This window comes from Juglans regia, unplaced genomic scaffold (genome assembly GCF_001411555.2).
Source record: "Juglans regia cultivar Chandler unplaced genomic scaffold, Walnut 2.0 Scaffold_23, whole genome shotgun sequence".
NCBI lineage: Eukaryota > Viridiplantae > Streptophyta > Magnoliopsida > Fagales > Juglandaceae > Juglans > Juglans regia.
In genome coordinates this window covers 1-71,875 of record NW_023354173.1, presented here as the reverse complement: position 1 = coordinate 71,875, position 71,875 = coordinate 1, and the positions used below count along the sequence as shown (strand labels likewise).

General features: G+C 35.1%; 7 protein-coding genes across 7 annotated transcripts in view; 1 reads left to right on the top strand and 6 right to left on the bottom strand.

Moving 5' to 3' along the window:
- Positions 1-362, bottom strand: part of LOC108980218 (methylesterase 10-like) — a 7,085-nt gene extending 6,723 nt beyond the window's left edge. The window contains exon 1 of the mRNA XM_035686970.1: positions 1-362. This exon is cut by the window's left edge and continues 7 nt beyond it. Within this exon, the coding sequence (XP_035542863.1) occupies positions 1-362 (362 nt within the window).
- Positions 363-8,878: 8,516 nt separating this feature from the next.
- Positions 8,879-11,626, bottom strand: LOC108999841 (polyneuridine-aldehyde esterase-like). Its single transcript, XM_035686967.1, has 3 exons — positions 11,586-11,626; positions 10,949-11,201; positions 8,879-9,336 (listed from the first exon to the last, which is right to left on the bottom strand). The coding sequence occupies exons 1-3, from the start codon at positions 11,624-11,626 to the stop codon at positions 9,049-9,051; spliced, it is 582 nt and encodes a 193-aa protein (XP_035542860.1). The 3' UTR covers positions 8,879-9,048.
- A 1,692-nt stretch (positions 11,627-13,318) lies between these two features.
- LOC108995367 (nuclear pore complex protein NUP58) lies at positions 13,319-18,271 on the bottom strand. The gene is made up of 6 exons (XM_018970934.2): positions 17,807-18,271; positions 17,097-17,211; positions 15,406-15,867; positions 14,306-14,843; positions 13,989-14,029; positions 13,319-13,635 (listed from the first exon to the last, which is right to left on the bottom strand). Exons 1-6 carry the CDS (start codon positions 18,142-18,144, stop codon positions 13,597-13,599), a joined length of 1,533 nt encoding a protein of 510 aa, XP_018826479.1. The 5' UTR covers positions 18,145-18,271; the 3' UTR covers positions 13,319-13,596.
- Positions 18,272-27,027: 8,756 nt separating this feature from the next.
- LOC109015702 (dof zinc finger protein DOF3.4-like) lies at positions 27,028-28,340 on the bottom strand. Its single transcript, XM_018998176.2, has one exon. The coding sequence runs from the start codon at positions 28,022-28,024 to the stop codon at positions 27,296-27,298; it is 729 nt and encodes a 242-aa protein (XP_018853721.2). The 5' UTR covers positions 28,025-28,340; the 3' UTR covers positions 27,028-27,295.
- Positions 28,341-42,020: 13,680 nt separating this feature from the next.
- LOC109016726 (GDSL esterase/lipase At2g23540-like) lies at positions 42,021-44,611 on the bottom strand. The gene is made up of 5 exons (XM_035686972.1): positions 44,184-44,611; positions 43,854-43,984; positions 43,517-43,765; positions 43,125-43,380; positions 42,021-42,506 (listed from the first exon to the last, which is right to left on the bottom strand). The coding sequence occupies exons 1-5, from the start codon at positions 44,461-44,463 to the stop codon at positions 42,283-42,285; spliced, it is 1,140 nt and encodes a 379-aa protein (XP_035542865.1). The 5' UTR covers positions 44,464-44,611; the 3' UTR covers positions 42,021-42,282.
- A 1,565-nt stretch (positions 44,612-46,176) lies between these two features.
- Positions 46,177-50,201, top strand: LOC118345327. The gene is made up of 5 exons (XM_035686971.1): positions 46,177-46,554; positions 46,866-47,102; positions 48,262-48,345; positions 48,968-49,097; positions 49,174-50,201. Exons 1-5 carry the CDS (start codon positions 46,265-46,267, stop codon positions 49,993-49,995), a joined length of 1,563 nt encoding a protein of 520 aa, XP_035542864.1. The 5' UTR covers positions 46,177-46,264; the 3' UTR covers positions 49,996-50,201.
- Positions 50,202-53,684: 3,483 nt separating this feature from the next.
- On the bottom strand, positions 53,685-59,375 carry LOC109020677 (dipeptidyl aminopeptidase BI-like). The gene is made up of 11 exons (XM_035686969.1): positions 58,970-59,375; positions 58,711-58,889; positions 58,322-58,544; positions 58,066-58,207; positions 57,771-57,971; positions 57,268-57,399; positions 57,008-57,136; positions 55,420-55,838; positions 54,973-55,189; positions 54,444-54,634; positions 53,685-54,282 (listed from the first exon to the last, which is right to left on the bottom strand). The coding sequence occupies exons 1-11, from the start codon at positions 59,311-59,313 to the stop codon at positions 54,105-54,107; spliced, it is 2,355 nt and encodes a 784-aa protein (XP_035542862.1). The 5' UTR covers positions 59,314-59,375; the 3' UTR covers positions 53,685-54,104.
- Between the last annotated feature and the right edge of the window lie 12,500 nt (positions 59,376-71,875).

Here is a 71,875-nt window from a genome sequence, read left to right as displayed (position 1 = left end):
AACAGAGACTCTCTCAAGTCGGGACTAGGCATAAAGGCAGCGGCGTACACTGCAACAGAGACTCTCTCGGGGAACTTTTCCATGGCAACAGATATGCAGAGACCTCCATAGCTGTGGCCGACAAGTACCACCCTTTCCTCCATTAATGGCGGAGACGCCATGAATTCCATCAAAGGCTCGACGTATTCCGAAAATGACTTTACTTCATGCACCTGCTTTGGGTGGATCCCAGAAGCAGCTAGGTCCAGGACTGTGACCTTATGACCTGAGAATTTCAACAAACTTGCCACCTTATACCAACACCATGCTCCATGGCAGGCTCCATGTACAAGTACAAAGTGCTTGATCTCGCTGTTCTCCATCTCCACTTATCCATCTACCTACTCTTTTGGAAGACCTTGCCGTTTTAGCTTTAAAAGACTTGGAGCATTAGCATTGGTTTTATCAAATTCATCTTCAAAATTTAATGAAAAGTACATGTTTAATATAAATTTAAAACCTCCTTATCCATAACCCCATGTTGGATTAGCCATTAGATTCACCAAACTAATAATATAATATTATTTTTTAATAATAATTTTTTAATTTTTTTTTTCATATTTTACAATTACACTAACTATATATATATATATATATATTAATAATTTAATTTGATACTTAAATTATTGATACTAACCAGAGGGTCATTGCATGAATTATAGGAAATGTAAGAAATATATTTTATAATAAAATAATAGAAATAGAGAATGAATAGTGAGTCTTCAAATATAGAGATGAAAGTAAAAATATTGTAGCTCAAAACTTGAGCTTTGATAGTATACCAAATCCAATACTAGCATTTTAACCCCCAAATCATCAAATTTTGATGAAACCTCCCTTTTGATAAGACCGATACTGGTGCTCTTAATGTGGAATAAAATTGTAATCAGAAGAATTTTAAATTTTAAAAAGATAAAAAGATATTTTCATAATTTAAAAAAGGGAAATGCTTTTCCTACATAAAGGTGGTCATCGATTGCATTTTTTATTTTATTTTTTTTACTTAATTGTTAAGTAATTATTTTAAATTGAATTTTTAGTTTTTATTTTTTTAAAATATTTAATGAATTTTAAAAAATATTAAAAAAAAAAAAGACAAATTTGTTTTTACCTATTCGGTGGTGGTTTCAGTGGACTCTCTCTATGGGAGTAGCACCGTCCTTTAAAAGAAGCGTCCAGCAACAACAAAGAAGGAAAGAAAAAATAAACAAAACATGTCCGACGAGTAGTAAACCAATGATATAGGATTGTATACATATCATTATCCTTCAAATATACATACACACGTAAAATAAAAGCGCGAAGAAATTAACGAAAATGGTAGACATGGGTTGGTGTAAATTTATCCAGTTAAAATATTGACACTGTATTTTGTTCTGGTGCATGGCACATGCCATGGTGCTTCGTGCTGGTACAAGCTCAAACCACGGCTCGAGTTCGCCGGCCAGCGCAGCGAGTCATAGCCCTTGATCTTGCGGCTTCATGTATCAGTACGAAGACAATCAAAGATGTTGGCAGCTTTCACGAGTATATTGAACCATTGTTAGAGCTTTTGGCCGCACTTCCTCCTGACCAAAAGGTTGTAATCGTGGGGCACAGCTTTGGGGGCTTGAATTTAGCCCTTACAATGGAAAAGTACCTTGAGAAAGTAGTTGTAGCCTTGTAGGGGTTTTCATGGCGGCTTTTATGCCAGATATCACACACAAGCCGTCATATGTTTTGGAACAGGTGTGACGTCTCAAACCGTTATCTTTTAGTTGTTAAAGAAGATTACACATAAGGTGTTTGTAAAAAAGTCTCACACACTATGAGAGTACATTGAGAGTCTTTCAATATATACACAATATGTAGGTTATTTACAGAGTGTATTGAATGTTACAAAGAGGGATTTTTGGAATGCAATCATAGGAGGGGAATATGGGGCTTAATGTGAAATTGCCATATTTGGCCTTTGTAGCCATTGGGCATATATGGATGGTTGCTGGTTGTAGAGTTTCCATATATAAAATTTCTAGTTGCTGGACAAGGTTCCTTATATATCTTCAATACTCCCTCGCTAGGGGTGTAATTGGTCCGGTCCAATTTTAAAAAAAATTTAGGACTGAACCAGTATGCACCGGTTTTGCATTTTCGAAAAACGATTACGTACCGGTTATCCTCCTAAACCGATACCTCCAGTTTTACCGATTCTGATCCGGTTTTTAATTTATAGTATTAATATTATGGCATAAAATGTAATTAATATACTAATATATATTAGTATACTAATGTATACTAATTAATTAAAGTGAAATATAATTAATATACTAATGTATATTAGTATTACTAATATATTATGTATTTATCAAAAGAAATAAGTTGGGAATTTATTAGGTTATAAAATGTTATTAATATATATATTATGTTATAAATTATAACAACATTATCTTATATATCATTATAATTTATATTATTATGAATGTTATATATAAAAATTATATATAATATAAAAAGTATTATACATAATATTAAAAAAATTAATTTAAAATATATAATATAGTGAACCGGTTTGGTCTGGTCCTAAAAAGCATAGAACTGGAACCAGACCAGTACTGGCCAGTTTTGGAACTACGGAAACTGGTTTAGGACCAGTTCAAGCCGGTTTCCCCGTTAAGTTTTACACCCCTATCCCCTGCAAACTATGCCGAGGTAGAAGGCCAAGTTTGATCCCATAACATGTGAAGAGTGTGGCATCCAAGAGGCTTGGTAAAAATATTAGCTAGTTGTAAAGAGGCGGGAACATGCTAACCATGAAGTAGTCCAAGAGCAACATGTTCACACACATAGTGATAGTCAATCTCAATGTGTTTACTACGAGTATGAAAAACAGGATTAACAATCATGTAGAGAGCACTAAGATTGTCACAAAAGAGGAGTGGCAGAGACAAAAGGTGAACACCAAGATCTAGAAAGGAAATCCATGTGAGTTCAGCAGTTGTATGCGCCATGGTGCGATATTCAGCTTCAAAGCTTGAGCGAGACATAGTATTTTGTTTCTTAGCAGACCAAGAGATTCAGTTGCTTTCTAGGAAAATACAATATCTAGTTGTGGAACACCGTGTTTAAGGACAACCTGCCCAATCTGCATCTGAAAATGCATAAAGATCAAGTGTAGATTGGGAACTGAAGTAAATACCAAGCTCAACAGTTCCATGTAAATAGCAAAGAATATGTTTTACCATTTTGTAGTGAGAGATGGATGGCGAATGCATAAATTGTGAAACAAAATTAACACTATAAGCTAGGTCTAGCCATGTAAGTGGTATTGAAGGGCACTAATATTGCTACAATAGTGAGAGGCGTCAGGAAAGGGAACATCACTAATGAGGCCCTTTGTTTGGGCCATCACAGGTGTACCCATGGGTTTGCAGTCTTGCATTTGTGCACGTTCTAGTATGTCAAGAGCATACATGGTTTGGGACAAAATAAGGCCATCTTTAGTACGGTGAACTTGTATGCTAAAAAAAATAATGTAATGGGCCAAGGTCTTTTATGGCAAATTGGGTACCAAGAGTACAAGTTAATTTGTGCAAAAGAGCATAATTAGAACCTGTTGAGAGAATATCGTCAACATATAATAATAAAACATGCATATCACAAAAGGAGTGATATATAAAAGGTGAGGGATCAACCATCATACTACATAGAAACCCATAAGAGATGGGAAAAGTACTAAACTTATCAAACCATACATGGGGGTTTGTTTTAAACCGTACAAGGCTTTATTCAATTTGAAAATATATGAAGAGAAGTTAGGATCGGTAAAACTTGGGGGTTGTTCCATGAAGACGGACTCTTTAAGATCCCCATGAAGAAAGTCATTCTTGACGTCAAGTTGGCGAATGTCCCTGTGATTGACAAGGGCTAAGTTGATGATGATCTAAATGGTGTCATGTTTGATAACATCAGAGAAAGTCTCATTGTAAAAGACACCATCAACTTGATGGAAGCCTTTTGCGACAAGTTGTGTTTTCATGCGATCAAGTGTGCCATCAGCATTGAGTTTGTTCTTAAAGACTCATTTGCATCCAACAACCTACATGTCTGGAGTCCGAGGAACAAAAGTCCAGGTGTTGTTTGATTGAGCTGAATTATTGCATATTTTATACATTTAGAACCAATATATTTTAATTATTTCATTACATTATTATTGGTTTTAGATGAATAAATGATTAAGATGAATAAATTCGAGTTATGATTTAAATTGGTTAATAGCATGATTTATGCTTAATTTCATAATTTGTGATTTAATTGGACAATGTTCATTCACATGCACAACATATTTTTGATATCCTATTATTCTTATTTTATTTTATTTCTATTTTCTATTATTTTATTCCTAATTTCAAATTCAAAGAACTTTTAAGTGGGCAAGACATTGGAACAATATAAAAACTTTCAACGAGTGTAAGACTCTTCAAATAAGGATAATGATGGGGTTTGAGAGTAATTCAGATCAGAATCCAAAAATGCATTAGGAGATAGAATGGACACATTTTAGTATTTTAATCATAACTTTCTGCTCAAATATCGGATTGATACGATTCTTGATGTATTGGAAAGTTATCTTAAAGGGCTACAAAGTTGTCTTTTAATAAGAATTTCCAAATTCGAACTACTGAAGCGCTTATGTGGCTGCCAAGTTGAGTCCTAAAATTTAAACGATTTTGTGTGCGAGAATAAGAAGAAATTAGGGTTTCTTTCCTATCCTATTTAAGCATATCATTAGCACGAAATTGGAGACTTTTTTAGAGCAGCGCTGCACATTTAAAGAACTCTTACAGGGTCCAATTGCCGCTCCAGCCGCCTCTTCCATTGCCTACCACCTCCATCTCCATTCATTTGGCTTGCTCTTTTCACTATCTACTATTTATTTAATTTTAGTTTAAAGTTTGTGATTTATTTTTGAGATATTTGGCTTAGACTTTTGGGCATTTATTTTCTGTTTATTTATTTCGTGTTATTTATTTTTCTCGTTTTTTTAAACTTTCATTTAACAGTGATTACAAGTACTATGAATTAATTTTGAAAATTTGTGATTTAAATACAAGGATGAACCCTAGAATCTTGATTTTGAGGCTTTTCAATTTTCAGTTCGTATTTTGTCAATTACTTTCTAATCTAGTTTAATTCTTAGATTAGTTTTATTAATCTCTCAATTCCATTGCATATTAGATCGATTAAAGCTTAATTAGGACTTAAATAATTTATGTTTTATTGTTTAATTTTTCAGATTAATTAAGATTGTTTAGTTTAGTTGATTTATTTTTATTGTTAATTTCAATTTGTTAGTTTTTTTTACATTTCATTTCGACGCTCAAAAATCCAAAAATATGAATCTACTCCATGACTAGTACCATTTTCATTATTGTTGCACTCTTTCATCTATTACACATACCATCATTTTTATTTTCTCTTTATGAATATTTTCACCATTTTAAACGAGTTTGATTTTAAGTAACTTTCCCTGATGAGACAATTTAAGAATTTATTCCTAATTATTATGCGACATCCTCCTGCACTTGGGATAGCCTTTGTGCTACTCATTTTTGGGTGAGTCATTGTTGTAATGAAGAGCTTGTAATTCATCACACATAGCCTTAGACCACCTGACATAGTTCAGCGCAGAACAAACGGTCTTGGGCTCTTAGGGAAAGTCAATAAGGGTATGGATATTTGTGTATTTGGGATTAGGTTTGTGAGTCCCAACTTTGGCACAAGTGACCATGGGGTGAGGAGGAGGGGTCCATGGGGAAGAGGAAGCTATGGGTGGAGCAAGCAAAGGGTTGTAGGGGGGTCACCATGAGATGAAGTTGATGTGGGGTTGGGGTGCAAAAAGGGCTCAATGTCAGGAGCCAACGAGGGAATGAGAATGGGATCAATTGTCGAGGATGTTTAAGGAGCCGGTGGAGCTTATACCTACAAGTGAGCTGCACTAGGGATATCCACAGGGTTAGTGATAGATGAGTGTCATTCGATAAAAGTTGATAAAACATGAGTATCGAAAGTGGGTAGATGGAGATTACCGGGTTGTTTGAATGGAAAACTAGTTTCATAAAAACAACATGTCGAGAAATAAAGGTTTTTCATGATGGTGGGTGATAGCATTTGTACCCTTGGTGTTTGTCACTGTAGCCCAGAAAAATGCAAGGTAGGGTTTTTGGGTCGAATTTATTTTGTTTGGTGTCCCAAGTGTAAGAGTAACATTTGGAGCCAAAAACCTTGAGAGAGGTATAATCTGGATAGTGGCCATAAAATATAGAGAATGGGGACTGACAACCAATGGATGTAGAGGGAAGGCGGTTAATTAAGAAGATGGTAGTGGAAAAGGCTTTGACCAAAAAACGTTTAGGTATGCCAAATAACATAGTCATACCTAGTTCACGGATGGTGCGATGACATCGTTCTACTGAACCATTTTGTTCGGGTGTATGCGGACAAGAGTATTGGTGAAGAATGCCTTGCTTTTGAAGATGCAAATTAAATAGATTGTTGGTGAACTCACTGCCAACAATAAAGTTTATCAAAGATACTAAAAGTATAACTATGTGAAGGTGAAAAAGGTAATTGCTCATTTTTCCTAGTTGGCAATTCTCACACAGAGAAGAGCCCTTATTCTTGCCAAGAGTCTGGATAAGACCTTAAGCAAAGCATAGAAGCTTGAGGGTGTCCCAACCATTGATGCCACACTTTTTCAGAAATCGATCGAAACCAGATGGAGAAGTGTGCTTCTGTGGGTGGGGACAAAATATACATATTACCCTTGCGATGTTCGTTCATTAGTGTGTAGTTGGTTGCCCTTTCCTTAACAGAGAAACCAATACCATAAAATTCACAGGCATAAGGATAGTCAGACGTCAGTTGACTAATAGACAAGATATTTTTCACTAAATCAGGGACAAGCAAACATCTTTAAGCTGAATACGAGAATCACCAAAACCAATATAAGTGTCCCCAGTATGTGTAATTTCGTGAAGACTACCATCATCAATAAGTACTACATCATTGCCAAGATAGCAACGAAAGTTGTTGAGCATCCCTGAGTTACTTGTCATGTGAGCAAAGGCTCCCATGTCTGCTATCCATTCGGAATTAGGAGGCATATCAATGTATCATGAAGAGCCATAGAGGCCAAGGCTTGAGGTATATCATCTGGTTGGAGACTGTGATTAAACCGATGCCAACATTTCAGAGGAATATGTCATTTCTTGCCACAAATTTGACAAGTCTCTTAACGAACTGAGTCACAGGCAATATTATAATTTTGATTATGGGTACCACTAGACTGAGCATTATAACGTGGGGAATGGCTGGCTTGTGAGAAGCCACATCCCTTAGAAGAAAAAGTCTTGTGCTGGGTATGGGTGGAACCTCGTTGACACTTAGAGAAGCTGTGATTGGACTTTTGGCCATAAAATGCCATGGGCTGAGGAGTAAGGGGCTCGTGCAACTAAGAACGCATCTCGAATCCTTGCAACAGGGGCACCAGCTCTCCATACATCAGCATGGTGGTTTGAGCATTGATGTAGTGAACAGCTCATTACTTGGGGCTGAGACTATTGAGGAGGGAGAAAGCCTTCATTTTGTCACTCACCGGCCAACCGATTGCAGCTAGATTATCGCATACCCCTTTGAAGTGTTGAAGATGATCTGCCATTGGTGTGGTGGCCTCCTTCCGCATGTAAAAGCTGCTGTGTAAATTGGAATTCCCTCTCTTGGGATCTTTGGGCGTTGGCCTCTTGAAGGGCTTGCCAAACTTGTTGTGCAGTGTCTAGTCCAACAACTAGACCAAGAGATTCTTCTGAGAGTGTCAATTATCCAGCCACAAAGTAGACGATCAGATTTGCACCATTGGAGGTAAGTTTGACTGAACTCTTGGAAGTATCGTCTGTGGGGACATCGAACTGAGGTGGGGGGGAAAGATTTGTAAGATGGTCCATAAGGTCTTGGCTCTTAGCCAAGGCCACGATTTGTTCCCTCCACAAGCGATATTTTCCGTGTTAAACAAAATGTGACAAAATTACTCACAGATAGTGAGATGGAAGCCATGTGAGTAGGACTCTCTTGCTCTCACTTGGCACTTGTTACCATAAAGAAGATTGCACAGAAGGTGTTTGTGAAAAAGTCTTGCACACCATGAGAGTACATTGAGATTTTTTCAATATATATACAATACGTAGGTTATTTATAGAGTGTATTGAATGTTACAAAGAGGGATTTTGGGATATAATCATAGGAGGGGTACAGCATTACTCTAAACAAATTCACACACTCAGGCCCTCACCTGTGTGACGACGGATTCACTCACCCCATACACATGCACGACACAGATCGGTCTAATTACATCACAAATTGTTGTAAGAATTTTGGGATTCTTTATTTTCCTAAGTAGTGTAATTGGGTTGTGATTGTGGAAGGATCTTGAACTCACCAAGACTTTAACAAGGCCAAGTTCACTGTTTATTGAGGACTTGTCCAAGGCATAGTATTTCTCAAACCAGGGATATGAGTCGGTTCCACGAGTTTACGTTGTTTGTGACGAGGATCTAGCAATACTTGTTGAATTTCAGCGATGGATGATTCAAAACAGTGGGGTAAAAGACGTGATGGAGATTGAGGGTGCTGATCACATGGCAATGCTTTCAAAGCCGAAGGAACTCTGCGATTGTCTCCTGATCTACATCTAAATACACTTGAAATTATGCTCTGCTTTTAACAAGAATAATTCTATTTGAAGACATTTATACCAAATCATCCACGTGACGTTATTTGATTCGGAAGATAAATTCTAAAATTTAAATATTACAAATCAAATTGTTAATTGCCTACTAGATCTTAATTAATTCAAATAATGTGCATGCCATCATATTGTAGTACTCAAGACACACGTACGGGATATTACCATCGGGTCATAATTTATTTGTGCCACGAAACATATATCCCAAGCTAGGTAGCTGCAAGTGGCAAGTTTTAAGGATATTTCTCTGCAATTTCAAGGAGGCAGGAGCACAGCTCCTTCGGTTGCGAGAACATCACCATGTGATCGGAACCGGCAATTACCTTCACCTCCGGTGCTGGATTGTTCTCAATCATCCACCTTTGGAAATCCACCTTCATCACATTGTCTTCTTCACAAATGATGTAAACTCTAGGAACTTGCCCGTATTTCTCCCTGCTCAGATTTGCTTCTTTTTGCAATGTTGCAGTATCCCCGTAGAGACGAATAGGTCTCACCAACGACATTGCAAGCGTCAAATCCTAGTAATTAATTAATTTCATTGTGTACAATATATTAGGAAATGCATGACAACTTAATTAATTAGCTAACTAACTTATAATAATTATAACATTAATTACTATTAACAAGAATTTTGTTCACAACTTATAATGAAAGTAGTCAAGCATATCCGCAAAGAGAAATGATAGCTTTGGCCATAAAAAGATTTCACATAAGTAAATTTTCAAACTGACGTGATTTGATGTGGTATATTAAATTATAAAGTTACTTTTATTGTAAAGTGGATCTAACGTATATATCATATAAAATCATGTCAATTTATAGATTTACTTTTATATATGAAATCTCTTTGTAGTTGTAACACTTTTTATTCGACAAAACATCATTAATATTATGCGGATTGAATACAAAATTTATGCTTAAAAGATTCCTTCTTTCTCAGGAAGAAAAAAAAGTAAATGGTTGTATCATGTACATATGACCATTACACACCTGTCTTGAAGTTTTCTGGATTATGAGGATAAAACGTGCGTGAAAATGCTGACAATGAATGAGATAATTGATGTGAATATTGGGAGAGTTGGTAAAACTGGGTTGCCATGAAGTTGCGACCCCATAAAAGGGAGGTTTGAGGGTTGTTTTCCCCTTGATCGAACGTAAATTGCGTGTCCATATAAGAATCCAGTCTTCTGTTGAACTACATGATATATATTTTTTATTTTCCAAACCATATATGCAAAAAGACATTATAATTAAGTACGTAGCTGTAAAATAGGCAAACCTATATACGTACGAATTGATCTAAAGATCGATCTGGCTGTATCAGATATATATATATAGGTGAATTTTATCTATATATAAATTAGTTAATATATATTTAAAGCATGAATTTTTAAATATCATGTATATATCTAGTGATGTTGAGTCATAGAATTAATTAATTGCATGCACAAATTAATTAGTATCTCACATGCACATCATCTTCAAATCTTACGGTTTGATTTTGACCCAAAATATGAAGATAAATACTCTAACAATAAAGTGATTATACAAAAATAATCTTACAAATTGATATAACTTGATGTGATTTATCAGACTGAAAAATTATTTTTATTATAAAATAAATCCGATAGATCACATTAAACTGTATTATTTTGTAAGATTACTCTTATATAATTTAAAACCTTAGCACTTATCAAATATGTATGGAAATATATGACCGACCGACAAAACGAATATATATAAAAATCATTCAAATGAAAATCAAATTTTTCAAACAGAGAGGATTTTTTTATTTTGTCTTTGCCCAATGTCTTTGGAAGTGTCGATACTAACTCCAATTAGCACGTAACACAAGAAAGAAATTAAGAGCCATCAAATTAATCATTTGACCATCAATATCTAAACGAAAAGCCAAAAGCCAGGACAAATAAATGAAAAGAAAAGAAAATCCAAATCAATCACGCAGGAAGAAAATTCCACTGGATGATCATGATCATTTTCGCTTCTACTATACTATAGAGGGGATCCCCATGCACAAGAATAATCTACGGTCTGCAGACAATCCCAAGTCACAGTCACTGCATAAGGTTGGGAGAGAGAGAGAGAGAGAGAGAGAGATGGGAGTACTACCTCTTCGCCTAGCGTCAAGATACTCAAGTCGGGACCTGGCATAACGGCGGTGGCATACACTGCAACGGAGACTCTCTCAGGAAACTTTTCCATGGCAACAGATATGCAGAGACCTCCATTGCTATGGCCGACAAGGACCACCTTTTCCTCCATTAATGCCGGAGACGCCATGAATTCCATCAAAGGCTCGAGGTATTCCGAAAGTGACTTTACTTCATGCAACTGTTTTGGGTGGATTCCAGAAGAAGTAATGCTACATACAGTTGTAGAATGCGCAAACGTTGTGCAGTCGCTTTGAAAAAGAGTAGGGTTCACTATTAAAAAATTAATTTCTTTTCATGTGGGTTCCTTATTTATTCACTTTTTTCAAAGCGACTGCACAGCGACTGCACGCTCACGACTGCAAGTATCATTTCTCATATTTAAGAATACCTTTGCTTGTAAAACTCAATTTTAGAACACTTCACGTTGAATCAAAGTGTAATTTGTAGAATCATACATTTTAAAAAGATATTTTCGTAATTTAAAAATACCCAAGTACAAGTCACACACGTAAAAGACAAAATAAATAAAAGCGAGCAAAGATGTGGCCAAAGAAATTAAGGAAAGTCGCAGACACGGGTTGGTGTAAGTTGACCCAGATTCATGAATCTTATTCGCATAAACAGATGTGGCCATTGCTTGAAGTTGAACGTCATGTACAATTTTTCTTTAAATTCCTCTAATTTATAATTTATTTCTTGATTTTGAATATCAACATTAAGACATTTTATGTTACTATATATGCAGGTTAACATTTTTATATAAAAGTGAAGCTAATTTACTAAATTGCATGGGTTCTTTTATATATTCTATGTTAATATTATTTTAATCTAGAATTAATACTCATAGGCATATATATATAGTAAGATTTTATATAATACATACCGTTCTTTTCTACTGGAAAATTTAATTAACAATTTTGCATTCCAAAACAAAGAGGAATAATGTTTAAATGAAAATATATTTTAGATATAAATTAATTAATTTAACACAAGAAAAATATCACATTTTAACTTATCGCCATAAGCTTCAAAATCTATTGTGCTGGCCGGCCCTGGTGATATGACTTTGTGACAACACCATGCTCCATGGACGAGTACAAATTAAGAATAATCTACGCTTTACAAATTAAGTACTTCACTTATTCGACAAAGTGAGGGCTCGCTAATAAAATTATAGAAAATTGTGTTTGGCTGTGTTTGTTATATTATATATTGTGGTGGTAACAGTGAAGAATTAATCACCTACAATCAAATATCATCTTAATAAATAAGCATTATTAATTAATTCCCATTTTTTAGGTTTTTAGTGTGCCAAAACCACTCTTGGTTTTCAGAAGCAACCCCAAGGTCAGGCAACATATTTACCTTGTGTATTTTCTCAAGAGAATTGCTAAATTCACAAAACATCTAACTTCAGTAGATAGATGGAAGTTTAAGCTGCGTTTAGATGTTGAGTTGAGTTAAATTTTTTATAAATAGTAATAAGTTAAGATGGTAGAGTGAGTTTTGTGAGATCCACCTAAAATGAATTTAAATATATTTAGATGTTAAGATGAGTTTAAATATATTTATGGAAAATTGAAAAAAATTATGGATCTCGCATATAAAAAAAATGATAAATTGAAAAAAGTTGTTGGTCTTACGTGTAAAGAGATTTTAAGTTGAGGTGAGTTTAATAATTTGAGAGTTGGGTATTTGAATATTAGACTCAACTTAAAATTAGATTAAATTGAGTTGATCTCAATCGAGTCTATTAACCAAACGGGACCTAAGACTGCGTTTGTTTTCGCATATGAGATGAATTGAGATAAAAATTGAAAGTTGAATAAAATATTATTAGAATATTATTTTTTAATATTATTTTTATTTTAAAATTTTAAAAAGTTGAATTGTTTATTTTATTTTATATAAAAATTTGATAAAATTATAATGATTAGATAAAATGAAATCAAAAGTTTTATAAAAATAAACGAAACCTAATTAGTTTCTATTCTGGAACCTGTACAAATATCTGGCCAATTACCCAAGATAACCATCCTACGAAGTTTCATTCTGAAGAAGAAAAATTATACTCATCATTTTCATACCATACCATACATGATTTTTTAATTTTTAATTTTTTTCTTTTACCAAATGTATGATATATAGATGATAAGTAGAACTCAATTAGTTTAGGAAAAATAAAATAAAAAATATATAAAAATAAATATAATTTGTAGTATGTAAAGATGATGAGTAGCAAAGCTCAATTGCACTCATGCTCTATTACTCCCAAATTTTGAGAAAAGAAAAAAGGAAAAAACATATTAATAAAAAATTAAAAGAGTGGATAAACAGATTATTGAACATATTCTAATATCCCGACAAATGCAGGTGAAACTTTTGGGCTAAGAATTCACATTCACATCCAGTCATCCACAACCACTTTACCCGAAGATTTTACCCTACAATGTTACAGTAACACCGATCCCCCAGCATCTCCCTGCCATCTTTGGAAACACACAGGATTAACGCGGAACCGGTAGGACATGACACAGCACATTTGATCTGCTAATTTGATTTTGCTCAATTGAGAGAGATCTTTGCAGAAACACTGAACTGAAGCTACCTTCTACCAGTTCTAGACTTTGGTTTTGATGATTTCTGCAAAAACATAGGATATGTGGAAAAGATCATTAATAGAGGAATACCGTTCTCTTAGGAAATCAATCATATCATATAAAGCTGAGCTGACGAGCAGATGGTATTAGCTCTGCAGCAAACAGTAGTAGAAATTGATTGCACTGCATGACTTAAAACTAAATTCAAGTACACTGTTCTTTCAAGTTGATGTTTGTTGCTCTTCTTGCCACTTAACTGATCTTCAGTTCGACCAAAAACAAAATTGATCAATTTATTTATAACGACCTACATTTCTAAGGTTCTTTTAAGTAAAAAGTACAATATTGATTAAACTCCTCCAGAAACATTAAAAAAAAAAGGAAAAATTTACTCACTGATGCAGCCCCAAAGCTGGCCCCAGAACCTGTTGCAGCACCTGGGAAGAAGTGAGAATAAATTAGGCAATTATGAGAAATTAGAAACAAAAATAAAATACAAACATGTAAAATCAATCTTGATGATGTCGACATTAAGATCCTTATGATTTGATTTGAAAACTGTCAAAGGATGTGAATCAGATAAGTCCAGTGCAACTTCTCAAACTAAACTCTGATAATCAACCCAAACAAGATTGTAAACTGGAACTAACCCATAATAATCTTATCAATGGACCATGAATTATTCTTATGTAGAACAAAAAATGATAAGGTACCTGAAGCAAATGGTGTTGAAAATAGTGAACTTCCAGAGGGAGTGGTAGAACCAAAAGCTGGAGCGCCACTAGCAAACAAAGAGGGAGTAGAGGCAGACCCGAACAAAGATCCTGACGAAGAACCAAAAAGGGATGTCTGTGGAGTAGCACCAGATGATCCGAATAGAGAGGATACTGGAGCAGAAGTGGTTGGTGTCGCAAACAGAGAAGATGACACAGGGGAAGGGGCAGAAGTAGGTGTGCCAAAAAGTGACAAGCCACTCCCTGACGACACCAATGTGGTCGCTGCAGATGTCTGTTGGGAAGCCGATGTCCCATGAGTCCCGGAGCTGGCAAGCAACCCTGCAACTTGTGTTGATGGTTGTGAATTTGTTGGCAAATGCAAAGTTGGATGTACTCTCTTAGCAGCAGCTTCCTGTCTTGCTGTTTCACGCCTATCAGCTTCAAGAAAGGGATCATTCCCATAGCCTCCTCGATGGCGCTGATCAGCAAGATAAGCTGCTTTCATGGATTCAATATACTGATGAATACTCTCCACCTAAGGAATACATTGCAATACATTTGTTATTAATCATACGAATTAATTTTTTTATATAAGTAACAATCATAACAAAATATTAGGAAATAGCATAATGATCCATTTTGTATGTGCCAGAGCATGGTTTTCTGCTGCTTCCTTTTCTTTGGGAGGGGGATGGGTAAGAGGGGAGGATTGGAATTGGGACCAAGTATATGATATGTTGAAATGACACATAAGAACCAACTCCAATGATAGGGCATCAAATATAAAATGGCATAGTATTTGTTTTACTTGAGATGTATCTTTGCTTGTTAGTTCTTTCATTTGCTTTTTAGTTCTTTTAAAAAGTAAATAAGGTCAATGTATTACCTAAATTTAACATTTAAGTGATATAGGTTACATAGGTAGAGTCTTAATGTTCTTTTCCCAGAGGAAAAATGGGGTAACCGCTTGTAGGAAGCTCCAGTTGCTTTCAAGTCAGTATCATCATTAATACCTAACAATAGATAACATGAAAGGTATGTAGCCACCCTCTATTTTCAAAAGTAAACCTATACGAAAAATATATTTGCTGATGTACCTTGGCAGCCACGTGAAGAAAAAAGTCATGCACATTTGACATGACTTTCGGAAGAGATTGTAACAATGAGTATCCAAGATTGAAAGAGTTCCTGTCAGAACCTAAGAGGAGAAGCTGCTCTAATTCTTCAATCCATTGGCGGCACTCACCGAGATACTTCTCAAATCTGGCAACTGTTTGCTGTAAAAAGGGGGATGGTTTTCTCGGAACCCCACTGTAGAAATCAAAAACTGGCACCATAGAGGTTGCACTCATACCAGATGCTGCTGTCGCTCCGGGAGCTTGTGATGGAGCAATGGCATTTGAAGCACCTCCAGTATTTGGATGAAGGAACCTTGGGCGTAGCATCATGAAAGAACGAATACCAACCTCTGTGTTCCGTAACATATCTTTCACAACAGCCATCAGCTCCTGCAGCACAGCTTTCTGTCGTTCCATGGCAGAGCTAACTCCCCCAAGTTCCTGGCAAATAACATGAGTAATATATCTCATACCATATATTCACAGTTAAAAAATGCATGAAGCACTGTAAAAAGCAATAAGTACTGCAGTAGAAAGGTCTTATATATAAGGTCTTGGTAATACTAGAGTTTAAAAGGAATTTTTTTTTTTTTTCTTTTCTTCTTTTTTTTCCTACAACACTAGGTTTCATGATCAAATTTGCTTGGATTAATTAACACTTAAAAGGTCTTTGGTTAAAACTAAAGAAGACCCAGGAATGTTGTATTTTCCAAAGCAATTTCCTTCACTTGTAACGAACTCATAAGACTTGGTTATTAATTTCCATTTGTTGAACCTTTTTTTTTTTATGACGGGGAACAACCCCATGGCAGAGCCCTTAGGACTCACCCATGGAACCTAAACCCCCAGGAAGACTAGCACAACAACCCACCACCATGGCCTCCAACTTAAATTGTAGTTTGATCCCAGGGGAAATCGAACCTGTGACAAAGGGCTCATGCACACAAATTCGCCCTTACCACTTGGGCTACCCACGGGTGGGTTCCATTTGTTGAACCTTCTTGTTTTATACGAAAGTATGCAACATCTTCCCAGCAAAGGCCACATTTCATTTCCTGGAATGTGCAGAATGGGATGAGTTTCCCATTGCGGGCCATCTACTTTCCAGTCTTCCTATAACCATTACCGTGTATGGATGCAATAAGACTCATCAGGGGAGACCCCCAACAGCTACCACCATATAGATGCCACCACGACTTCCACCGATCACAATCATATAATTTTCATACCCTATCAATTACCAAATGGCCTCAATCAGCTTATCGTATGTGTATTTGTTATTCAATCATGCTCACCATGCTTGAATAAGGCTGACGCGTGGTGGTTGAGTTCTGCTGTTTAGGCGAGGGTAATATAGCTGGCTCTTTGAGAGCCAAAGTGACGTCGGGCAGCTTCAATATTGGCACTACTGTGTATGGTAGGCGGTCGCATATCGAGCAATGACACTGGCAGGAAAGCAGTGTCAATAGTTCACAGGCTCACAATAGAGAGCGAGTGAGAGAGTGGAGGAACAAGAGAGAGAGAGAGAGAGTAGGTAGGAGAGTTTGACACAGATATTTATATAAAATGGCAAAGAAAAAAAAAACTACAAGTCAGAAGTCGGGGTTCAGTGAAAACAATGAGATATCATAGACAGCTAAAAATAAAAGGGATCGAATCAAAGAGTAGACCTGAACAATTCGGCTTGCATCAGGCTCGAATGCATCATTGCAAACTGAAGAATCATAAAGACGAGTACACTGATCCAGCCTCTGGCTCTCATCTCTGTACTTCAATATCCGCTCCCTATACAATCAATACTTAAGCAACTCAAAGCGCGTACAATACTATTATACCCAAAATCGACCAACTATAGTAGCTACAAAGACAATTAAAAGTGAACCATATTTACATTATGCCTCATCAGGATCAATACTGACACTTGAAATAAATTTAAACATTTGGGAAAAAAAACTCGGATTAAGGAACTCAAATCAAACAAAATGCCACATTTTTAAGTGAAAATCTGCAGTGAAGTGAAACAAAATTTAAAACAATTTCATTTTTTGCAGAAATTTCTCAGAGTCACAAGTTCATTTTAATGCTTACAAAATGAATGTACCAGGAAAAGGAATCAAGAATTTGAACAAAGATTTCTCCATTTCGAAGCACAAGAAATTGGAATTTTCTACTACATCCAGCTAATGCGGCAATTCAGCTTAATTGAACCGAAACTCGACAACACAACAAGTGAAAAAGACACCAAAGTTTCTTTCCTTTGGGTCCTTTTCCCCACCACCTCTCAGCAACCAATCCATAATATTTAGTTAAAACATGCAAGGACTTCGAAAAAAATCAAAGAGCTAGAAAAAGAAGGTAATTGAGACAAAGGAAAACATACTCGATCTGAAGGAGAATTTTCTGGGACTCAGGATGAAGATCCGACCACTTGGTACTATAATTCGCCGGAGTTTTATCGTTAGTGAACAGAAACAAATGCTGTTGTTGCTGTTGCTGTTGCTGTTGCTGTTGCTGCTGCTGCTGCTGCTGTTGCTGCTGAAACTGTTGCTGCTGTTGTTGTTGCTGCTGCTGTGGTTGGAAGAGTTGCAATTGTTGTTGTTGTTGCTGTTGCTGTTGTTGCGGGAAAAAAGGACTGCTCTGCTGAAAAGTTTGAGCTTGAGGCTGAAACAGCTGCTGCTGTTGTTGTGGCTGCGGAGTAGAAAACATCGAAAACGCCATTGCGTTTTCTCTGTTTTTGTTTCTTCAACGAGGACAGTGTTTTCTGGGTTTCGATTTCCTCGTTAAAGCTAACACCAAAAACCCTAGAGAGAGATGGAGGGGAAAGACCCGCGCTTGGTATCGTTTTTGCGAATTTTATTGAAAAAGGCACTGAGTTGGAAGCAATTTGCGTTTTGGTCCTCTGTGCAAGTCTTTTTTGTCAATCAGTCCCCGGTTTTTGAAGTTTCGGGCCCAATGGGTTTAGCCCCCAAACCTTTATATTTGGGTCAAGCCGATGCGAGTGGCAAGCAGAGATATTTGGGCTGGCCTATTAAAATCATAGCCCATTTACCTTTCTCTATCCATTCTTTTAGGGGTGTGGAGGAAGGACACGTTGTATCCTTCCGTTGAATCCACATACCACGTATAATTTTTTATTTTTTATTTTAGTAAATATGTGGTATATGAACGATAAATAGAAGAACTCAATTAGTTTAACAATAATAAAATCAAAATAAATAAAAATAAATATGGTGTGTGGTGTCAGGTGTGGGGGATGATGAGAAGTAAAACTATATTAATATACATAATTCTTCTTTCTTATTGCATTTAAAATCAATGGGCCTCCGAGTAGTCTATTTTATTTATGGCAATTTGTATAAGAGAAATGACGGTAAGAAGTGTTATAAAATAAAATTTACAAATTGATATGACTTGATATGGTATGTTAATGGGTATGTGTATAGATCTAGCAGTACTTCTCATGTATTAATTCAAAACAAATAAAATGCATTCCGCTTCCGACAATAACGCCAACACAATCATGATAGGAAATAATTAAACATGAAAATTTGTTTTGGGGGCTTAATTTAAGTAGAAATTATAGCTTTAATGGTTGTTAACGTCATTGATTACAAACAAATTTAGGGATGGAATGGAATACCACGAATAATTCCGATTCCACTAGATGTTCTCCACTCCAAAGAAAACGTGAGTTAAAACCATTTGTGTGCGGTACCTATTATTCATCACTCATATAAGATTGAGGCCGACAAGTAGAATATTTCCAGGATAATACTTTGAAGATCACACAATCTCTCCCAACCTTCTTGTAGACCCCTTTCTATATATATATATATAATAAGAGAGAAGTATTATATTTAATAAAAGTTCTTACAAAAATAAATTTACAAACTGATATGATTTAATACAACTATCAAATTTATTTTACAATAAAATGAGGCTTTCAATACGATTTATTATATCAAGTCATATCAGTTTATAAATTTATTTTTGTGAAATTTCTTTGTAAACCAAACATTTCTCTTATGTAAATCCATCAAGTACTCATGCTCTCAACCAAGCAAGAAAGAAAATGTTACATGTATAAAGATACTTATAAATGAAAATCTATAAATTGACTTATAGCTAGAAAGTATGATTATTTAATCTTATCTTATAATAAAAATTTGTTTTGCATCTAACGTATCACATCATATATTAGATAATCGACGTTGTAAAAGGCTTTTTTTTTTTTATATCCAAATGTGACTTAAGATAAATGATTGAGATAAGGTCATGGAGAACTGTATCGACACAAAATAAGTGGATTTGAATTTAATATAAATGGATTTTAATCAAAATAAATTGACCCGATAAAACAATACTAGTAAAGGAATCAATTGTGGGTCAACTTGCAAAACCCACAATCACCCGTATATATAACACAAATTAATTATATATTTTATATTTAATAAATGTTTAGTTTTATTTGTATTTTTTTGTTGTTAGGATGCAATATAAATATTAGTATTTAACTACTTATATCTCAAACTACTAAAAATCTTTTGTTAACATGTAATTTTATTTTATGAAAATATTAATTTTCTTATTTATTATTGGATTAGATGTTGATAATAAAATATTTTATTATGAATCTAATAGTAATTACGAATGATTTATATACATAGTTATCATTGTATTATATGAAAAATTATATTAATTAGATTAAAAATAAATATACGGATCAATTCAACCCATTTATATAAAATAGGTTAATGGGTTGCATACAAGTTAATTCAATAAAAATTAATTATTAAACAGGTTAAACAAATTATGTCGTGTCACTCTTATTTATACGAGGAGTCATGTTTAAGTTGATTCATATAATCTAATAATCATTTAAAAGACATTAAGACGACATGCGAATACGAATTGTCACCGGAGAGATGGGCCGGGTGACAAACATAAAATGGTCACGATGAACACCGTACGTATGTCAGATCCACCAAATGCATCATGCAGATGACAGTCATGGAGATGATCAGGTGTTCATTGTCGGTGATGTCCACGTCAGGGAGCATTACACTTACAATATCCTCTACTTGGAATCTCAATTGGTGCGATTCCAAGACGAATAAATCATGACCATATGCTTTGGATATAGAAATGAAAATTAAGAATTCCATCAGAATTCAAACCCATGCAATTATTAATCCCTCTCCCTCTATAAATTAGCAATATGTCTTGGCATCTTCATGCCCACAACTCCAAGCTGGGTTTGACAATGGAGATCCAACCGCATGCACAGATCATGCAGCAGACTTCTTTAAGGTTTAGAAAATCTGAAAATGGTGGCCGGCCGGGGGGTTTTATATACCAATTGTCGGCCTGACTCATCAACATGAGTTTATGGTATATTCCATCTCTTGCACACTGGACGGCCTGCAGGTGGCTCAGCCCCTCTGCATGTTGGTGTGCATGGGATGGAATACATCATGGAAGCATGCTATATATGTTAGGGTTCGGTGAGAAAAAGCACTCAGTATATATATCATGATTCTAGGCTGTATACATATTTTTTTCTCTCCTTTCGAACAGGTGCGTATGAAAATCCTCTCTTTTCAAGATAGTTGAGATTTGTACACTACATATATATATATATATATATATATATATATATATACACACACACACACACTAGTGCAAAGCACGTTTGCCTAGTTCTATTTTTAGTTAATAATATGTTTTTTATAAATATAAAAAAAAAAAAAAAAAAGATTTCAATCAATAATTTAATACATAGAGAAAAAAAAATGTAATTTTTAATAAATATTTTTAGGTAATAATAGTTAAGTATTGGATAATAATTACATGTTTGCATAGATTATAACATAAAGACATTATTTAATACAACTATATTTAACAAAAACATTAGTTTAACATATGAATTCTTTGATCATTCTACCATGATCTATTATTTGTGTCATCTTGCACGACATCAATAGAGAGGACATTGAAATTCTTATGTTTCTATTGCTTGAATCGGTCATGTTCTGTAGAAAGTTGAATCATCCGGCCACTCTCTCTTTGAAATGTTTTCTACAAGATTTTTTATATATGACAAATGTTCCTACAAAATAAATTTTGAATAGCTTTGCATGATTAATAAAAACCTAAACAACTTATATACAGAAAATTGAAGTGTTGTAAATTAATAGAAATCTTAAACTAGAATGTTTTTAATTAAATTATTATGGATGCTATAAATAAAACTAAATCTGGCATAACACACAAATATATAAAAATGAATTAGAATGATTTTTATTATAATTAGTAAATAAATAGTAAATGGACATGAATAAACAGTAACACTTTTTTTCTTCCATAAAGAGCCTTGAATGAATAGTGACACTTATTGAACAGCCCCAACTGAACAATGCAGTGCCCTCAAACAAACAATGCAAAAAATAAAAGAAAAGTAAATAAATAAACAAACAAACAAACAATACAAGAAATAAACAAAGAAAGTAATAACAGAAACAACACTTAAATAAACAACAGACGCAATAACAGAAACAACATTAAAAAAAATCTCATCAACCTTTATTGTGTTTTATAGTACTTTTTTTAATGATACTCTGCCAACTGATATACAATTCATTTACCACTTAGTTGATATATAATAAAAAAAAAATTATAAAAATACAGAACAGTACTATAAAAATTATTTTATAATTTTAAAATGTTTTTTTTATTTGTAAGTACATTGATGGTAAACTGGTTGTACAGCTATCATTACTCAAAATATTTTAACATTACTTCGTAAAATGGGAAATCATCTCATAGTATCATTGTTGCCTCAAAAACCAAAACTTGCACTAAAATGGTACATATTTTTGGAGAAAATTATAAAACTGAAACCGGAGAAATACCCATTTGCATTTGCACACCATATGTTTAACTAGAAGTGGAAGGAACGCAAATTCACTATTTGTGACCAAAAAAAAAATAACGGCAACACAACTTTCAATCAAAAAAAGGTACTTTGATCTTCATTTTCTCAAGTGCTAAACGGAGAACCAAAACTTTGGAAATAAAGAAACAAAAGAAATTTCAAAAGAAAGAGAAAGTAAAGTGAAAAGGAAATGGGGTTGGGTGGTGCACCTAATCTGGTGCTTCTGGACCTCAAGTTATCTTTTTTCCTTCGTAGTCATCTTTTTCTTCTACCTCTATATATGTGTCATTCATCAGCTCATTTCCTTACCCATTTACCTCCCCACAAGTCCCTAACTCTCCCCGTAATCTCTCACTAGGAGTTAAAAGAAGTCATTTTTTACCATTTCCAAAGACAGAAAACCCCAAACCCACACACCCTCCCATGCATCTCTTTCACGCTCCTTGACAACCTTGATTCTTCTACTCAGAACTAGCTCGATTTTTCTCTTTCCAACCACACCAACTCCTACTTGCCCTCTGACTCGTCCCCACTCTCCCTCTTCCAAGCCTTCATGTCCTCTACCCTAGGTTCAACATCTCTCACCATCTCTCCCAACATCCTCATACATCTCTCACACATGACATTGATTCTATCGCAAGTATTGTTGTCGACGCAAGGCCTAAAGAAAATGCAACCGCTAGTGCAACAGACCTCTCCATGTTCACCGCTCCTCCCAATTTTCGCCCCGCCTCCGTATGGGCGGGCCGGCTGGCTACCTCGCTCCGCCCATGCGGGGGCAGGGTCCCTCGCCCCACATAGAGAGGGCCTAGCGGGGGCAGGGGGCGGGATAACCCTATATAAAGGTTGGTTTAGGAAGTCAAATCAATCTAAAATCTAACTCTAATTAGTTTAAGTTTTTTTATATTTATAAATTTTAATTTATTATTTAAATTATATTATAATTTTGGTCTAAAAAAATATTTTTAGACCAAAAAATTTTTTTTTAAACACAATGTGGTGCCTAGGCGGGGGGCGGGGCGGATTGAATTTTTTCCCTCGCCCCCGGGAGGCGAGGGCGGGGGGAAAACCACTAACCCCCGCATGGTGCGAGGGAGGGTACCCCCCGCCCCGCACCATGCGGGTATCACCCCTACTTGAGGACTTTCTCGACTGCTCCACCACCACGGCAGGAATTGCATCGCTGGCTCAGTTTTCTAGCGAGACTCCCATGACGATGACTATGTGTGAGCCCGAGATGTACGACTCCAAGCTCAAGACCAAAGCCGCTAGCTTCCGCCGAGGGTTCTCCACCCAACAGCAAACCCAAGCCCAACAGCTGGTGCACCTAATCTGCAAATCGTTGTATCAGAGAGCCGTTGGCCATCAGAAGAGGGTGATGTAGCAAGCGTAGAAAATGCAAGCACTTTCTACAAGAATTTGATTAATCATGTGAAGGGTGGGACTCCAAATAGGCCTGGACAAGCAATATAAACTTACTTGTTTGCCATGTTTGACGAAAACCTGAAGAATGTTCCTCCAGCATCTGCGAGTGGGAAACGTAGGAGAGATCAAGAGAGAGCTGATGCTGCTTGAAGGAGGGCTGTTGTCCGGCCTGGTCTGCAGCTGCTAACGACGACTAGTGGCGCAAGGCGAAGAGAGAAAAAAGAGAGAGGGTCTGAATTGAGAGAGAACGCATAGATGAAGATGAAAAGAAGATGCAGACAAGGGAGAGACAGAGAGAAGAAGAAGAAAAAGAAGAGAGAAAAAGATTACTTCGGAGAGAATAAGAGACAGAAAAGGAAGAGGAAAGAGAACAACAAAAAAGTAAAAAAAGGTAAAGCTACAGACACCTGACACAGCTGAACCAAAAGACCAAAGACACCTCGTATTCGTATGCACTGATACAACCTGCAAAAGAGAAAAAGCATACAAATAAAAAAAAATATGTACTAACACAAAAGTATACCAACTGCAAGCATCAGAAACCCAATAACCCCCAATAACATCACATTCAACGAAATTAAAACTTTGGAATCATACGATCTGCAGAAGAGAAAAAGCATATACAGAAAAAAACATAAAAATAGTATACTAACACAATCGGTAAAATATAAAGGATAAAAATAATAAACCTACAAAAGAGAAAAACATACAAAGAAAAAGCAGGTGGACTGACACAACCGGCAAAACATAAAGGACAAACATAATAAACTCAAAATATTTTAATACTCAACTGATAAAGATGTGAAAAAGTGAAAACTGAGGATAAGAAAACAACTGTTCCCAAAGCTACAGTAGTGACTTAACGTTGATTTAACAGAAAGTTAACGGAAAACAAGAATTTCTGTTAATTAGTGGCCGTTTGATAGCCACTTATATAATAGTAAAGATATATATATATATTGATTCTAGCAAAAGAATTTATCATTTCGTTGTTAACCAAAAGTTGATCAAAACTAATTTTAATAGTACCGTTCAAACATTGCTGAATATAATCAAGATTAAGTTCATCAGAAATAATTTTGGCAAGAGGAACTACATGTTCCAAAGTCCATTCCTCAGGGAAAGTAATATATTTCCACTGAATCATTTTTGGAACCTGAATATTAACATCAAGAGTATAACTTTAAATTAACAAAGTTTTATTTCCTGAAGTTTTTAAAATAGCTTTAGAATATATATATATATATATATATATATATAGTAGGAAAATAATGGTAGCTATGTTTGGAATGTTTAATTTCCAACATGAATTATGTTTATATATACAAAACTCAATTTTTACTTTTGTTAATTAAATTACGTTTATGCGATATTATTTATTAAATATTGGGTCAATACTTATTTTTAAAAGAACAAATTCACGTATTGATGGATAATGCTGCCTCAAAATAGATAACAAGAAGATGAAAATATAGTATATAACATTGTCTTAGTGATACTTACATATATATATATATATATATATATATATGTATCCTCGTTAAATGCGAATTAGCGTAATCTTTTTATTTTCTATGTCTTATGCACATTCAGCATAAATAACCACAAACAAACTAAAAATATGTATCTACAAATTATCAAATGACCAGTTAAGAAAATGTGACATGCATTTTATCCACTCGTGGCTTACAAAATTAGAACTTATGTGATTGACAAAACCAATTTACAAAATAAAAATATCTTGATTGATGCAACATATATCATTTTTAGCGGTTAACTAGTTTGGACATGATTTAAGAAAGACAAAGACTCGAATAGGCCCCACAAAACACATGAGAGAATAACGTATACTTTCAAAATTTTTGAAAAAACTCTATAAAATTCAAAAAAAGTGGGAAGATCTCTTGTGAATTATTAATGAGCATTTCTCAATACCAGAGGTAATTTTTAAATACATGGATATATGTAATATATAGTTAGTTTTACATACTTATGTTGTCAGAAGTAAAAAAAACTAAAATTAAAATATAAAAAAAATATTTATTATATATATATATATATCAATAACGTGATACCATCAATTTGGTTTAAACATTTTTCATAGCAAATTTCTAATCTAAGATTCTAATGTCTTTAATATTTTTCTTACTATTCTTGTACTGTCATTTGACTGATAACCATAATATTATATCTTTAAAATCATATGAAGATCGAGTTAGTCTACATATAGTTCTCGTCCCCGCTGCTCATACGGTTATGTTTAAAAAAAAATTAAAATCACAATATATCTTTTTTAAAATAGTAATGCTATACACTACTCTCATCTTATTTTGATCATATAATTAAGCAGTATGTGACACATTCATTACCATTAGATGATAAAGAAACATGCAATAAATGATCATTTAATTGTGATAAATGTATCACATCATACTTAATGGGATGAAAATGAGATGATAGTATGATAGTATGGTGTATAAAAAAAATTTTTTAAAATGATATTTTTTCTCTTTTTACATACTCCCAGTCATCAATAAGACTGCACATATAATCTCTCACTCAAAACTGCAAATAGAATTTCTCTAAACCTAAAACAAGGCTTTGAAAGCAAATTAATGCATGGACAACATTTAATGCATATTTTCGAAGGTTTTGCATGGCAGTTGGGGGGGAGGGTTTGGCTCCTTGGCTGCAGAACGAGTACTTCAGAAGGGATTACGTGGGTTGAATAATTAATATATGTAGGGTTGGACCCCAAGTGGAAAGCAAATGAAGGCCGTTTAATCAATTGAGATTCTTTTTTTTTTTTTTTTTTTTTGGTGTGTCACAGTAATTAATTAGAAGACTCAACTCGAAGAGACACAGAAAATTTGGAATCGAGATCAGCTGTAAAGCACAAAGCCGGAGTACTTGGGTCAAAAAGTCAAATTTTTTGAATGTTTTTGGATGTGCATGTAGACTACTACTTGAAACTGCATCTTGTCTGTCATTCACAACGAGAACAAAACGGGGGGACTATACACCATATCGTATATACCTTTGACAATCGAAAAAGCTCTCAGCTTTAAATTTCACACCCCAAGAAAACATTCCCAGTTGATTGGTAACTCAAATGATCAATTGGATCAAAACAGATCTATATATCCACATATAGGAAGTAATCTTTGCCATAATTTTTGCAGTGCTGGTTCTTAAAGATTTTCGTGAAGAATGTGAGAGTTTTTAAGGTGGAAAGCTCGAATATCAAGAGTAGTGTGCTAAATTGAAGAAACTAATAGCTATATGGCACATCAGCAACTATCAGAATTACATGCAGGCATAGTCACTAGCTTGAAAAAAAGTAAAAAGAATACACATGAGCATGGTAAAAATAAAAAAAAAAAGAGTAGTCTAATTCATTTTTTGTCTAAGTTTCATGCCACAGTTTACTCTCTCAACACTAACGAGCAAAACCCTAAACAACAGTTTCCATGCATAGAAAACAAGAACAAAAAATTGACAAAGAGGAGTTCATTTGAGACCATTTCCTGGGGTTGAGATTGCCAAATCCGGCCAAGAAAAGCAATGATGATCTCCTCCGACAAACCCGGATTCGCCACTCTCGAACTGCCACGTGTTCCCCATTCCCGTTGCACCACCATTACCACCGACTACAAAGCCCGAACTACCACCATCTCCGACGCCGGGCAAAGGCCACATACCTCTGTTGAGCCCAAATCCCATTTCCTCAAACCCGGGACCTACACCGAGCCCAAACCCACCAAGCGCCAAAAACCCCGGCCCCTGAGTGTTCAGCAGAGAAGTGAAACTCCCACAAACGCTCACATTTCCCTTCCCCTCTGCCCCACCGCCGTTAATACCAGCCCCAAAATGTACGGAAGATCCATGATTGTGCGTGAAAGGTACCAGAACAGGGGTGACCGGCAAAGGGTCGACGTGAGAAGTAGCGGTAGAAGATACGGCGCCACTGGTGGCGATGGCGGTGCGAGAACGCTTGGCGTTCTTGCGAGAACCGCCACCAACGGGGATGTCACGGAGCGTCCCGCCGTGAGTCCAGTAGCGGCGGCAGGACTTGCAGAAGTGACGGGGCTGCGAGAAGTTGTAGTTGTTGTAGTAGCAAAACTTGGTGTTGGTGGAGTCGCAGCGCGGGCACGGAAGCTGCTCTTGTTCGGGTGGTGGGGCTCCAGTGTTGTGGGTAGGCTTGGTTGGCCTGCGGTGCTCGCTGGAGTCCGAAGGCATCGGTTTTCTGAGTGTTAAGAGTTACTCTTGTCTTCAATTGATTTTGAGATTATGAGATCGTTGAAGAAAAGGAAGAAGATGAGGAAGAGTTTGATGGTTTTAATTGATCCTTGAGGCTTCGGTGGTGGGGGGGAGAGGGGGGTTGGTTTTATGGAGAGAGAGAGAGAGAGAGAGAATATACGTTGGTGCTGCTGCAAACAGGGACAGAATCTGAGGCATATATGATCCAGAGAGCGAATAGCTTTTACAGTCATGTTTTGTTAAGCACGACAATTCAGTCGGCTCCAGAAGGCGTTCTGTTTTGGGTCGGCTATACAGAGCTAGCTAGCAGATCAGCGGCGGCTCCATTATTAATAAGTAAAATTCCTTCTTTCTTCGTTTGGTTGGTAAGAAAGTATGCATGCACCATAAAGTCGAGCTTTTTAATTTTTTTTTTTTTTCATATCTACGTGTAAAGTCATATATAATATGACTCTAAAATTTTATATATTAATTTATACGTATTTAAATATTTAATTAGTTATAAATAATACTTATCTAAATTTATATAACTATTATTCACTCTATAAAACATATTTTAATTATTATTTTTCTTTCTTCTAATTCTCTCACAATCTTTTCAATTTTACTCTCTTTCAACAAGACAACAAACTTTCACATATATATTAATTTTATTATTATAATATATTATATTTTTTTTCATTTTATTATATTTTTAATATAACATATATAAAAAATTATATTTTTTATTATTATATTTGTATTATTATTAATATCAAATGTACGTAGTGAATGTTAATTATAAAATATATAAAAAAAAATTAATTTTAACAAAAAATTAATAATATTATTATTTTATCTCAAATATATATAATTCAACTGTTGAACTAGATACGGTACTGATCTTTCTTTCTTTTTTCTTTTTTTGTTGTGTAAGAAGAGAGAGAGTGGGAAAAAAAACAGAGACACAGAAACAGAGAAACAGAGAAACGAAGAAGAATCCATAATCAGCTGTCGGTTGAAGTTCCTATAGCTTTGTTTCATTTGTATTTTGTTTGGTACCTGCAAATCACTTTGTGGCTTGACCATATGTCCTTCGTGTTTTTTTTCTCTCTAAATTTATTTGTTTACTTTTTTTGGGTAGATGGAACTTGCTGCGTTTTTCTATTTCTGCGGGCTATGTGCAGCACACACTGTACTTGGGGATTTGATGTTTATAGCTAGGCCATAGACTTACATAGTCTTGTACGCAATTTTCCTCCATGCAAAGAAATTTCCAACTTCCTCGAAGAAAATGTCATCCTACAATACAAGAACAATTATAATTTGTGTACCATCGATCATTTGGCTTGAATTTTTTAATCTTTTGGTCATATTTAAATAATAAAAATATTTATTTTATCTCATTTTATTATTATTATTTTTTTAAATTTTAAAATAATAATTATATTTTATTTAATTTTTAATTTTTATTTAAAATTATCTCATCTCATTATCTAAATCTTACCTATTAGTAAATTGTATTGCATCCTCGCGATAACATTAAATAAAATAACGTAGTATATAGCACTTTGTTAAAGATTGTATTAATGTGCATGACTAATATAGTTTGAGTTAAGAGTTCGACATGAGATTCCAATAAAGGAATTGATATCTTATAAAGTTTTTGTTTGAATTTTATAATCTAAAGTAAATAGAGATAAGTATATAAACTAAATCATTTAAGATTTATAGTGTATTCAATAATCAAAATTCACTCAAATGATTATAAATATTATAAAACTCGCCTTATATATTTATCTTTACTTATTCAAAACAAAAAAAATATATGTAAACACTAACAATTAATTAAAACAAAAGGTTCAAAATTCTTACACAGCGAAATCAGGGTAATCATGCAAAATAGCACAAGATTTGGATCTAATTCTAAATTAAATTAAACTCATTAGTCATCAAACCGGCCAAGAACCATTAATTTATGTCCTGTGATTGAGATATAATATATATATATATATATATATATATCACACTTCTAACCAGTCATGTAATTGTAACAAAAACGATCAAATTAAAGAACAAATTAATATTTTTTTAGAAAAAAAAAATTGGGAAATCATGCACACTACACTAATATATGACTCATATATTTATCATCTTCATAGACAACACACTTTATTTATTTTAATTTTATTTTTTTTCTTAAAATAATATATGATGTATGGATGATCAGTAGAACAGTCTAATTAATTTAATATGAATAGAATAAAATAAAATAAATATTTTCATTAAAAATCAATAAGATGAGATGATGAATAGTATCTTATTTTTATAATATTTTATATAATTAAATTTTAAAACGAGAATATTTATGTAAAATAAATTTTAAAAAATTAGAAAAATGGTAGAACGTCTGTTATTTTATAATTGATGGATGGGGATGTTAAAGAGAAAAGAATAAAATAAAATAAATGAAGGGAGGGAGGGAGGGTTAAACCTCGTGAAAGAGGTTGAAGGGAAGTGAAAGGGATTGATGGAGTGGTAAGGTGGGAGAGGTGGGGCCAGAACCGACAGAATGATGAATGTCGGGCAGCGTGGGGTGCAATTATTGGGTTTCACCTCTGATTTCGGACGCGTCATGTCCGCATCAGATTCTTCATCCGTACTCCTATCTCTCACCGCATTTCACGCTTCACTGTACCCATTACCAAACCCAAACCCAAACCCAAATTGCACTTTTCCTTGTATGGCCACGCACCCACTCTCTTTCCTATGCCTGCCCTTCCCCATTTTTCTCTTTTAAATTCCCCATCATCATGTTCCACACTTATCCTTCTACCAGTATATGTACCACACACACTAGACATTAAGGGCCCGTTCGTATTCAGAATTCATTTCGTTTTTTTTTATTATTATAATTTCTTTAAAATTATTATATAAAATATAATAAATAATTTACGTGTACGACTTATGCACATTCATTCACTTAATTAATATGTAATTTATTAATTTTATCATTTTATTTAAATATACACATATTTAAACATTAAAATAAATTATTAAAATAATAAATCATATATTGATAAAATAAATGTCTATAATGTAAGAATTTTATATAGAATTTCTCTAAATATTATCCCTCCACGTCGAATTATAATAAAAAATTAAAATTATATTTTATTATAAATTAAATATTATCATGTTGGCCGAGGTGTTTTTCACCCCCCACATTTATATAAATATATATATATATATATATATATATATATTTACCTGTGAGTGAAGACTAATTGGATTGATATGATAACATAAAATATCTTCTAGTAGTTATGGATATGACCTACTCTAATATAGGGTTATCATCTTTGACTCTTTTTCCTCCTTTTACTTTCTTTTGTCTTAAATAATAAAAACAAAAACATATCGTGACGATGTCTTTACACAAATTAATTCATCCTACTAAAAAAATTAAAGCTTATGAAGATACATAACTATAGAGTCTATAATACAATAATCTTAGTTGCTCACTTGATTCATCCTCTACATTTATTTACTCTTCTACTATAGCATCGAAACTTTGTTGTGTCTCAAGTGTATAACCTACCTATGCCAAATCAATACCTTTTATGAAAAGATCATATAGAAATTGAAGATATTGAATACGAAATAAATAGATACATATAAATTTTATTTACAATCTTAAGTACTTAATAAATAATATAAAACTTTTTTTTTCTTCACAAAAAGAATTGGAGGGACGACTAGAGATGGCTTCTCTATAGGACGTGACCATAGTAGCACCTAAACTCGCTGGGGTGCCAAACAGGAGGGGCTTAGACAGTGAGAATTGCATGCGCTTCCTACAAGTCGGACTTGAGACATAACCTGATCCCAACCCAATGAGAGCATCAATGGTTCATGAGCCAATGAATCACCAATAATTCTAATGCTTCCCATTGCGGGATTCGTTTAGATTAAAAGTAATATCAACTCATCTCATTTCATCTTATCATTACAACTGTATCAAATTTTCATATAAAATATAATAAACAATTCAACTTTTTAAAAATTTAAAATAATAATAATATTAAAAAATAATATTTTAATAATATTTTATTTAACTTATTAGAATTATCTCATCTTATTTTATCTCAATTCACTATCCAAACGATAACCTTTTATCCATTGTCAAACTCTTGAATCACTAAGCCACCGCCAGAGTGGTTAAATAATATAGAACAGATGCAGCTGTAGTGAAAATCGATAGAGATGTAAATATATAGATAGAGGCTGAATGCTACGTTTTATTTTATATATATTTTTACTTTCAGTTGCACGGTAACGTACATATTGATGTGATTTATTTTAAGTAGTGGGTAAACACAATTACTTAGACAGTCACTTAAATTATATTATACATAAATTATGAAATATTATTGGGAGAAGTTACTATTTATAGTAGTCATTTTTGTACATATTATGTGTCAAAATCTACACCACATATTTCTTAATTTTCAAATTAGAGATGGATGAGAGAGAGCAGAAATGAGAGAGAGAGAGTAGAGATGAGAGAGAGAGATGAGCAAAAGAGCAGAGATGATGAGAGAGATCGAGATGAACAGATAGGAGAGAGGGAGAGAGAGAGAGAGCGGAGATAAGAGAGAGAGATCGAGATGAACATAGAGAGGAGAGAGAGCAGAGATGAGAGAGAGCGAGATGAGAGAGAGAGAGCGGAGATGAGAGAGAGATCGGGATGTGAGAGAGAGTGGAGATGATGAGAACATAACAATATAAATTTATATAAACAGTCTCAAAATAAAGATTATATATAGACTAACTCATAAACACCATATCCAATACCATTATCATCCACATTCCACACAAAGTCATAAATCTTCTTTATGTATTACACATCATCGCACATGTGGAGACACGCCGCTGTATGAACATACCTATCATCTTTCACATAAAAAAAATTATTTTTATCAGTTATTATTTATTATCTTATATCTCATATCTTATAAAAAAAATACTTGTATATCTTATAAAAAATATTCTATATTTTATGTTTAAAAAGTTATAAATATAAAATATGAAAATAAATAATAATTTATAGGTAGAATTCCTCTCCGCACAAAGTCATATATCTTCACGGCTCTCCACTCTCTGCCTATTCGGTCGCCCATCATCACTACTGACACTCCCTCCTTTCTTCGCTTCCACTCTTCAAGCTTTGAATTAATCTCTCTCTCTCTCTTCTTTTTGTCTTCTTGTATATGTTGGGGACATCATTCCTCCAACTTTGTTTGGTGTGCTTTGATTTGTGATCATTTGCTATAATCTACTTATCCGAAGACTCGATCTCTTGGAATTGCACGGGGAAAACAGCTAGCAGTTTGAGAGAGAGAGAAGAATGGATTTGGTAACATGTTTTAATTTATGTGAGATATATATGCTGAATAATATATTTTTGGGTTTATTAATTTATATATGTCATATATCTGGTTACGTTTGATAAGTAAATTCATATCAACTCATCTCAATTTATCATTATAATTTTTTTAAATCTCAACACAAAATATAATAAATAATTTAACTTTTTAATATTTTAAAATAATAATAATGTTAAAAAATAATATTTTATCATTTCAACTCAACTTAACTCAACATTCAAACGCAGCAAGTCTTTTTCATTAAAATGCTCAACTCTTAGGACCGGTTTAGATATAATGAGATGAGATAATTTTAAATAAGTTGAATAAAATATTATTATAATATTATTTTTTAATATTATTATTATTTTAAGATTTAAAAAAATTGAATTGTTTATTATATTAAAATTTTGAAAAAATTATAATAATAAGATGAGATGAGATAAATTCATCTCTAAATCCAAATAAAGTTTAAGAGCTTGCTAAAATAAATAAGAATATCCTTAATTCGATTCTTTAGGCTGTGTTTGGAGTATTCATTATTATTCGTAAACAATTTACTATTAATTACAAACTATTTACTACTTTTTAATCATTATTATATATTAATTTCTCATTATTATTTACAGATTATTTAAAATCACTTTAATATCCAAACGTAATCTAAGAGATTTAAGGTGACGTTTAGATTCGAATATGACTTGAAATAATTTGAAATGACTTGAGATGAATTGAGATGGATTGTAGATAGTAATGAAATGAGTTGTAAATAATAGTGAGATTTGTGAGTTAAAGTTACTGAATAATGATAAATAATAATAAGATGAGTTGAGATGATCTGCGAATCCCAACGTGTCCTAATCTCCCTCTCTCTAAATTGCAGATAATTTGTTTTCAAAAAGCTTGGCCAAATTAGATATGAATGGGATTCTAGCTAGCTGGCTCCTCTTCCCCTTCCCCTCAGCTCCCATTTCATACGTTTTTTTGGTTTTTATTTATTTATTTATTTATTTTTTATGAAAATGCTAGCTAGTTCAGTACTAGCAACAGCAACTTAATTTGATTTTATGCACGTGCTAATTAGCTGAACACAATTTTTTTCGGTTCCTCAGACGGTTTTGATTGAGAAGTGATTTTATAACTTATTTTATTTTATTATTATAATTTTTTTAAATTTTTATATAAAATAATTTAAATTTTTTTAAAATTTTAAAATAATAATAATATTATAAACACACACGGAAGTACGTACGTACGACTCTTTCTTAAATGCTCTCCTTACGAAGTATTAAATATTCGACAGCAGCTTAATTAATTTATTACATTAATTGTTTTGTCGTCATCGTGTAGCACTGCTATCATGCATCCACCCACAGTATCCTACAAAAAAAAACGTTGAAAATTATTAGTGTGCTGCTGCATGCATGTACCGAAAGAGAGAGCTAGCACCGAAAAGTGTACGCACTCTTTGTCTGTTTAAAGGAAAAATATATGCATCTGCCTCACACCGGCACACACTTAACTTATTGAGTGTAAAAAAAAAAAATGTAATGTGAAGTGTGTGCCGGTGTGGAGCAGATGCATAGCATTTCCCCTGTTTAAAACATATTCTAAAATAAAATAATTTAATCACAAAGAGATTATATAAAAATAATTATATAAATTAATATAATTTGATATAATTCGTCAAATTATAAAATTATTTTTATTAAAAAATAAATCTAACAAATCAGATAAAATCACATCAATTTATGAGATTATTTTATGTAATTTATTTATGGATATAACAATCCTCTATTCTAAATTATCGTTACCATTCATTGAATTATCTATGTGTGTATTTATATATAATAATTCTATATATAATCGTAAAGTGTATAAATATTATATAATCGATTTAAAAAAAAATAAAATTTAGAACCATATGTAATTTGTGGGAATTCCTTACTGTCCTGTAAATCTGAAGCAGTATGAGGGAAGTCTCTAATTACATGTTCAATAATCTGCTGGGTATAGGCGAACCTATCCCACCATTTTGTGCAACAGTAGCGAACCAAAATATCAGCATGTCTTTCATAAGTCCATTTCATTATCCAAGGTACTTTGTATCTCTGAACAATTATCCTCTTCCCTCTTGATTTTAAAAATTGATGATTTTAGCAGACGTCTCATAAGGGATGTTTGTTCTGATTTACCCAATACTTTTTGGTATAGGTATTTTATTTATTTTTTTAAAATAATTACATGATAGTTATATAATTTATTATTGTAAATATATATATATATTTATATATATGAGTGTGGTTTGGTGGTAATATTTAAGACCATAGATTGATGGTAGTAAAGATCAGGTACGATATTGTAATCCCAGCCATCGGATTCACTTAGCTGTTGCAAGTACTTCATGACGCAGCTCAATTAGAATGATAATAAGTTTTAATGAGTCCTGCATAACTATAAACTAAAGGTACTGATGCATGCATGCATTTATTAGTCTTTTAAAATATAACCATTGCTAGCTAGTGCTTTCAGGATTCTGCCAATACGGTATTATTAAGGTACTGTTTGGATAATAAGATGGTCGTACGTCTTATCTTATCTTATCTTATCTTATCTCGTTTTATTTTAATATTTAAAATACTATTTAAATATTAATACCACTTAATTTCAAATTTTATATTTTTCATTTAATCAGTATAACTTTTCAAAACGTCTAAATAAAACATGAAAAACATTAATTCAACATTTTTAAATTTTAAAATAAAAATTATATTATAATAATATTTTATTTTTATAATATTTTTTAAACTTGTTTTGATCTCTTCTTTCTTAAAACTCTACAAAATATTTTAACTCAAATTATTTCATTACTATTTATAAATTTATTATTTCATCTCAACGTCCCAATTATTTAAATGCATTGGGTTTTTTTTTTTTTTTTTTAAAGTAAGTTGTGTATGGGGGTAGCTGCATGCATGCTCATCTGGCTTATAATCATTAATTTCATGCAATTGATTGTCTCGTGCATTTCAAAATTCACGACTTCTTTTGACCCCGGCCTGTTTTTATAGCCATTATAATTTTAGCTAGGAAGGAAATGATGTTATTGATCATCTATCCAATTATATCATATTTTTTATTTTGTTAAAGGCTTTATATGCGCCATCTTTTTTTATAAATAAGGAACCTCTTTATTTTAATTAAAATATAGAGCAATATTTTGATCAATTCACTTATGAAAATATTCTTTAAAAACAATAATGACCAAAATATCATATACAATTCACCTTAAAAATAATTATATATTTCCTTTCAACTATTCTTTTGAGTAGCCCTTGTTGCATGGATTTTGTTGCTTTCATCAGGTAAAGAAGCATAAATAATTAAAGAGAAATGATAATTATAGATGTGAGTATACAAGCGTCGTGTAATTATTTTAAAAAAAATAAATAAATACAATATTTATATGAAATAAAAATTAATTTTTTAATAATAGATTCCATTATTTTTCAAAATAATTATACGACGTTTATGCATTCTACAACTATATATAACATTACTTATAATTAAAACATGTTTTAATGTGGCAAAACTATTTGTGTAAAAAAAGCACTAAATGAACTATTGACGATGAAAAAGCAGGCAAGCAAGAAATATTTTTTTATTACAATATATGAGGTTGCAACAAATGATGTTAACACTAATCTCGGCATCCTTCTTGTTGCCAGAAATAGTTTTTCCGGAAAGGTAATCATGCGGGAAAAACTTTTGATATGGAAAGAAAAATAGGAATTTCTGGGCATATGTTCTTGTCCAAAATAGTTATTTATGGTGATATTATTAGTCGGTAAGTAGCATTTTCGAAGAATTATATATGTCGCAAGTATGTAATTCTTGCAATATTAACTCGCGGAAAATAACTATTTCCCGCCAAATGTTTAGCAAGGTAAGCATGCAGGAAAAACTTGTTACCAATGAACTTTCTGTCGGGCAAAAAACATTTACTGTCATATTTATTGCATGAAATAAGCATTTCTGATGACATCATTCGCCATAATAAACTTTACCCACGACCAAGCTACACTCTGTGTGACATATTTCTCACGAAAATTCTATAATTTCAATGACTATCATATGTCATAAATAATAGCATTTTGGACAGCAATTAAATTCGTGGCTAGTAGCAGTATCTATTGCCAGTTATTTCTAGGGAGTCTCCTACGAGTCTAAATGGTGGAAAAAAGTCATTTTGACAATAATGTTGAATATTTTGGACAAAAACTCTCGTAGGAAAAATGCATTTTTGTTGTAGTGACAAGGTTCTTTAGCTTTTACATTCGCATTAGATTAATTTTTTGTGCGATCATCGAAGACTTGCGTGTAATTTAATATTATATATGTGTTAAGGATGTGTTTCACATCACCAACTACACGAATGACACCTGCAACAATGAAAAGACATTGCTATTGCCCTATATAAATTCCGATGTTTAAGTCAGTAACAATATAAGAATAAGTATATACAAGTAGAGGTTATGATCGAAGATATTACCTCCACCAAGTTATTTATGGAAGGATGCAGCATGATGGCAAATAATTCTGATTGCCAGTCTTTTGTGCTTATCTTTCGTGATCCATCATTTAAACGGAGATGATATCTCTTGTTTTGCAGGAGTTATTTTATGTAAGATATTCATACTCTACCTTGGGCCTCATCCTCCATTCTTCGGAATTATCTCACTCGTAATTGTGGTTGAGTCCTTTACTTATCGGGCTCTCAGCCTCAAGCCATCCACAAGTATTTTCAAGCCTGTGGATGGACTCAACCTTATATATGGGCTTGGCCTTAGATGGATTCTCAGCCAAGGGGTCTAAATGTCTCCACCATTATGCATGGATGACGTCGATCGTTGGTTAATTGAGTTCTTAGAAAAACGTTACAAATGGTTTTATTTGATTAGGGAAACTAATTGCTGCAAGGACCGGAGTTTGTGTGCACGCTTGTGCTCGATCGCATGAGTTTGTATACAAATAATAGATTAAGGAAAATAATAGATATATAATAATTTTTTTTATAGTTATACTTTAAATAAGATGAATTTTTGTAAAATAATTTATAAAAATGATAACACTATAAATAAATATTTTTAATTTAAAATATAATTATATAAAAAGATTATAAAAAGAAATTGTGCTTATATCGTTATTTATAGCTTGCCTGCTACTGTAGTAGTATTGAGTGGCTAGCTAGGCGTAGTACGTTCTACTTTTGTTTTCGTTTCATTTTTCTATGGCAGTTGAGTTTATTGGGTCGTAACGTTTCCTTTTAATAATTTATAAAATATATACATCAGCCGATAATCAGTATTTATTTCTACATTCCAACAGTTTTTTATTTTTTATTTTTTATTCTTTTGTTTTTCGTCAGTATTTTTTATGAAAAACTCTATATACAGTCCATGCACGCAGTCGGGATACAATCGTCTGACAGCTTGGTCCCACTTTTTCTTTTTAACTCTTTTCTCTCCCTTTCTTTTTCCATGGCTTGTTTTTTTTCACCCACTCGCAAAATGCACTCCCACTTTCTCTTTCTGGAGTTTTCTGTATTTTGTGCTAGCAATAAGTACTTCATGCAACTAAGGAACTCGATCTTAAGGGAGACGCATTCCATAGATCCACTGTTATCTACAAACCACAACTAGTGACAAGCTCAAACCTCCCCCTAGTCACTAGTGCAGCCTTACTTCAACCACCCAACAATTGAATGATTTACTTAGATTTAAAATCTCAAAAAAAAAAAAAAAAACAACAAGAGAGAGAGAGAGAAGATACCCACTTCATAATCAAGAGTTATAGATATTAAGTAGTTGGACGAGGATGAGAGAAGCGAGAAAGAGAAAAATGAGAGTGAGCTAATTGGCGTGGAACCAGATGATGTAAATGGTCATGGGCCATCATCTTCCCCACCGCATTCAAGAAGCAGTATAAAATACCCAGGCCATCATCTTCCCCACCGTATTTAAGAAGCAGTATAAAATACCCAATCATGAAATAGAAGTATAAAAAAGTGATTACCATGAATGTCGTAGAAATCACCCAGTACGAGAAAATAATTGAAGAAGCTATATTCCAAAAATCAAACAAGGAAAAATAGAGATAGACGTACGAGAAAAGAAGAAACGGAAGAAGAAAGAGAAAGAGAGAGAGAGGGGTCTGCTTTTGTCCTTTGTATTTTATTTTATTCAAAATAAACTCTCACATACAACCCGTTTACCTCCTACTTGCACATCCCGTTTATTTCTAGCAAAACTGATTTTTTATTTCTACACTGTCATCCTTCGACCTCTCTCTTCCTCCTCAAACTCTCTTAGGCCTGTCTCTCTCCCCTCAAGCTCTCCTTAGCACGCTCTCTCTTCGACCTCTCTCTCTCTCCTCAAGTTCACCTCTCTATTAAAAAAGTAGTGACCACGAAAGGTGTAAAGTGCAGGATAATGAATGATAACTGATGAGAAAGATTTTTTCAATTTTTTATAACATACTTTTTTCAGTTTTTCAATTGGATAATGATAGGATTATTACATTCCTATCACCATTTCAAAACTCATTTTATTTTATTTTTAATTTTTTTACTTAATAATTAAGTAAATAACTATTAGTGAAATTATATATTTTTAAAAATTTTTCTTAATAATTAAAGATGTTAAAAAATATTTTAAAAAAAAAATTTTAAATACATTATAGAATGGTAAAAGATGGTAAGAGAATAGTAGGTCAATCATTATCTTTTTCCTATATATTATATATGATATATATATATATATAATTATTTGGACAGAGAAAAACTAGTAATAACAGTGTTTTCAGTTGCGACGAAAAGTACTCTATCTCGACACCCTTTTCCACGACAAGTTTTCTCACATGATTTAATTGCCTCGATTTTCTCGTTGAAAATAACTTCTGTTTTAGACAAATTTTCCACCGGCGTTTATGTGCATGCATATATGCCTATGCGAGTTTGGACACGATCGATGCATTTACCTATAAATCAGCAGGCCAGTACATGCATCACTTTTTTATGGCGCCCATATATAACAATTGAAAAAAAATAAAAATAAATAACAACACAATTTATTTAAATGTTTACTAATATAGTATGCTTACAGTTTGGTACGTTAATAAATAAATTTGTAAATAATTTTTTTAATAAATAAATTAAATACATGTACGTACTAGCCAATATTGGCCCATTAATTAGTAGCTGCAGGTGCATATTCTATAAACTTCCTTACATTTTTTTATCTACTTCTACTAGGGTTGGGCGGCGATCTCCCGCAACCCAGCCTGTATGCCTAATCTGCTCGTCTCGCTAGGGGACTGGTGGATTACCCGTCCACCTCGAGTGTGAGTGTGGGTGTGGTGAGTTTCTCACTCAGAAAAGCGTATACGAGTGAGAGGTGGAACCCATTTGCTTGTATATTTAAAAAAATCTTAATTATGAATGAGAAATATTATATTCACAAATAAATTATACAAAAATAAATTCACAAACTAACGTGCATGGCTACTTTTTCAAATTTTCATAAACAGTTAAAATTCATTCCAACTTACTTCATACCTTCAAACACATATTAATGAGAGTCACAAAATATTACTATTCACAGATCAACTCAGATTATATGAGATCACCTCAGCATCTAAATGCAGCCTACTTCTTCTCTCTCCTCTCATTCCTCTCATTGCCCTCAACTCATCTCCTCTTTCTCTTGTCTTTTCATTTCCTCTTCTATTCTCTCCATTCCTTTCGCACCTTAGTGGCTTTATGATTCACCGTCCTCTCTTCTTTCTCATTTATCTCCTCCTCCTCTCATTCTAGCTTCTCTGTAAGTTAAAGACCCACGATTACGATTGTGGGTCTACGAGTTTTATGGCCCATGATTGCGACTGGCCCTTGCGTTTTATGAGTATAGATCTATATTTTTGTGCACAAATCTTTAGATCTATTCACAAATATGAAAATCTATGCGATTTTGTGCATTTTGTTGAGACTTTTTGTTGGATTTATGAGATTTTTCTAATGTATATGTGATTTTTTTGGATTTTCTAGTAAAAAAATGTATGGTCAAACAGACCGGGTGGCTAGATGGTGGCGGTGTACGTTAATCCGCCCATCCAATGTGTGGGTCATGTAGACGATCAAAGATATGGGCGGGGATGAGGTGTAGAGATATGGGTGGCTGCCTACCCGTATGGGGTGAGCAGCACCCTTAACTTCTAGATGATATAATATATGTAATTTAATTTCGAAAGGCATATTTCATACATTAACATTGATATACATATATATGATTGTCAGTGAGACTTCTTCTTAATCCTTCTATATATAAAATAATTAATCCAAAGCCCCATGAGCTATTTGTATCTCTTGTAAAGACATGTAGATCGATCCTCAGGCTAGCAGTACTACTTATTTAATTGACTTAAAAATTAGCTGGAATATCAACCACCGGCCTCAACTAACTCAAATCTACACCGCACCGCATGCACATTCATGACAGTTGGAGAAATGGTTTAACTACCAAATATATCCCTTTCTTCTCATTAATTGAAATTTATTTACTTGGGAGAAATATTAATATTGAAAGCACAATATATTGTAAGAAACCAACAGCAAAACTACATAAGAGAAGTAAAAAAGAGAGAATATTGCGTGAAGTCAGAACTTTGGAGGCCAGAGTCTAGAGATACTGCATGCATGCATGCAAAGACATCGATCGATTGGGGGTGGACGGACATCATCGAATATCGTTAATTTTCATGAAAATGAAAATGTCAGTGGTCTCGAAGTTGTTTAAGATTCATGGGAGAGATGCATTTGGTGTCTCCATACAGCAATTTCTTGGCGATAATAAGGTTGGCAGCCTCGCTCGGATGATAAGGATCCCAGAACACATGCTTCGATCGCTCCGCGCACATACTCGATGTTGGCCCGCACGGAATTATTCCTGCAAACTGGCCCCCGTTTCCACAGCATGCTTTACTAGCAGTTATAAATCCTGCGCGTATGCACACAAATTAATGCTCTTAATCTTTTATATATATATATATATATAAAATATATTTGCAATCGTGAATTGTGCAACAACTGCGTAATTGTTTTAAAAAAAATAAATAAAACATGACACCCACATAAAAAAAATTAATTTTTTAATAATAGATCTTACTTTTTTTCAAAGCGATTACGCGGTGTTCACACTTCACGATTGTACGTAGAATTACTTTTATATATATATATATATTATATCCTTATTCTCTTTGAATTCTAACAATAATCAAGAGATCTATGTCGTCGATCTCCAAACATCAAATCTGCCTCATGTAACAATTCAAGGAGGCACAAGCTGCTATATATATAACATAGCCGGCCCATAATTCAAAAGGGCTAACTAGAGTTACAACTCGGGTCATAATCACTTGGAATTCATTATAAAAAGTAAGAACTCATTTTTGAATAATGGGAGATCTCATCACTATCTGCATCTTATTATATTGAATTCAGAGCACTATAGCAAATGACCAAAGTCTATGGAACTGTTGAAGACCATCTAACCATTTATACCCATATATAAGTACTATATATATAATATTCATGTGTGGCCCATAAACATAATTACCATGTTGTTTGTAATTTGTGATGAGATCCATGACCAGATCATAGACATTTGCATGAACAAACGTGGCTCCGGGGAGGTTTTCATTCAGTTGGGCGAGCAAATCCTTCAACCGGGCATTGTATCGAAGTGCTAGCTTGTTCGGCAATTCTACACACTCGTCTTCTTTTAATTGATTTATTGTCTTTTGATATGGTATGCAGCCTATCGGGCCGACATTCCCGATGACAAATTTCCGAGCATCAAGCTGGTACAACCTCTGCAACATATGAATGTAGTAATTAATCATGTTTTTGAGAAAACCTCATGACATATATATATATATATTAATGTACCCCATGATAATTTATTAGCAAGTTTTGAATTAAGATGCATGGTTAATGTAATTTACGTACTGTTAGTTGAGTCCTGAAGTGGGAGAGCATGTCATCGATAAAGGCATCTGGGCTTTCAGAAAGTCTTGCTCCAATGGAGAGGACTGGAAGCAGATAATTGTTTAGAAAATCATTTGCTCCAATTGTGACTGAAAAGATGGATTTCTTCATTATGTAATCTTTAGCCTTTGATGGACCTAACAATTTGTCAAACTGTTTTCTTGTAATGTTGAAGTAATCAATCTGGATATCCATTCCAAGTCGATTAACCTGCAAACATGTAATATTGTAAATGAATTAGCTGGGAAATATTGAAATTTCGACTCAAAGATCATGATCAAGTGTTCTAAGGGCTCACAAATATTCTTCCAGTTGCATTCATGATTCCTCCTCCTCCTGATGCGTAATTTACACCATATAATATAGCTTTCCCAGTAGAATTTGGTGACAAAAAAGGGACAGCATAGTTTGGTGATCCCAGTTCTTCTCCTGAAAATCATGAAAAACCCAATAAATTATTAACACAAAATATATATCATGTGAAAGAGAAGGTTAAATATTGCTAGCAGTTGCATGCATGCATTTAGCAGCAAAACCCAACCACCCCATTAAACAAATAAAGATCACAGATCAATTAATAAATCATAACCCACATAAAGAGATCATCAGAGCTGCCTATCTAGCTTACCAATAATATCACCTATGGTTCTCCCATTGGTATAACGCCCTGTAGGAGTTCCTTTCGATGCCTTGAAATCAATTCCATTAGGTGAGATATTTGCCTTAGACAAGGTTGGCAAGTAGTTGTTATTCCCAGCATCAACCAGAGAATCACCAAAGATAAAAGAAGCCCCCAAGCCTTCTTGATTTTGATGATCAGCAGCCTTTCCAAAACAACACAAATTGAATAACAAAACAATGATCACCAAGGTAATACTGCAAGATTTCATGGCTCCCATGGCCTTCATAATTCTGATCAGTCAGGAAGGACTAAAACAGTACTCTTAATGGCAAGCCACCGGCTAGTTCAGTACTGCAGATTACAAGCATATATATAAATATACCTTGTTGATCAAGTTGTTCAGAAGATCAGAATTAGGAAGGAGAATCCATTGATGAAACTTGTAAACTTGTTAATGTAATAATTAGTTGCATTTGGTTTGACCCCTTTTTGTAGAGGAGAGGACCAGTGGTACATGATGATAAAAGCTTCCTTGTGGTAGTTCATCAACATGGGCGGGATGTTCTCAACGTGTTGGCCTGGAATTTGTACGTTGATTTTGCTTCTGCAATAAGCAAGTACTGATCCAAGGGCGCGCTATACACACACACACACACATGAGGGTCAAAGAATGTGTACTAAATTGAAGTTTTATACATTAAGGAATTTATTTGGAGAACTTAGGTCGTTAGGTGGTGTTTAGTTGAGACGTCTGAACACCAATCAGGTTTCTACAATTTCAAGAAATTTAATTGTTAATTCAAGCTTTTTCGAGATTTCCATACTAAACTGGCCCCCACTTTTTTGTTTTTGAAAAAGGGACCCAAGAAGTTGATGACATTATTTGGAATCTTAAAATCTAAAAAGTAATCATCCATGTACAACTTTTTATATAATAATATTTTAAATTGAGAGTATTTTTATAAAATAATGTTAATTTTATATAATATTTTATGAAAATGCCATTTATTTAAAACATGATGGTATAAAGTATTGTGAAAACGATTGTATTTGTATCATTTTCTAAATTTAAATTGTTTGAGAAATGCATGATTAAGCAGAAATCTTTCACAATAAAATTTATACATTAACATAATAATTTAATGTGATTTGTTGGATTATAATTTTTATTTTATTTTAAAATAGATCTGGCATATTATATTAAACAATTTTAAGGTTTAAGTTTTCTTGTATAAATCTTGCACGTAAACCCAACAAAATGTTTAGCTTTATATCAATCACGTTGGATGGGTAAGAATCCTAAATGATTGCTTAATTTCTTAAATGATTGTCTATGATTAATTTGAATTTCTTCTCAATTTCCTTTAAATGGAAATGTGAAATCTCAATTTTCATTATTTAAAAACTGTTTTTTAATTTTAGGCCTCATTTGGATTCGAAAATGAGTTGAGATAAGTTAAGATGGATTGTAAATAGTAATGAAATAAGTTATGAATAGTAATGAGATTTGTGAGTTAAAATTGCTGAATAGTAATAAATAGTAATGAGATGAGTTGAGATAAATTAAAATTGACTGTTAATACAATCGAGTCCGTCACTTTTTACACTGTTATATATTAGAATAGTGATAGACTTACTACCATATTACTATCCATCTACTACCAAAAGGCATTTTAAGTTTTATTTTTTTATAATTTTCTTTTAAGTATTTTTTTAACATCCTTAATCACTAAGAAAAAATTAAAAAAAAATATATTTACTAATGCACATTTTCTTAATCATTAAGTAAAATAAAAAAATTAAAAAAAATAAAATAAAAAAAAATAGTAAATGAATAGTAATATAGTAATAACCCTATCATTATTCTATATATTAACTCTAAAAAATATTTTTGAATTGTATTATATATTAAAAAAGGAAATATTAATTAATCCCTGTCACCGAGTTGACAGCAACCCCCCAACTTTACTTTCCAGTTTCCCTCCCTTCCCCTGCTTGCCATATTTCATATTTCAGAACCCTTCGCTGGGCTGCATACTCGACCGTTGGGATATTCAAATCTTGAGAGACAGATACCTTCTTCCACCATGCCCACCCTTAGAAACCGAGCTCAAACTCCAGAGTCCCCTGCAAACCCTAGCCACAACATCCTCAATGGCCAAGCCCAGACAACCGAGACCCAGAAAGTCTCGCTGTATGAGCAGTCCAGAGAGGAAAGGATCAAAGAAAATCGTGAAAGAATGCAGAAGCTTGGAATTTTTGACCTCTCTCTCAAGGTCAGCTCCGTCATCTCCACAAAGCGCACACCCAAAAACCGCAATACCACTCCGAGGCCCTCCCCTGCACGGTCATCTGGACCGATTCGCCGCTCTTCCCGGTAACTTTTCGTAGCCCCTTCATGATACGGGTTCTAAAACCGTTTCTTGTTTAGTTTGGGTGAGAATATTTTATGAAGTTTCACGTTGTTCTTTTTATTTACATGTTTGGTCCTAAAGAAACCATCTGCAATCGACTAGGTTTGGGTTCACTATTTGGCTGACCTGAAGAATCTTTTTCCCATTTATGTGAAGTTTTAATTTTTAGTATGTTATTTGTTGGTGTTTCTGGATGCTAAATGGGTCTCTCCGACTCTTTGATATTACTTTTCAGTGATTATTGTCTGATCTTAATTTGTAATTGCGGGAATAGGTTGCAAAATGTGACGCCGGTCACGTATGCTGAAATGCGTGTGGTGAAGAAAGGTAAGTCTTTGAAAGACGAGGATATTGTGCTGGAAGAAGGCTCAAAGCCGGAGTTATATACAGAAGAGCATGAGAAGCTGTTGGGTAACACTGATAGGAGTTGGACACTATTTGTGGATGGTTGTGGGAAGGATGGAAAGAGAATCTATGACCCAGTTAGTGGAAAGACTTGTCATCAGTGCAGGTCTGGTGGTTTTCTGCATTGCCGTATGATTTTTCCCTGTTAATAATGTTGGTGTGGTTTTGAAGTATCTGAAAATTAAGCGTTTTGTTGTGGATTTTATGCTTGAAATGGCTTAATAGAGCTTGTTACAGATAATTTAATCAAAAAGTTCATTTTTAAGGCTTTTTAACCTTAAAAAATAAAAATGTGTTTCTTGAAAAACTAAGTACCTGGCTTTCGGTTTTTAGCAAGTAAAGCAAATATTTTCTTTATATCTGGAGGATTATTTCACTTTGTGATTAAAATAGCCTTTTCTGGGTAAGGCAACATTTAAGGTGGATCACCAAACGTATAGACCTCTTAGATTCTCTCTGCTTAAATCTTAGAAGTATCATGGTAGTCCTTTCTGCTTTAATACTGTTGGCTAAACATAAAATAAATATATGTGAAATGCATTTTCTAAGTTCTCTTTCATTTTGATATCTCTTTGTAACTTCAGCAGTGTTTTTCTCGACTGAAATTGGTTGTCTGAAAATGATTTTGTATTTTCTGGTGTTTGGTGCATGTGGAAAATGCTGGTCCACGAAAAAATGAAGCTTCTAAGGTGGAAAATGGCTTAATTCTCTAAGGAGGCATAAGCCATTTTTTGGACGCAATGTGGAAATACTATTATGGGAAGAAAGTCCAGATAAGTTCATAGCCAAAGATAGAAGAAATTAGGTTTCCTAGCACAAAGATGGAGGGGGAGGAGGAAGGAGGAAGAGGAGGAGACTAAGTTTCAATCAATGGCAATTTTGCATATAAAAAAAAATCTTTTTAAGACATAATGAATGGTTGTGAGAATATAGTGTTTATGGAGTGTCGGTTTTTGATGGATTAGCAGTGGTGGTATGCTAATGATTTTCGGTCCAACCAAAGGTTTGAAAATACTTTTCTTAACATTTTTCGGATTCCGCCAAACAACAGAAAATGAGTTGTTTTCCCTGAAAGTATTTTCTCCTTTTTATCATTTTACACCGAAACAAACACAGCCCGCAATTATCATTTTCCCATCTAGTTGTTTGATTTCCTCGTGCATTTAATGTTCTTGTATTAATATGTTTGATTCAATGTCTACCCTTGGCCTGAAATAGAGTTTGTGATGTTTCACTTATTACTAAGATGGAAATCTTGTTTTCAGGCAGAAAACTCTTGGCTATCGGACTCACTGTAGCGATTGCAACATGGTCCAAGGACAGTTTTGTGGAGATTGTTTGTATATGAGGTATTCTCTATTCAGCCTTATTCTATGCTCTAGATGTACCATCAAATATCAATGCCACCACCAAGTTTGCTTGTTTGAGCTGGTTATCAAGGTTGATTAGGAAGGATATATATGTAAATAGGTTAACAAGTCAAACCTAAGTCTTAGCTTGTAGATTGGTTATCAACCCCAAAAGTCCAACTACGTCCTGCTCGGAAGTACAGTTAGGCTTTGTCATTGTCATACACGTAGGTTAATTGAACAGCTAATGATAGTACATTATCCCGGAGGAAAGTGTCAACTTCTGCTTTCTATTGTTCCATTTTAAACATTAAGGAAGAAAGGTAATTGAAACCACATTATAGTTCATTTATGTATTCTGACTCCAATTGTGTCTGTCCGTTTACCAAGATTATAATATTTGAGTTAGTTATCTGCTTTCACAGTTTTCTTAGATATAGTCCCTCTCCATTTTTTCTGTTTGTGAAGACTACTTCTAACTTTATGCTTCATATGAAGGCCTTCCCACTGTGAAGTGATGTATTATGTGCATGCTAGAGATAGAGCCCCGTAGATACCTGATCACTTGCATGCGTCGTAAAATTTTAAAATCTGACAAGGGGTCTCTGATCTTCTTCTGCAGGTATGGAGAGCACGTACTTGAAGCCATACAGAACCCTAGTTGGATTTGCCCTGTCTGTCGTGGAATCTGCAACTGCAGTTTGTGCCGGCAAGCAAAAGGATGGCCTCCCACTGGTTCTCTTTATAGGAAGGTTATTCTTACAACTCTCTTTCTCTCTCTCCCCAGAAGTTGATATGGAGCTGAATTCAATTTTTGCCATGTTCCAGATATCAAAACTCAGCTACAAATCGGTTGCACACTATCTCATTCAAACTCGAAGGTTGCAGACAGATTTAGATGAAAATGCGGAGATAACCAATCAAGTGTCTGCGAAGAGGTCACTGCCATTCTTGGATATCGAAGTACAGTCTGAGGGATCTCTTGAAGTTGACAGTATTCCACTTGTATCACCAAAGCCTCAATCTGAAGACAAAACTCAGGATGAGTTCAAGATTGAGAAAGAGAACGAGATGCCAAGTAGCCCAAATCGAGGTCCTAACAATCAAGTTTCGGCAAGGAGGTCATTACCCTTTTTAGATATAGGATCGCAGGCTGGGAATATGCAGTCTCTAGTGGTTGACCATGAGGGTGATGAATTTGATGAATTATCAAAGCCACAATCTGGAGAAGAGATAGATGAGCAGTTCCAAGGTGACAAAGAGAAGGAACCAATTCCTATGGATAAAGAACATGGTATTAGCAATATTGTGATGGAAAGACACCTGAATCTTAAGAAGCGTGCACTCCCCATTGACCAAAGCCCAGACAGTATTTCTGGAAGAATGAGGCAGAGGGGTAGGAAAGGCAATGGCCACAATGACGATGGGTTAGCTCGGGCAAATGAGAAGATTTCAGATGTCAAGCTGGCTATTATTTCATCCAAAAGCCATGCGGAGCAAGAGAATGAAGTGCATTCTGAAGAAATATACAAGAATGGTGATGATGTTATTGCACCAAAGAGAACTCCAAAACTCAAAAAGAAGCCTGCTGCTGAACCAAGCCTAGACAGTATTGGTGGAAGATTGAGGTCTAGACGTATAACAACATGAAGATAAGAGTTCTCCCCCTTTTGCAGGAACCTCCTCTCTAAGTTTTCTCCTCTCATTGCTAGAGAGTACTGAGTTTACCTAAAACTGTAAGAAACAGAATTTTGACGTCTCAGTTCCGTTTGAGACTGAATTCAGTCTCAATTCTTCCAGTGGGAAAAATTAGACCAAGTCCTGTTCTATCAATGATACACCTGCTTATTTTGTCAGTATTATCAACTTTGAGATTATGGTTTAAAAAAACACTTGAGCAGCATCAGTGTGTTGGTGAGATTATCAACTTTGAGGTCATGATACACCTCTTTGTTGGATCACAAGAGGATAATTTATATCTTTGAAGCTGTATAAAACTCATTAAACCCGTGTGCTGCCTCTTGTCAGACAGACATAAAACAATGGTGATGAAATCATGAAGGCCCTGCTGCGCCCAGTTGTTACACTCGGCAACATCAAACAGGCTAGACTCGCAAACGTAAATAGAGCCCAGAATCAAGAAGCCCAACCTGGGCCATAAACAACAGCCTAGAAGAATTGCAGAAAAAATATTTCTCTATTTAAATAGAAATGGATGGTATATATTGAGCTAAAATAGATAATATATATTTTTGATTTGAAATGGAGAGAATTCGTAACATTAATTTTAAAGATTTCTTCGATGATAAAGATTTCCAAAGGCATTGAAAATATCTATAGAAAATATCTAGTATTTTATATTATCTTTCAAGTGTAAGAAAAACCCTCCTCCCCGGGAAGTGGATCAGCTGGCCAAGGGACAAAGGGATCCCTGACTCGAGAATCCAAGCAATCCTGCAATTAAAATTCATGGACACGGCAGCATTGTTGTTTGAAACATGAGGTCAAGAGGGGATAATTGCAACTTTGGATGCCCTTTTTCCCAAATTCTAAAAACAAGATGGCCAAGGTACTCCACTCCCATTACCCACACAACAAGAGGACTTTCTGGGTGAGATTAGTACTTAACTTTGGTAAACAAAGAAAAACATCCAAAAAGAAAAGAGGGTATATACAGATTGATTACAAAAAGAGATCAAAGTTGGGTACATCTCTGTGTGCTTTGAGGAACATAATTAGTTTAGTTTCTCTTCGTCGTGGGAGGCATGTGTTACAGACAATACAACTTAGAAGAAGCCTCAGTGATAAAAAAGTATAGTTCACTAGTCATGATGCAACTTAGTCCACCCTGGTGACTTTACCAGAGGGTGATTCGGCCATTACTATATCTTTTATATTGTATTTGGTAAATGAAGTAGTTTCAGACGAGATTACTTCATCACGATTTATTACTATTAGTTCACTACTATTTATTATTTTTTTACTACTATTCATAAATCATCTGAAATCAATCATGTTTGAGTATGGGCAGGGTTTAAATAGTCTATAGACTATATATGGTATTGCCCGTGCTCCTCCATGAGCCTGATCCTCTCCCCAATAATTATGAAAAAAATTCTCCTATATTTAATTGTTTTTCAATTCCCCAATCAGTATATTTTCTAGATTTTATTCCTTTTAACGATTTGATCGTCCTAATCAAGACTTTATTCGATGACTAAATCAGAAATTTTGAACTTCTTGCAAGTGTTATAATTATAGTGACAATGAGAGAATCATATAAATGCCATCTTATTTGACTAAAAATGTTCTTAAAATGTGTAATCAATTCTGAAAAATGATATTTACAGTCTTTAAAATATGTAAACCTCGCACACTTCCCTTTAACCCTGAATTTCCAAGAGTTAATATAGTTAATGCTAATTGCATGGAAGTACAGGAGTAGAGTCAGCAAATTAAAATGACTTTATGCTTCTCAATATAGCCTTCAGACTTGTTAGTTAACTTTTACCTTTCAGAAAAGAAAAGTGGGTATATAGATGGATGGCCGACATGATGGAGGAAAGAGTGGGTTCATTCGGGTTGAGGTTGTTACAGCTTCTCTAGGCTTTCTAACTAACTTTGAGGACGTTTACAAGTTGTGGGCTTTTGTGGTCAAGTTTCTTAATCCGACATTCATCAGAGAGGGTGGGCTTCCAACAGTTGAAGAAGGTTCTGAGACATGAGATCATTCCTTGCTTTTTGCATGTAAAATTCTTCAGAGGGCTCTCAGTCACAGTGGAAGATTCAGAAACTGTCTTCTTCTCTTGGGTTCCTGTAGAGTTCGCTTTAGAAACTGTCTTCCCTGTTAGTTAGTCACAGGGAACTTAAAGCTGAAACACATGGACATAATTTGACCATCACATATTGTTCTGCTTTTGGACTACACTAAAAGAAATTTCTTATTTCTGTAGAAAAAGAGCTTATTTTTCCAATTTTAGGCTGCGTTCGGTTGCAAGACTTACCTGAGCTCAAACTAATTTTAAGCTGAGTCTAACATCTAAATACCTAACTCTCAAATTATTAAACTCATCTCAATTCAAAACCTCCTTACACGTGAGACCCACAATCTTTTTCAACTTAACACATTTTTATACTTAAGATCCACAACCTTTTCTAATTTTTCATAAAAAGTATTAAACTCATCTTAATATCCAAACACTTTAAACTCAGTTTAGATGAGCCTCGCATAACTTCCTCCACTACTCAACTCACTACTATTCATAAAGAACTGAGCTCAGCTGAACTGAACTCAACATCTAAATGCAGTTAGTTTAAAGTACCACTCAATGGCATGTCTATTTTTCATTCTCAGGAAAAAGATTTGAGAACTCTGCAAACACAACCCTTCCACTGTGAAGTTGCAATCTTCCTCCAATTAGAAGTTAGAACCCTCAATTCTTTATCAATGAACCTTTCAATCCTAACTAAACACAATCGAAAAAATTCCTGCCTGGATCAGTTGCCTAAACTGGATTTTGACCCAAAGACATGAGACATGACTAATAATGTAGATGTGGTTTTCTTGACAATGAGATCAAAACTTATGCACTAGTGATAAAGTTGGATTCGACTTTCTTCTTTGGAAGGTATAGCAAAAGGAAGAATCAAAGTATAGACCAGGTATACACCACCCATCAGGAAAGAATGATTTTGATGTTTACAGGAAATAGACATTCCTGACTTAATGCGGAGAGCATTATCCGACTGGCAAAAGTGGAAGTAATCAAACATTGGCTCGTTTAAAATGAATGGAATCTATTTTCTCGTTTGTTGTCATCATAACTGGGCCATAACCATCGAGTTTGTTCCCATGGAACTACAATGCTAGGTGGAATCATTCTTCCTTTTTCCCTTTGATACGAGAATTCTGTGTTCTGGGGAAGCTTGAGAGGGTCCCCTCGTCAAATCTGGTAGGGCATGAACATAGCACTAACCTTGACCCTTTTCCAACTACAATGATTTTATCCGATACCTTTTTTCTTTGGTAGGAATGGTTATCTAAAAAGAAATGATGTTCTTTCATCTTAATTTTTGTTATCTCAATATGGTACATTTTAAGTAGAGAAATTTCATATAAAATGTGCCATTTTGCGAGGAAGATGTCTTCAGAAGTGGATTTCACATTGTAGTTGGTGACAGCTATCCGTTGACAAGCTTAAGCCGATGGAAGATGCAGTGTGTTGGCTATTAAACTAATAGATTTCGATCATAATTGTCAGCGTCATCAGAAAATACATACCATAATAGAAACATATAAAAATGGATCATCAAGTTTCTGTAATTTATGAAGTCATCGTCACATGATTAAAAGATAAGAAAACCTTCAACTTCAAGAAATTGTTTTGTATTTCAGTTATAACCAATAAGGTACATGAAAGTGTACATATAACAAACTTAGCGATCTCTTTTCTTTCTTTTTTGGTGTTTACCTACTATAGAAAACCACCCCTTTTGTCTGGACCATAATCGAAGTTCAAGCAAACTGAACCATCAAGTTAGGCCAGATCCTCCACACCCCTAAAAAAAGTGGGCTTAATATGGCACTACAGCAACAAAAATGAATATTCAATAAACAACACATGCTCTTAGGTCTTGATTGGATCCTGGTTTACTAACTGATGGACAGTTGGGATTTGAAAATTTGATTCCTGAAAAGATGTTTCTTCCCCATTGGTAGCATTTATGTCTTGCCAATAACAGATTCGGTGGTAGGAAATCTAAGATTCCATTACCTTGATAAGAAATGCAGTCTCTAGTGCTGATTCCTTGCACTGCAGGTACCTGTTTTCCTCCACTATGTCTGTCGTTAAATTAAGCAGTATTGGACGTTTTGGACCATAGATTGCAAGTTCACGGACACGTGCTACCCATTTTGCAGCTTCCCACACCCCAAATCTGAAACATGTCCAAAAATATAGTAAATGCCCTATACATTCAGTACATTGGCTAATAAAAAGGCAAAGATAAAAAACCAACCGTAGAAGGCTTTAAAAAGTTAAACATAAAGTCACGCTTTCACAAGTTAATGAACATATCGCAGGAAAACATAATGCTACCGTGTATTGAAAGATGAAGTAACCAAAACAGCCGGATAAAGAGCATCCTTCTGAATATTATCATAAGGAGAAAATTTCTGTATGGCATGAAAATCATCAACATCTCCAGGGTACCCAAATTCTTCGTAGTCAACAGCTGTAAGTGGTAAAATGGGATAGAGAAGAGTGTTGGTTGGATCAAGAAATGGGACCTGAAACAGATACAGAAGATGGTGTGACTTGCATAGTAGAATGCAATAAATGAATCCGGGTCTGAGAAAAGTTTATATACCCAATATCTAGAAACATATGGACATCTATGAAACAAACACAAGAAATTCACATTGCCTTCTTACAACTCTTTAAATTCAAGTGCTGAACTTCAATTCCAAAAGCCTCCTTTTGTTCATATGGTGAGAGTATAATAAGTGCCTCTTATACATAAGAACAGTGAACTCCATTTGATCAAAGCATGCACAGACAAAATGCTATACAACTAGAACAAGTGAGACTCTAAAGACATGTAGATAGACTCATCTCTCATGCATACCTCCAAAATTGCGGCGCGGAATAAATCTGGGCAACAATTTATGGCTGAAGCAACCAAAAGTCCACCAGCACTATATCCCCAACCAGCAAGCTGGTTATCTTGGACAATCCCTTTGTCAATAAGGAATTTTGCACAGGAGATATAATCTTGAATAGAATTCTCCTTCCTTGTACGTCTGCCATCATTATGCCACTTTTTACCCCCACCACCTCCACCCCTGGGACAGATCATTTGGACCATCCTAGTTAGCAATAGGTAGTAAAACTGCTCTGCAAACTCATAAGTTATCCCAAGCATCTGAAGTAAACAATTATTATCCAAAGGGGGACTTTGAACAGATAACAAGCCACAGGAATCAAGAGGCAGCTCAGTGCACAGAATAACTAATTTCCTTGTGAGAAATAAAAAACCCAGCTAAACAAGTCATTAGTAATTAATAAAACAAACCTAACATCAGCATAAGCAACAACCCAACCACGATCAAGAAGGCTTTTCAACTCACTGCGCCATCGTTTGTCTAGTAATTCACCATAAGCTCCATGTACATGAAGTAATCCAGGGTACTGATTCTCTTTCTTGTTTTTGCGTGAGTAAACAATAGTTAGAGGAACCACAACCCCATCGAAAGAAGAGACATCATAGTATTCACAAGCATAAAACTCAGAGAGTTCGTTCCACATGTGATGATCATCAACCATGACTTTGTTCTTGTAGTTTGAGTTTTTGGTATTTGAGTCACTTTCAACAATGCTTGCAGCAGAGGCTGTTCCATACAATATTCGTGTTCTTTCATGGAGAAAGTTTTGCTGCTGAATGATATTCCACTTTCTGTTTAAGAGGTCATAATCGACCACTGCATCCGGCATCTGAGAAAAATTTAAGAACATGTGTGATTAGATTGGAGGCGCACACTACCTCATAATAATGTGAAAAATAAAACAACGCATCACCATTACCTTTTAAATTAAATAACATTAAGCTACCAAGTGAGTTACCCAAGGGTATGAATTCAGTAATTCATCAAGCTGGAGCATGTATGCAATGTATAATGAACCTAACATCAAAGCCTCAGCAGCTGAAACTCAAAATTGAAATCAAGCAGGTGAAATTTAAGCACCAGGTTTTTTTTTTTCAAAAATATCAATCAGGTGAAATTGATCCAGAAAATGTTCAAAGTCTGCTCGGTCATACAGGAAAATATTAATCTGCAGGGCCTACTTTGAAAGCCAGAAGCCTGAATTCTGGACGCTAAAAACATTTTTTCCTGTATAAGATATGTATCACCCATGGCGGTAACTCAATGCTGACCAATTTGATTTGAAAATACAAAATTATATAAATAATTATATAATTTGATATATAAATGTAACTGAATTTATAATTTATTTATATATCAATATAATTCAATTGCCAACAAATGTTTGGTTCTTTTAACAAACTTTATGTTGATAAATTCATGGTTCTAGAAATTCATTTCAGATAATTGGGCGGAAATAGCCTAATGGTAGAGCATAGTCTTGCCAAGGCTGAGGTTGAGGGTTAATTGTAAGTAATACAATGGCCCTTTGGCTTAATGGCACTAACCCTGGTCCTTATGTACCGTGGGGTCCATGGTTGGAGGGTTGGGTCCCCAACTACTAGGGTTGACGTTCCTGAAAAAATTCCCTAGCAAGAAGAAAAGTAATCCAAAAACATAGTATTTGGTCCCTTAAGAACCATTGCAGAAACTTTTTCCCATGAACTAGTGTACAAATATTTTTTTTGATCGGTAAAAAAAAGTTTATTGACAAGAACTAGGCATAGCCCTGGTACATGGGACAGCTAGTGTACAAATATTATAATGAAAACACATCATTCTCATAATAAGTTTCAAGATCCATTTTCCATTTTCCATTCACATCTTTCAACTTTGTTTTCATCAGGATTCATTAGCAAATTGTGGGCCATTACAGTTAAGCTAAATATGATATCAAAATAGTTGATAATATTGATTCCTAAACAAATGATCTGAAAAACACGATATTTACTCACATACCACAGGCGATGAGATTGTAAATCGCATTGTTGACGAATAGTAGTCATAATTAGGTCCAGGTGAAATTTGAGAAACATGTTGAGGAAGAGGGAGGAAATACGGGTTAAGTTCTTTGAGATGCACAGCTCCCTGCCACGAGAGTGAACAAGATAAGAGTAAGAATGGTCAAGAGCATGAGATAATCATGTCTGTGGTGAAACAGTTGTTGCCAATGCATGATGCAAACAAACCCAGAATATATATGTATTTTGAGCGCTTACCTTCCCAACAGGCAGAGGGAGACTAATTGAACAAATTCTGAATTTTCGACCTTCCCTTGTAATAAGAACCAAGTGTGTGTCACTGAAATCAACATCTTCAATGATCAAATCTTGGTCATCACTAAATACGTTCTGCAGTAAATAAGACCACGAGTAGTAAACAATATATTAAATATTTGTCATCACTGGAATCTACATAAACAATCACGAGCCATAAAAAAAAAACTAAGCAGCCATAAGCACATAATTAATTAATGCTCATGATTGTTAAATTCTAACAAAAAAATAAAAAGCTAATGATCTTTAAATGTGGGAAATTTCTAACAACATCATTTATTCAAAGAATTAAAAAAAAAAAAAAAAAAAGCAAAGGAGAAATGCAGTACACCACAATATATCTCAAGCAGATAAAGTATCTTAATAAAGATATAAAAAGAAAGCCAATAATCTTCATATGTAAGAAGGAAGGATTTTTGTTTTTATAGACATGGGTGACCACCAACCTCCCATTTTCTTGGACTGGAAGAAGCATCAACAGGACTACAAAGAAGATAATGATAATCAACTGATTGGCCCTGTTTGGCAGCGTCTGTAAATAAATAAAGGCACCCTTGATGATGCTCAACTATGCAGTGGGATAGACCTTCACACTCCCAAACTAATGTCATGCCAGACAATGGATCAGCTGCATTTATCACAAATACCTAAAATATGATCTCCATCATTATATCACTTCATCATTAATCAATGCAATAAAAGATTCTTAGCTTGCCATGAAAGTGTATTGCATAGTGATACCTTGGAAGAAGTAATAGAGAATGTATTTACAGTCACAAATTGGAAATCCTTTGTATGTCTTATGTTTACATGAACATTATCATCTGATTCTTCCAGAAGCAACACATCTTCATCAGTTGATCCAATCATGCTACAGTATATCCTGATCCAAAGAGAAAGAATGCCATCTCCATTATGTTAAACCCAAAGGGCAACCAACAAAGCATATAGAAAAATGATTGAAACGGAATCATTATAAATTCTAAAAGCCACCCACCGGTATGGCCTCTTATTGTTATCTGTAAGGACATAGAGCAATGCCTGCCCATCCTTAGCCCATGCCAAATTCGAAACACGTCCAGCTTGAGGTTTACTACATAACGAACCAGAATTCAAATTCCTTACAGACAACTTGAAGTAGTCATTGTCCTTATCATACATAGTATATGCAAGAAATCGATGATCCGGAGACACTTCCGATAATTCTTCATAAGCATAACCTGTTAGTAACTGAGACTCAATAACCATCGACTTTGACATTAAAAAATTCCCAGTCGTTTTGCTATTTTTTATTTTATTGTACTTTTAAAAATTCACAATTAGGCTAAAGTTTATTAATTTCCAATAGAAAACTAATTATTACATAGAAAAGAAAAAGGGCAGTACCTCCAAATCTCTCGGCTTCCAGATTGTAATCAAGCAGCTTCTGCTCAATTCTTTTCCCCGAGGTAAAATCAAATCCAGCTGATGGAGATTTGTGAGAAATGAATTCCTCATTTAAGCTCGCCAATCTCCGACATAGAACTGGATACTGTTTTCCTTCTTCTATTCGCCGATAGTATATCCTGCGCGGCGACAGATGTGTTATACCGACAACACATTCTTGAGATTATTGAGAATTGATTGACCATACTCACAGGCGTACCAAGGGCCCCAGCGGAGAGGAGGGGTGGAGAGTTCGAAGGCCAAGCGAGAAGACATCTCGGACTGGAGCTTGGACTGGAGGCGCTCGGTCCCGGACATGACTGCCTCTGTGTACTTCTCTTCCTGCTCCATATACACGTCCATGTGACGCATGGCCACCTTGTCGCTCAGGCTCGACATCCAGCTGTACGGGTCCTCCCAGGTCGAGTCGTGGAAAGTGAAGCTCTGTGGTTTCCTCGGGGGTTTGGGAGGCGTCGGTGGAGCCGGTGCGGTCGGAACTTTGAAGCGGGCCGACCGGAGTAGGAATAGCCGGCGGCACCGGAGTGGGGTCAAGAGGTGGCGCATGGCTGGGGTTGAGGTTCCAGGGTAGGAATTGGGAAATTCCTTAACCCCTATTAGGGTTTAAGAGTCCACTACCACAAAGCCCATTGTTCACGGCCTGTTTTTTATTTTTTATTCTGGTTCGTGGGCTATTTAAGTCAAAGCTCCATAATGTATTTTTATTTTTGATTAAGAGCACTCTCATTGGAATAGCTAAATTAAAGTACATTTTTTATAAATATAAGATGAATTTAATTTTTAGCTAATCCATTTATATAAATCTTCACATTGGAATAATCATTTTTTCATTATATAACAATAAAATAATATAAGATGAATTTAATTTTGACTATTCACATCAAATCTCCAAATTGAATTATCCATTTATTCATTATATAGTAATGAGTAATTAATAATTTTTTTAATTATGAATTTATTTTATTTTATCATATTTTACTATTTATAATATTATATATTAATTTGTAATTGTATTCTAATTATATTTTTTCAATTGTCATTTAAAATGGAGAGAGAAATAATTAATATTAAAAGGAGAGAGAAAGAAATAATATAAAAAAGATTTGATGAATGAATAGTGTGTTCTAAATTTAGAAATTAGTTTGGATATTACTGTAGCTATATTTCAAATATTTGGAATATAGCTAATTCAATGTAAGCAATTTATCCATCTAATAGGTAAATTCTCATTGGATTTAGCTTTTAGTTAATCCAATGAGAATGCTCTAACATATAAAAATGTCGTGAAGGTTGATCTACAATTTGTACTGTTTAAAAAATTGCTAGTTTGCCTCGGGGATTTGACTGCTAGTATATTTTTTAAAAAATATTTAAAAAATTATCACAAATAAATTTTTATTTTTTTTAAATATTTAAAAAAATATTAAAAAAAAGAATAAATTAATGATTAAACCCAACAATAAGAACTGGTCATATAATAGCACGACCCTAAGGGCTTGTTTGGATTCGCAAGTCATCTCAGCTCATCTCAGCTCATCTCAACTCATCTCACTACTATTCATTACTATTCAGCAACTTTAACTCACAAATCTCACTACTATTCACAACTATAAGGGTGCTAATACATTTAAGGAAAATTTATGGGACAATGCAAAATTTTATACTGTGGATTTCCTGTGAAAGACTCCTTGTGAGATTTTCATTACTCAAACTATAATTCGAGACAACTTCTCTTCAAATGAAATTATATTGTGGAAAGAAAAACTTTATACAACTGTTGTTGATCTCAAACCCCACACTTGACTTGTGGGGTTTGATTTTTTATTTATTTATTTATTTTTTTCTCTTCCCACACCTCAAAACTTGAGGAGAACTTGAAGAGAGAGAGGTCGAGAAAAGCTTGACGAGAGAGAGAGAGAGAGAGTGCTTGAGGAGAGAGAGAGAGGTTGATGAGAGCTTGAGGAGGGAAAGAGAGAGGGGTCGGAGAGAGATGTTGAAGGTGATGGTGATGAGTTTGACATAAAGTTGAAAAAAACAAAAAGAGTGAGATGTGAGATAAAATAGTAGTTGATGTACAACAGAACTTATTGTGAAAAATGCCACTCTCATCGAGAGTAGCTACCAAAAAAGGAGATCGATTGTTTTTTTTTTTCTTAATTGTTAAGGAAGTGTTTTAAAATACGTTTGTGATTTTTTTTTAAAAATATTTAGAAGGTTTTAAAAAATGTTTGAAAAAAACTTACAATCCATAGTACAAAAAATGGGTAGGGCTCTCGGTGACCCTAACACCACCCTTATATTATATATAAGCCTTTTCGGAGTTTTGATGCTTTCAAGGGGCTATTATAATTTAAAAAAAAAGGTGAAAAAAATTTAAATACTTTTTAATACTATAAATTATTAAATGTGACATGTTTCTATATCAATGACTTTAGGCGTACACAGTCTAAACTTTTACAAATAGATTTATTCACTTATCGTATATGATTTCAATATTTTTGCTCTTTCTACTAATTTTAGAAACTATGGATGCAAATAGGCTAAACTTTCTTTCTTATATGGGACCGATCATTTCCTTTCCTTCTCCTTTTATTTTTTCTGGAACAAAAGATATGACTGATCATCCAAGTTCTAGTTTGGAAATCTGGGTATACCTAGACTGAAACTCGAACCGGGTTAAACCTGAGCCGGTTTGGTTTTTTTTTTTTTTAAAATTTAACTTGAATGTTGATCACTTGCTTATTTTTTTATTGAGTATAATCCATATGCTGTATTTAGTTAGAAAGCATACCAATCAGAACATTTGGAAGAAATCAACCTAAGCTCAATAACTATGAGATCATCAAGGGAATTGAATATATTAACCATGACCAAACTCATTAAACTTCGCGAAGTTTCAACAAATTTACTGTGTCAAGGTCTTTGTTTAAGTGTTTTTTAAGAAACTTCTTCTGGGTTTTACTGTTATTATCCAGATAATTTATGTATTTGCACCACAGACTTTAAATCTGGTTCTACATTCAATTCCCAAGTTGGCGTATTTGTCGGCTACTTGATATTTTCCTGGCCAGTTTGAAGATGACTTATTCTGCAACTTGGATGAGACGAGAAATAGGTGTGCAGAGGTAGAGTGAGAAATCAAAACATTCAAACTTTAAAAAAAAAAAAAGGTTCTGAGTTTAAAACCCGGTATCCGGACTGGGTGAACACAAGTTCTGCAACCTGGATTCTAGTCCTGGAACTGGAATCCGGTTTCTGGGTTACGGACTGGGCTGAGAAAAAATCCAGTTCAGATGAACAGTTTTAAAAAAGGATGTAAATATATAATAAAACCTTGATTTAAACCTACGGAGTGGATTAAATTAAATGGCAAGGGAAAAATAAATAAGAAGGGTAAGGGATCATTACTTGAGAAAATCACAGTACTATTCTGCGTCTAGAAGAAAATAAATAGAGAAGAACAATCCACAAAGTACTCCTAAGCATGTTTATCACTTGGCTTTGTTGTATGTTTATCAGATGGGATTGATCTAAGCATGTTTTTATCAGCAACTCTAAAGTAAAGATGTTTTGCATTTAATCACAATAGTAAGATGTAGCCCTTGAAATCTTTCTCCCTCGTTCTCCTCTCCTCCCCTTCTGCATTTTCTCATTCTCTATTTTATGCAAATATGAATTTATGTTTTGAATTTAATCACAACAGTAAAGATTAGATTGTAGAGCCCCTCAAAATCTTTTCTCTCTCTCTCCTCTCCTCTCCCCCTCTTCCCCATTTTCTCATTTTCTATTTTATTTGAATTTCTATCATTTTTGGCTTCATTCAAAGTACTCCATTTGTTTTTGTTTTTGTTGGGAAACTTGGCAAGTCATTCTCATAATGAAAACTCAATCCCTGATATCATAAAAATGTCAATTTGATCTTGAACAACCCGAAAACTGGATTCTAATCCTCACTCTCGACTCCTTGACTCCTCCAATCTGTCATCCATTTTCCCTGAACTTCAACGGTCTAATCCTTTCTCTAGAGTCCTAGACTATTGGAAGGTGTAAAACCCCGTGCATTGAGTATACGAATTTTTTGAAACGGGAAACTCTGCTAATGGGGGACACTTTCTGCATCCAGGTGTTACATGAGATGATCTGGTGAGAAATGAATGCCTGAATTCATAACAGAAAACGTAAACAGTAAGGAAATGTTTTTCAACCCTTCATGTATATCTTACAAGATGTCAGGCAAAAGCAGACTTTCTCTCTGCAATTGGCTTAATAGCTCTTCATCAGCCTTCGATGAACTCTGACCCTTCTATTTATTCCCCATCTGAAGCAAGTTAAAACAAATACCTTTACCAAGTAAAGAAGCTAGAAAGTAATTGTGAGCTGATTTGTGTCAGAATTCACATCTTTACCAATGAGATAACAATAAATCTCTGTATTATTGAGCACAACGACCCAGCATGTTGGCACTGTTAATAGAAGCTCATGTTTTCACACTTACTCTGATCCTTACTTGGGAAAACTTCAGGTTTAACTATGGCTTCTCAAGGCCAGAGAGACGATCAAAGTCCGGGAGTTGAGGTGAAAGCTCCACATTTTTTCAAGATAATTCTAGCTGATTCTCTACGACATGGGAAGCTTGTAAGCATATTCATTTCTATTCATCTGATTCAAGAATTTGACACTGCTGTTTTGTGAAAAATAATCAAATAAAGTACTGTTTCTTTTGGTTTGGCTGTAAGATGCTGAACACACGGAGAGCAGAGCGAGTCTAACGCCATTAGGTTCTTAAACTTCGAAAGTTATAAACTGTCACTGTCATAACAACTAGTACTGGCTGAACTTACTCTAAACTATTTCCTGTTTACTACAAAATAAACAAGGAAAATCCTTTTATTCGCTTCAGTTCAGTTTCTAACTTTAGAGTAGTTCAGTTTGTTGGCCTCTAAAGAAACAAAGTGTTTTCTATCAAGTGACAGTAAAAGTAAGAAAGTCTCAAGTGTCAACCCAAATTTAAGGGTTTCAAATGCATGACAAGAACTGTGTGTACGTGTTTGATGTGTTCTGCTGCATTTTTTTATTTATTGTAAACTTAACCATAGATTCTTTACAGATGATTCCGAGAAGGTTTGTAAGGAAACATGGAGAAGGGTTGTCAAACCTAGCATTTCTTAATCTTCCAAATGGTGCAGAATGGAAACTAGAATTGACGAGATTTGATGGTGAAATCTGGTTACAGAAGGGTTGGCAAGAGTTCATGGAGTACTACTCTGTGAAGCCGGGACACTTTCTAGTTTTCAGATATGAAGGAAATTCTCGCTTTCATATACTCATATTTGATATGAGTGCAACTGAAATAGATTATCCCACCCACAGCTCCCAAATTAAGGGGGGAAAGTTTGGTGAAAAACTCCAAGTTTCACCAAAGGAAGAAACTGAAAATGATAGTTCTATGGAGATATTAGATAACTTTAGAACATACAAAAGAAGGGAGAAGTTGCCATGCGATCCAAGGCCTCAAAAGATGAAGAGAACGAATCCAAGTGCTAAAACTGAGAAAATCTCCAATCTACCTAAATGGGTTCCTCACTCTTCTACACCAAACCGCACTCAATCTAAAGAGGTAAAGCAGAAGAAGCTAAAAGCACAAGGCTATCTGCATCCGGCCAAGCAAGAGTTTGAAGGTCTGGAATCTTATATAATATTACAGTTAATTTTGAAAAAGCAGTGGTTCTACCAATCACTACACCTAGAGGGGGGGTGAATAGGTGTATTCCAATTTTTGTGGTCTTTTCAATAACAGAAACAAATAAACAGTTAATCAATGAACAAGAATAATTAACACAATGATTTTGGTCACGAAGTGGAAACTCATTTGAAGAACTTCTTCAAATTCTAAAACCACTCCGGGTGTAAGGCACCACCTAAAATCCACTATAGAAAAAGTTCATTACAACCAATTTAGTGACACTCACAAAACCTTTGTAGTTCCTAAACTTGGCTTGCAACATCACGAGTGACCCACTCGATCTCTACACGCATGTAGTGTCGGAACTCCGACCTTCTATAGCTTTCCACGAGAACCTCTCGATCTCTGCATCAACAGCAGCTCCGGAAACCTTCCGGCCAACAAAACGTCCACTTCAATGGACTTTGAAAGAGGTTTGATTTTGAGAGTGGTGTGGTGGATTAGTGTTTGTCCAAAAGAGATTCACAAGGTGAGGAATAGGTTTCTCTCTTTGGCTCTTGAAACACTTAAGGTTTTGCTCTGTTTTTCCACACCACACAACAGAAATGATCTGTTATATTTATAGTCCCAGCAAGTCACGGCGCCCAAAACATGAATTTTAGGTTGTCTTTGAACATTGGCTCGAGCGAGGTGTCGAGCGAAGGTCGAGCGCACGTTATCTTCTGAAACCGCTCGAGCGAGGTGTCGAGCGAGCGTCTCTGGATGTCTCTGGATGGGTTCCGCTCGAGCGCCACGTCGAGCGCACATCGAGCGAACCACTCTGGATGAGTTCTGCTCGAGCGCCACGTCAAGCTCACCTCGAGCGAACCGCTCTGTCTTGGTTCCGCTCGAGCGCCAAGTCGAGCGCACATCGAGCGAACCACTCTGGATGGGTTCAGCTCGAGCGTTACGTCAAGCTCACCTCGAGCGAACCACTCTGTCTTGGTTCCGCTCGAGCGCCATGTCGAGCGCCATCGAGCGAACCTCTCTGGAAGGTTCCGCTCGAGCGCCAGTCGAGCGCCAGTCGAGCCATGTTGAGCACACTTCAATATTTTTCATGTACTAATGCATCAACACTTGTTACAACTCAACTTTACATAGGTTTTCACAAGAATATGCCAATTGAACACATTTTTCCCTCAACAATCTCCCCCTTTGGCATTTCTGTGACAAAACCTCTAACCTATACATAGGACTTAATCCTAACACACCCAAATCAGGATTCCCATTATTTAGGCAAAAAGTCTTGAGCACATTGAGATATTTCTGCAAACTTAACAAACGGTTAAACGTACCAATAACAATATGCAAGAAATAATCTCATAAGCATAAACACTTGTAGCACAGTTCTCAGAAAAGACTTTTCATTAATAATTAAAACATACATTGTTTTTCAATTTAGACAAACAATAGTAGCATGAGCAGCATGTGATACAAATAAAAATAGCTGCTCCTCCACAAAACAAAACAAAGCTGCCCCAACAGCTTTCTTGCTACTCCCCCTAAATGTATACTCCCCCTTGATCTATACTCCCCCTTTTTGTCACAAACTCCAAGGGTGTCAACTGTCCCCACCAGATTGACTGCCATCTTCTTCATCAAGCTGCTCCTCAATATCGTCGAAGCGTTTAGTCACAAGCTGCTGAAAGCTGTCAACTTTGGCATCAAGATGATCAAATCGGGCTTCAAACCGAGCTTCAAGCCGGGCAAGGTACTCAAGAACCTGCTGAAGGCTGGGATCGACTGATCCCGCTGCCGGGCCCTGAGGCTGTGAACTAGATGGCTGAGAAGTCGAAGGCTGAGATGTGGATGGCTGAGAGGAAGATGCAGGAGGATGCTCAACATCCAGTGGGTGAGGGGTAATGTGAGCACGACTCAACTGCATGGTCCTACGCCCAATGGGAGCCTTAAGAGGAACTCTAGGCTCATTAGGACGAAGCATAACAGTCTGAGAGAGGGCTAACCTAGTAATGAGGCAGGCGAGAGGCAAGCCAGTCCGTAGTTTCGGGGAATTAAACGCCTCAAGCATGACCCGACACAGATGACTCCCCAGATCAATGGAGACATCATTTATCAATGCATACAAAAGAGTGGCGCGGTCAGGACCGACATCACTCTGATGACCAGTAGGATAAAGGTTTGTAAGGACTATCCTACTGAGAATGAGAAACTCGGGTGAAAAACGAGAGGTGAGAATGGGTGTCTTACCATCCCAACTCGAAAAATGACCGATTAAACATTGAACAATGACAGTCGGACTTGGAGGAGAAGTCCGTGTATATGGATAAGTGGGGTTTGCCACTCGCGGGGCATGTAGCAAGTCCGCAACCATGCCCGGAGTCACCCGGAAAACAATGTTCCGGAGACTGACTTCAAAAGAGCCATCATCAGCGATGGCATCAATATTGGAGTAGAACTCCTTAACCAACTCCACAGAAGGAGTGGGATGACCAGTGGTCAAGGCGAGCCACTGGCGAGACTCAAAAATGCGAGGAATTACCGTCTCAGAAAGCTCACCAAGGAGAACTTCCCGCTCAACAATAAGAGAACGGGTGGAAAAATTTTGAGTGTAGAGTTCTCTTGCATGAGGATTGCGAAAATGTGCTTGAGCGGGGGCTGGAGGATTTTGGCGTGAACGAACCCTTCGAGACATGATAGATGCTGGACAAAATCAATGACCGTTAGACAAGGCTAAAGGTAGTGTGAAATGCCCAATGCTTGATGAATGCACATGCCTAATTGTGAACCAAGCCAAACTTATGCAATGTTGCTAAAACAATGTCAAAATGCATAATGCACAATGCACATGCCCACTAACACAATATAACAACCATTTTGCATTTTTGAGCACTTCAAACTCAATTAAGCCAAGATTGGGTTTTAAACCCAATGGAGGTCCCAAGTCTCAATGCCAAACACTATCCCAACACTAGAATAGACAAACATGACCATGGGGATAATGTAGTATCAATGCATGATGAAAATAAGAAATTAAACTTCATTGAAGCATTTTACCGAGCACTTGGAGTGCATCCAAGTACAAACCAAATGAAAAACCCCTTGGGGGTTCTAAGAACCTCCTAAATACAAAGAGAATAGGAATGGACAACCAAGAGGTCCATTCAAACACCAAACAAATCACCAAGAATGCTCCATTTCGGAATCCCCAAATCAAAAGCCCTAAATTCCGAAATGCATGTATATGGAAAATGCATGAAGAAATTCAAGATAAAAACCGAAAATGATTGGAGAGAATCAAAGATTAGAGACTTACCGTGATTATAATGGGATTTCTTGAGAGAAATCAAATGAAAACACACGGTGAGAAGAGAGAGATGTCGCGCAAGAAGGGGAAGAAGAAACGGCGCAGAGAGAAAGAAGCAGGCTGGGGAAAAAGAGGGGCGCGGGGCATTTTAAAACACTTTCGCTCGAGCGGCTTTTAAGTTCGCTCGAGCGGCTTCCCACAATTTTACTTTTCTGCCTTTAAAAAAAAATCAGTGTGATCCAACTATTAATGAGGTTAATTTTTAAATCATTCACACACATCAAATGTAGAAAGGCATCATGTCATTATAAAACACGCAGGTAATAAAAACAAAGTATCACAAGTAATCAAAACAGCCGTGTTGACAAATTCCTTGCTTAATCAAGAAATTTCAACCAAAAGGTGTGAGTGGGGTTGGGCTGTACAAGAAACCATAAGTGTTTGAGAAACTCTTCCATGATGCAGAAAGTCAAACCCAATGCTGCTAGCACCTAGATGCTTCTGTTTGATTATCTGTATCAATGTCAGGATACTTGTTTACCCTTTTCTTTTATCCTCTTTTTTTTTTTTTAAATATGCAACAACATCCCTTTTTCTTTTTCTTTGTGCAAGGGAACAATAATGAGGTTGTCTAGCCCGTGGTCAATTCTGTGTGTAGGTAGAGTTTCCTAACACTTTTGATTGCCTCCCCAAGAACTCACGGTGGTGAAACGTCGATTGACTAAGCGTGGAGTGAAGTGTGTGAAGCTAGTCACAGATTACAACTGATACTCATGTTTCAAACCTTTGTAAGCCATAGATATATGATACAATTCTCAAAAGACACATGCACCTAGATTTTTAGAATTAACAGCACCAATAACTAAAAATCACAACCATGGAGTGCATGTAAAGGCAGTATTACCCAAAAAGGAATAAGACGATGAATAATCACAAAATAACAAAAATAAAAGAAAGAAGAAAAAAAATGCATGTAATGCATGCAATGCATGTTATGCATGTTTCAACCCTCAGGTCAATGCACAGATACCAATAGCCTTTCTAAGTAATTCAAACCGAAGCCCATCCAAAGGTTTAGTGAAAAGGTCGGCTAGTTGGTGTTCGGTGGGAATGTACTCAAGAGTCACAACACGTGTTTCTACCAGCTCTCGAATAAGATGATGTCTAATGTCAATGTGCTTGGTCCTAGAGTGTTGGACAGGATTTTTTGAAATGTTTATGGCACTAGTATTGTCACAATAAATGCTCATCATACCTTGAGTAATGCCATAGTCACACAACATTTGCTTCATCCACAACAATTGCGTGCAACAGCTGCCTGCAGCAATATATTCAGCCTCAGCCGTGGATAGCGATATGGAGTTTTGCTTCTTGCTCATCCAGGCAACAAGGTTTGTGCCGACATAGAAACACCCACCAGAAGTACTTTTCCTATCATCTGCATTACCTGCCCAGTCAGCATCGGAATAGCCTGCAAGCTCAGTATTAGAGTCTCTAGAATACCAGATCCCATAATTGACTGTCTCATTTACATAGCGAAGTATGCGTTTGATAGCTACTAAATGTGATTCCTTAGGATTGGCTTGAAATCTAGCACAGACCCCAACACTAAAAGCAATGTCTGGTCTACTTGCAGTGAGATACAGTAGACTCCCAATTATGCTCCTATACAAGGATTGCTCAACATTCTTGCCTGACCCATCAGTACTAAGCTTAACACTCGTGCTCATGGGGGTTCTGGCATGGCTTTTCCCATCTAATCCAAATTTTTTGATTAATTCCTTTGCATATTTGGATTGAGATATGAACAACCCATTATCTAACTGTTTCACTTGGAGTCCTAAGAAGAAGGTTAGTTCACCCACCATGCTCATTTCAAATTCATTTTTCATTTCTTCAGCAAACTCAAGAGCCAAGGCGTCAATCGATGATCCAAATACAATGTCATCTACATAGATTTGAGCAACTGTTATGTCTTCTCCAACTTTTCTGATAAACAGTGTTCTGTCAACATTTCCTCTCAGAAAATTGTGATCTTCAAGATATGAAGTAAGCCTCTCATACCAAGCTCTAGGAGCTTGTTTCAAACCATATAAGGCTTTCTTCAACCTATAGACATGATTAGGGTATTTTGGATCATTAAAACCTTTCGGTTGTTCGACGTACACTTCTTCTTGGAGGATCCCATTCAGAAATGCACTCTTGACATCCATTTGATACAGCTTAAAACACATGTGGCATGCAATGCTGAATAATATCCGGATAGATTCAAGTCTAGCAACTGGTGCAAAGGTCTCGTCAAAGTCTATTCCTTCCATTTGTGCATACCCTTGAGCAACCAATCTTTCTTTATTTCTCACTATTGTACCATTCTCATCCGACTTATTCTTAAATATCCACTTAGTACCCACGACATTGTGATTCTCTGGTCTTGGCACCAAGTACCACACATTATTCCTCACAAATTGGTTTATTTCTTCATGCATAGCATTCAACCAATTCTCATCATTTAAGGCTTCTTCGATTCTCTTTGGTTCAATTTGTGAGATGCTTCTTCGATTCTCTTTGGTTCAATTTGTGAGATGTAGCTTGAGTAAGCCAATTGATTTATCACTTTCCTCCTCAGCCTCATTCCTTCATCTATGTGTCCTATGATGTTATCCTGAGGATGATTTAACTTTACTCTTGAAGAGGGCTCCTTTTGGTAACTCACTTTTTCACTTGAAGAGGTCTCTAAGTTCTGATTCAGTGTACCAAAATCTTCTTGTCCAATTTCACTCGGTGTGTGGGTTAGCTCTTCCTTGTTTAACTCCTCTCCAGGAGCATCATTCACCACCACATTTATGGATTCCATGACGGTTTGGGTGCGTAGATTGTAACACCTATAAGCACGACTGTTTCTGGAATATCCAAGAAAAATTCCCTCATCACTCTTAGGGTCAAACTTAGCTAAGTTTTCCCTATCTCTCAAAATGTAGCATTTACTTCCAAACACCCGGAAGTATTTCACATTAGGTTTCTTTCCTTTCCACATCTCATATGGTGTTTTGGAAGTGTTTGGTCGTGGATAGACTCTATTCACAATATGACATGCTGTGTTCACAGCTTCTCCCCAGAAGTGAGTAGGTACACTTTTGCTGTGAATCATGACCCGTGCCATTTCTTGAATAACTCTGTTTTTTCTTTCGACCACTCCATTTTGTTGCGGAGTGATAGGGGCAGAAAATTCTTGACTGATACCTTCTTCATCACAGAAACTCTCAAGATTTGAGTTTTCAAACTCTCTTCCATGATCACTCCTAATTCTGACTATTGCTTTCCCTTGCTCATTCTGAAGTTTCTTGCACAAAGTTCTAATCACATTAGGAGCTTCACCTTTTTCTCTCAGAAATTCTACCCAGGAGTATCTAGTGAAATCATCTACCATTACCAGTATGTATCTCTTTCCCCCCAAGCTCTCAGTTCTAGAGGGTCCCATCAGATCAATGTGCAGCAACTCTAATGGTCGTTCGGTCAGGATAGCCGTTGTGTTCTTGTGAGCTGTTCTAACTTGTTTTCCCAACTGACATGACCCACAAACAGGAGTCTCTGCTTTACCCAGCTCAGGCAATCCTATCACCATCTCTTTCTTGGCAATCTTAGACAGATTTTTGTGATTCACATGTCCAAGTCTTTGATGCCAGAGGTCAGTAGTTTCACTCTTAGTACTATTGCAACTATACTGAGGTTTAGAGGCAAGGCCATAACAGTTATCAGATGTCCTTGTTCCCTGCATCATGCAATTTCCATTATTATCTGAAACAATACACATATCTTTTGAAAACCGGACTTCTGCACCATTGTCACACATTTGGCTTATACTTAGGAGATTTGCTTTTAATCCATCAACAAATAGGACTTCTCTCAAGACGGGTAGTCCAGGTATTTCAATTTCACCCCTTCCTATTATATCAGCTTTTCCCCCATCTCCAAATGTTACTGTTCCACACTTGTACTCCTCAACTGTTTTAAATAGACTTTTATCACCCGACATGTGGCGAGAACACCCGCTATCAAGATACCACATGTAGGTGTCTCTGGTCTTTAGAGCAATGTGTGCCACATGGCACGTGTGCATTTTT

What these genes read in the sequence shown, in the direction of transcription:
- LOC108999841 (XM_035686967.1), bottom strand. Translation starts at nt 11,626, where the DNA reads ATGGCCACATCTGTTTATGCGAATAAGATTCATGAATCTGG. An exon ending in AATAAGATTCATGAATCTGG is followed by an intron (nt 11,202 to 11,585) that starts GTCAACTTACAC and finishes AACTGTATGTAG; the next exon opens with CATTACTTCTTCTGGAATCC. An exon ending in TCTTGACGCTAGGCGAAGAG is followed by an intron (nt 9,337 to 10,948) that starts GTAGTACTCCCA and finishes ATTAATTACTAG; the next exon opens with GATTTGACGCTTGCAATGTC.
- LOC108995367 (XM_018970934.2), bottom strand. Translation starts at nt 18,144, where the DNA reads ATGGCGTTTTCGATGTTTTCTACTCCGCAGCCACAACAACAGCAGCAG. An exon ending in AAAATTCTCCTTCAGATCGA is followed by an intron (nt 17,212 to 17,806) that starts GTATGTTTTCCT and finishes TTGATTGTATAG; the next exon opens with GGAGCGGATATTGAAGTACA. An exon ending in ATGCAAGCCGAATTGTTCAG is followed by an intron (nt 15,868 to 17,096) that starts GTCTACTCTTTG and finishes GTTATTTGCCAG; the next exon opens with GAACTTGGGGGAGTTAGCTC.
- LOC109015702 (XM_018998176.2), bottom strand. Translation starts at nt 28,024, where the DNA reads ATGCCTTCGGACTCCAGCGAGCACCGCAGGCCAACCAAGCCTACCCAC.
- LOC109016726 (XM_035686972.1), bottom strand. Translation starts at nt 44,463, where the DNA reads ATGAAGGCCATGGGAGCCATGAAATCTTGCAGTATTACCTTGGTGATC. An exon ending in AACCATAGGTGATATTATTG is followed by an intron (nt 43,985 to 44,183) that starts GTAAGCTAGATA and finishes CATGATTTTCAG; the next exon opens with GAGAAGAACTGGGATCACCA. An exon ending in ATGCAACTGGAAGAATATTT is followed by an intron (nt 43,766 to 43,853) that starts GTGAGCCCTTAG and finishes ACATGTTTGCAG; the next exon opens with GTTAATCGACTTGGAATGGA.
- LOC118345327 (XM_035686971.1), top strand. Translation starts at nt 46,265, where the DNA reads ATGCCCACCCTTAGAAACCGAGCTCAAACTCCAGAGTCCCCTGCAAAC. An exon ending in CCGATTCGCCGCTCTTCCCG is followed by an intron (nt 46,555 to 46,865) that starts GTAACTTTTCGT and finishes TTGCGGGAATAG; the next exon opens with GTTGCAAAATGTGACGCCGG. An exon ending in CTGGTTCTCTTTATAGGAAG is followed by an intron (nt 49,098 to 49,173) that starts GTTATTCTTACA and finishes GCCATGTTCCAG; the next exon opens with ATATCAAAACTCAGCTACAA.
- LOC109020677 (XM_035686969.1), bottom strand. Translation starts at nt 59,313, where the DNA reads ATGCGCCACCTCTTGACCCCACTCCGGTGCCGCCGGCTATTCCTACTC. An exon ending in CCAGTCCAAGAAAATGGGAG is followed by an intron (nt 57,400 to 57,770) that starts GTTGGTGGTCAC and finishes TATTTACTGCAG; the next exon opens with AACGTATTTAGTGATGACCA. An exon ending in GTTGCTTATGCTGATGTTAG is followed by an intron (nt 55,190 to 55,419) that starts GTTTGTTTTATT and finishes GATCTGTCCCAG; the next exon opens with GGGTGGAGGTGGTGGGGGTA.